Here is a 60,948-nt window from a genome sequence, read left to right as displayed (position 1 = left end):
GAGGCCAGACCAGACTGCATACAACTCTATCTTCGTATTTAGTGCCAAAAGGTTTCTAAGTGTATGATTGCTCCATCACTAAGACAATTTATTCCTACCGCTACAACATTTTCCATTTTGCTCTTTCCTCAGCCCATCCGCTGCTGAAACTCTTACCCATGCCTTTGTTGAGCCCAGATTAACTATTCCACTACACTCCTAGATGGCCTCCATCTTTCTGGTCTCCATGAACTTGAGGTATTTCAAAACTCTACATAATGTATCCTAACACACACTGTGTACTACTAAACCATCATTACTACACATAGCCATTTCAGATATAGAAGGAGGTCATTCAACTGATTCAATCTATGTCAACTCTCCATGGAGAAATCCAGTCAGTTCCATTCCTTACTTCAATTCTTGTAGTTCTGTAAGGCTAATGACTTAGAATAATGGATGGACACCAATATAGCCAAAATTGAGTGTAAAAATTTGCAAAGCAGAATTTAACATGGAAAAATGGATGCTGATCCATTTGTTGAAAAGAATAGAACAGCAGATGTTATTTAAATGGAGAGAGATGCAGAATGCTGTGGTACAAGAGATCTTGGCAGCTTTGGACATGAATCACAAAAAAAACAGGTCTGCAGGCACAGCAAGTAATTTGGAAAGCAAATGGAATTTTGGCATCGACTGCAACAGAGATGGTGTATAACAGTAGGAGAGCCTTGTTACAACTATATTGGATTTGGGAACAGCACACCTAGAGTACTGTGCACTTTTTTTCTTCTTAACTAAGAAAGCTTGTATTTCCATAGGAAACGTATTGCAGTAGGTTCGCTCGGCTGATTTATGGAATGAAAAGATTATATAATGAGGAAAGACTGAGTGTGTTGGGCAGTTGCAATGAGTTTAGAAGAATGTGGCATGATTTTACTAAGATAACACAATTATGAGGCAGCTTGATAAGGGTTAGATGCTGAGAAGACATTTCAGCTCATGAGCAAAATCCAGCTTTGGGGACACATTCACAAAATGGGGAGAATCCCATTTAAGTAGAGATGAGAAGAAATTCTTTTCTCAAAGAATATTTAGTCTTTATGATTCTCTTCTTCAAAGAGCAGTGGAGTTTGCGCCATTGAATGACTATGACTAGCTGAAGAGGGGAGTTGGCTCCCTTCTTTATAACTCCCTCTCACCAGCTGCAACAAATTATACTACTTCTTTTTTACAGCATCTCAATGTAATTAACTGAACCAAAATGGAGGAATTAAATTTCAAACTTTTCTTGAGGAATAAAAAGGAATTTTATTACCCACTAACCCCATAAAATAATAAAAATGCAACAGTGAACACTTAAATAAGTTTAAAAAGAGGGGTGAGGATGTCTAGTACAGGCAGGAAATAAAGGCAATTTCAGTTCAAAGTGCTCAGAGTCCTTGCTTTGAAAGAATGATCTGAATGCTAACTTGTCGTTGTCTTGTTTCTTCAGTAGTGACGAAGTTTGCAGATCCTTTGACTTCCTGGCTGACTGATTGTTTTCCCAAGTTGTTTTTTTGCTGGGCACTGACTTCAAATTTGGGAAAGACAGGGACTTCCTGTCTCTTGTTGAACTAATCATATTTCTTTCTCACTTCTGCTTTGCTGCTCAAAAGTTGTTTTGATAAAGTTTTATTTATATATTCCTGAGTTGGTTGTATTGCTTTGTCAAACCGAATATTCCACAGGTAAACTTTTATCTCCCTTGTCATGCAATTGTTCCTCAGTTTGCTGGCTTCAGTCTTTAGATGACATGATAGTCACAATAATACTGTTTTTTGTTTATTCCATATCATGGATTTTTTCTGAATCTTGGTCAGGAGATCACAGCAGCCATTTTTCATCAGAATGTGTATTTTTTTCAAAGCATTTTCTGCCATTCAACTGTTAGGCCAATCAGATGATGGGAGTTGAATATCGATGGTCCATTTTTAATACAATTGTAGGAATATATTTATAAAACCCCAGCAGTGTGGAAGTAGGCCATTTGGCCCAACGAGTCCACACCAACGCTCTGAAAAGCATTCCACACAGACTCACCCATCCCCATAATCCTGCATTTTCCAAGCTAATCCACCTAACCTGCACATATGGACAATTCAGCATTACTAATCCACCTAATCTTCACATCTTTGTACTGTGGGAGGAAACTGGTAGAAGCCCACACAGACATGGGGAGAATATGCAAACTCCACACAGACAGTCACCTGAGTCTGGATTTGAACCCAGGTCCCTGGCACTGTGAGGCAGCAGAGCTAACAACTGAGCTACCCATGCCAAATTCAAGGCTGAATTATTTTATTCATGTACAGGTATAGTCCCATACTCTCTTTCAAAAGAGACACAACAGGTGGCAAGTTTAATGTAAGGGTCAACACAGCAGGATGAGAGGTGAGGTTGAGAAGCCAGGTTAAGAAGGCAATCTTAAGCCCTTGCAGGAAATAAATTCATGATCTTGGCATCTCTAATCAGCTGTCCAGTCACCTGATTTAACCTACCCCTCTGTATTGATCTACAAGTGGTTGCAGGTAGGAAAGTGGAGTTAAGGTCACAATTAGATAAGACAGGATCTTATTGAATGGTTCTTATTGAAGGGCTTTTGTCTGAAACGTCGATTTTCCTGCTCCTCGGATGCTGCCTGAACTGCTGTGCTTTTCCAGCACCACTCTAATCCGGAATCTGGTTTCCAGCATCTGCAGTCATTGTTTTTACCTAGGATCTATTGAATGGCCTACCTTTGCTCTGACCAATAATTTTAAAAGCCTTCTCATATATAACAATATTTTCAAGTCAGTTCCCTTCAGTGCTGTCATCAATATTTGTTATTCATCAAGTTTATGAAGTCAAATTATCTGGTATTTATCATATTGCTGCTCTGTGACAACCGTCCTTAGAATTTCGAATGATATTTTGGATTGGAGATTGAGGTTTATATTTGGCTTGAAGATTGGGGTTTATTCTTCAGTTTGGAGGTTATGAGTTATATTTGCTCGTTGATTTGAAATGAAAATTTAATTATATTTACGTTGGTAGCTTGGGTCGTGCTTGAATCTGAAGGAGTTGTGTTTCTACTTGGTGGAGAAAGAAAGAAGACTTGGATGGAGCTGTGGCTTGCAGTTAGTCAGTTATCCTCGTGGAGGATCGGAGCGCTGTCGAAGGAGTTGTTCCCCAAGTGGTGAACTCTCGGTTTTCCTTGGCCGTCCCCCCTGGGAGTTTGATCTGACGTGTAGCTAGCTGCTGGTGTGGAAGGAGCGGCTGGGCACCGGCTCAGAGTCCGACTGCAAAGCCGAGATGCCGAAGAACAGCGGCAAGCAGCTGAAGCCGAGCTCCAGCCTCCGGGAACGGCTGGATGGACACGAACTGGACCTGAGCCTGAGCGGCCTGAGTGAGGTCCCGGTCCGGGAGCTGGTGAGTGGAGGCCGGGCGAGGACAGGGCTGCAGTGTGATGCCTCCCACAGTCGGTCAGCCTGCCACCATCACTGTCCAGCCCCTGGTTTAATAATTGGGTGCCCACAGGGACCGCGGCTCAGCTCGAGGAGGGAGGAAATGACAGGAATGAAAAGCTTAACATCTGAGGAACATTTGAGGACTCTGGGTCTACACTCGATGGCGTTTTGAAGGATAAGGAGGGGGATCTAACTAAAACATACAGAAACAAACAGGCTCCTCAATCTGTAGTTAGCTCAAGTTGTGGAGAAATTTCCTCACCTAGACAGCGGTGAGTTTGTGGAATTCTCTGCCACAGAAAAAAAGCAGTCGAGGTCTAAATATTGAATGTTTTCCATAAGGAGTTAAATACAGTTTTCAGGGCTAAAGTGATCTAAGGGTATGGGGAGAAAGCAGGAACAGGGTGCTGAGTTGGCTGACCAGCCATTATCATATTGAATGATGGAGCTGGCTGGAAGGCGCAAATAGCCTACTCTTCCAATGTTTAATGTTTCTATTTCCAACTCCATGTGGAGTTTCAACCTACGTATGGAGTAAACTACACTGTAACAATCTTAGGGGAACGTTAGCCAGAGGTTCTTAGTGACAAGCAATAGGTTTACATAACTTTTAACAAACTAACAATTTGATAAATGCAGAATGTGTTTGCCTGTAGTGAACTTACCTGTATTGAATGTCTCAAAATTTCTGTGCCCTTCAACAGGAATGCTTATTTCTTGTGCATTTGCACATGCTCAATTCACATCAATCTACACGATCATGTCAGTATAAAAGAGGTGGTGATTTGGGGTGTTTTGTAAAGTATTAAGGTAGACCAATCCCCAGGGCCTGATGGTATCTATCCAAGAATGCTGAAGGAGGCAGGTGAGGAAATTGCTGGGGTCTTTTTCTAAATCTTTGTATTCTTTTTTAATCACAGGAGAGGTTCTGGACGACTGGAGAATTGCCAGTGTTGTTCCTTTATGAAGGGATAATCTGGGAAATTACAGGCTCGTGAGCTTTATGTTAATGATAGGGAAATTATTGAAGATCCTTAGAATTTACTCACATTTTGTAAAATATAGACTTATTAGCAATAGGCAGTGTGGCTTGTGCAGGGAACTTTATGTTCATAAAGTTGATTAAATCTTTGAGGAAGTGACAAAGATGATTGAGGCAGGGCAGTAGATATTGTCTATATGGACTTTAGCAAAGTTTTTGACAAGATTCCTCATGACAGGCTGTTACAAAAGGTGAAGTCACTGGGATCCACAGTGATCTGGTAAGATAAATGCAGAAGTGGCTGAATCAGATAAGACAGAATTGAGATGGATGTTTTTCTAACCAGAGATCTGGGATCAACAATGGGATTCCTGTTGTAAATAAAACCTGTTGTAAATAAGACAAAGGGACAGAAATTAGGTCATTCAGCCCAATGAGTCTGCTCTGCCATTCAATCATGGTTGATAGGTTTCTCAAACCTACTATTTTTCTCTCCGTAACCCTTGGTCCCCTTGATACTCAACCTGTCTATCTCTGTCTTAAATGTTCTTAATGACCTGGTCTCCGCAGCCTTCTGTGGCAATGAATTCCATAAATACACCGTTCTCTGGCTGAAGAAGGTTCTCCTTATCTCTCTGTTCTAAAGGTCTTCTCTTTACTCTAAGGCAGTGCCCTCAGGTTCTAGTCTCTTCTTCCAATGGAAGCATCTTCCCAAAATGTACTCTGTCCAGGCCATTCAGTATTCTGTATGCTTCAGTTAGATCCCCCTCCTTATTCTTCAAAACTCCATCAAGTATAGACCCAGAGACCTCAAATGTTCCTCAAATGTTAAGCTTTTCATTCCTGGGACCATTCTCATGAACCTCCTCTGAACACACTGCAGGGGCAGTACATCTTCCTGAGATATGGGGCCAAAAACTGCACACAATACCCCAAAGGTGGTGTGATAAGAGCCTTATAGAAACACATCCCTGCTTTTATGTTCACGTCCTTTCAAAATAAATGCCGTCGTTATGTTTGCCATCCTAACTTTTAACTCAACCGGCAAGTTTACCATGAGAGAATCCTGGACTAGAACTCCCATGTTTCTGCACTTCAGGCTTTTGAATTTTCTCCCCATTTAGAAAATAGTCCATGCCTCTATTTTCCCTACCAAACTGTATGACCTCACACTTCCCTATGTTGTACTCCATCTGCCACTTCTTTGCCTATTCTCCTAACCTGTCCAAATCCTTCTGCAGCCTCCCCACCTCCTCAGTGCAATCTGTCAGTCTACCTACCAGTCTGTATACCTTGCCAAATGCCCTCTGTTCCTTTATCTAGATGGTTAGTGTATGATATGGTCCCCGCACCGCCCGTTTCTACCTCCTGCCCAAAATCCACAAACCTGACTGCCCCGGACGACCCATCGTCTCAGCCTGCTCCTGCCCAACCGAACTCATCTCGGCATACCTCGACACGGTCCTGTCCCCATTAGTCCAAGAACTCCCCACCTACGTTCGTGACACCACCCACGCCCTCCACCTCCTCCAGGATTTCCGCTTCCCCGGTCCCCAACGCCTCATCTTCACCATGGACATCCAGTCCCTGTAAAACACCTCCATCCCCCATCACGAAGGACTCAAAGCACTCCGCTTCTTCCTTTCCCGCCGTACCACCCAGTACCCTTCCACCGACACCCTCCTTCGACTGACCGAACTGGTCCTCACCCTGAACAACTTTTCTTTCCAATCCTCCCACTTTCTCCAAACAAAAGGAGTAGCCATGGGCACCCGCATGGGCCCCAGCTATGCCTGCCTCTTCGTAGGGTATGTGGAACAATCCATCTTCCGCAACTACACTGGCCCCACCCCCCATCTTTTTCTTCGCTACATTGATGACTGTATCGGCGCTACCTCGTGCTCCCACGAGGAGGTTGAACAGTTCATCCACTACACTAACACCTTCCACCCCGACCTCAAATTCACCTGGACAGTCTCGGACTCCTCCCTCCCCTTCCTAGACCTTTCTGTTTCTATCTCAGGCGACCGAATCAACACGGACATCTACTACAAACCTACCGACTCCCACAGCTACCTGGACTACACCTCCTCCCATCCTGCCCCCTGTAAAAACGCCATCCCATTCTCCCAATTCCTTCGTCTCCGCCGCATCTGCTCCCAGGAGGACCAGTTCAAAATACGTACAACACAGATGGCCTCCTTCTTTAAGGACCGCAATTTCCCCCCCGACGTAGTCGACGGTGCCCTCCACCGCATCTCCTCCACTTCCCGCTCCTCCGCCCTTGAGCCCCGCCCCTCCAACCGCCACCAGGACAGAACCCCACTGGTCCTCACCTACCACCCCACCAATCTCCATGTACAGCGCATCATCCGCCGTCACTTCCGCCACCTCCAAACAGACCCCAGCACCAAGGATATATTTCCCTCCCCTCCCCTATCAGCTTTCCGTAGAGACCACTCCCTCCGCGACTCCCTTGTCAGATCCACACCCCCCACCGACCCAACCACCACTCCCGTCACCTTCCCTTGCAACCGCAGGAGGTGCAACACTTGCGCCCACACCTCCCCCCTCACTTCTCTCCAAGGCCCCAAGGGAAACTTCCATATCCGCCACAGATTCACCTGCACCTCCACCCACATCATCTACTGCATCCGCTGCAGCCGGTGTGGCCTCCTCTATATTGGGGAGACAGGCCGCCTACTTGCGGAGCGATTCAGAGAGCACCTCTGGGCCACCCGGACGAACCAACCCAACCAACCTGTGGCACAGCATTTCAACTCCCCCTCCCACTCCACCGAGGATATGCAGGTCATTGGACTCATCCACCGCCAAACCACAACAACCCGACGGTCGGAGGAGGAGCGTCTTATCTTCCGACTGGGAACCCTCCAACCGCAGGGGATGAACTTGGACTTCACCAGTTTCTTCATCCCCCCTCCCCCCACCTTGTCTCAGCCGGATCCCTCCAGCCCGGCACCGCCTTCCTGACCTGCAGTCTTCTTCTTGACCTCTCCGCCTCCATCCTACTCCGACCTATCACCCTCACCTTGACCTCTTTCCACCTATCACATTTCCAACTCCCCTCCTCCAAGTCCCTCCTCCCTACCTTTTATCTTCTCCTGCTGATCACTCTCTGCTCATTCCTGAAGAAGGGCCTGTGCCCGAAACGTCGAATCTCCTGTTCCCTGGATGCTGCCTGACCTGCTGTGCTGTTCCAGCAATAAAGTTTCAACTTTGATCTCCAGCATCTGCAGACCTCACTTTCTCCTCCTATGATATGGTCCCAACACTGAGCCTTGCGGAACACCACTTGTCACCGGCTGTCATCCTGAGAAGAACACTTTTATCCCTACTCTCTGCTTTCTGTCAGAAAGCCAAGCTTTTCTCCATGCTAACACCTTGCCTCTAACACCATGCTTCCTGTGCAGCACCTTGTCAGTGAATTGGAGGAGAATGTAAGCGGTTAGATTATAAGCTTGTGGATGACACAAAGCTGCAGTTAGTGAGGAGAATTTCCAAAGGATACAGCAAGGTAGATAGGCTGGAACCTTTGCAGCTGTATTGAACTTTGTTAAGCTACATTTGGAATATTGTGCATAATTCTGATTGTCACACTACCTTAAGGATGTGGAGGCTTTGGACAGGGTACAGAAACAGTTTATCAGAATGTTGCCTAGATGGGAAGGTATGAGCTATGAAGAGAGATTGGACATACTTCATATGTTTTAACTTGAATGTCGAAGGCTGAGGAGCAACCTAATAGAAGTTTACAAAATTGAAATGCCTGAATAGAATGGATAGTTGGAGTCTTTTTCCGAGGGTAGAATTTTTTTTTACTAGGGGACAAAGGTTTAAGGTAAAAGGGGAATGTTAAAGAAGATGAGAGGCAAGGTTTTTTTTATATATACAGAGGGTAAGTACTAGGAATTCACTGCCAGAGAATGTGGTGAAGGTAGATACAACAGCATTCTTTAAGAGGCACCTTGACAGATATGAAAAGGCAGGAAATAGAGGGATACAGCCTGCAGTTTTCAGTTTAGAAATGCATCATGTGCCGGCACAGGCTTGGTGGACTGAAGGGCTTGTTCCTGTACTGTACGGCTCCTTGTACACTGTCCTCATCACACTCCCAGTTTAGGTTTATTTAAAACATATTTGCCTCATATTGCAACAGGAGACCCTTGAGTATGAATTAAGGGAGATAAAGCTGAGGTAATGGTGTGCATTAATGAAAATGTTATTTGCGCCTTGCATTCAATTCCTTCTAGGCATGAAAAGCTCAAGTTTGCTGCTGCCTTGTATAGCAGTTGTGTTTTAATCCTGTCAAACCTTAAAATAATGTATTGTGTTTTCAGGCAACATTGCCCAAGGCCACTGTCCTGGATCTATCCTGTAATTCTCTTGTCACACTGCCGGTAAGTTGTCGTATCAGTTATATCTGTCTGTGTTCTGGGTTGGATGTCAGTGCAGTGTTGTGTACGCATATCTTCCATGTGTTGTGAGGTGAGGTGAAAATAGCAATTAGTTAAATGAGACATTGTGCGATTTAACAAGACACCATTGTCTGGGGAGGGGAGATTTCATAACTCAATAATCATCATGTGCCATCTCTGGGATATTGTGATGTTTTCAAGAACATTCTTGAACCTTGAGGGAATCAATACCATCTGGGGAAGGAGAAGGGAGAGCTAGTACAAACTACACATTCCTTACTCATAAAAACATCTTCAGGAGATGGAGAGAGATCATTGACTTAGAAAAAATGTTGTAGAATGGGTAATACCCTTGTGTGATTATAATGGGATGCAGCATCCTGACTACAGCCTGTTTATGAAAATTCAGCTTTTACAAAAACAAGAAAGCAGTCTGAGTATAATGTGTATATGGTGCATTCAGGACATACCCTCTCTAGAGCAAAATAAGTAAGAATAAACAGGAATGAAAAGTCATTTTGGTTCATTCAGTCCATGCTGATGTTCATGGATCCATTTGACTTTCTTCACACCCTTTGACAAACTATCAGTATCCAATTCTCCCTCATGTTCATGTAATATTTAAATGCTTCGATACAATTGAAGTCATAATAGCACAAGAGGAGCCTTAAGCCATCAAGTCTATCGAACCTTTCTGCAATTAATGCCACTGACCTATCCATCACAATACTTCTTTTGCTTCAAGTGCCTATCAAAGTTCCTTAAAACGTTGATCATCACCATTTCCACCACCCCAATTAATACTGAGTTCCAAATTATCTTTCTCACTCAACAAAGATGTTCTTCCTCACATGTGCCCTATATCTGCTGCTGAAAATTTAAATCTGTGTACCCCAGTTCTTGCAGCATTCATGAAAAAGAACAACCTTTGTTTTACGTTCACAATTTCTTGAAGTGTATAACCTCACATTTCTGATATCATTTTTATAATTTTTTAAAAACAGGACTCCCATGCCCATTTAGCCTTAAGGTTTGCTCCAGCATTCGATATGAATAATAATGTGATCGCAACTATATGCAGCCCTCCAAGTGGGCTCCAAGTGTCTAAAATTTTCTTCCTTTTTTTGACTGTACAACATTGAAGGAGCCTGGACTTGCAGGCTTCAAATTTCAAGATGGTTGTCACCCCCAGTACCAAAAGAATCATTACGTCCCTCCCAGGGCAGTACGAAACAGGTTAGATATAAAATTTCCACTGCTGAGTCATCAAACTCTCCTAAGACAAGTACAGCATAGTGTTAGATAGAGAGTAAAGCTCACTCTGTGCTGTTGCATCATATCCTTTATGGATGTGTACTTGTTTTGTGTGTGTTTTCTCCCCTCTGTTGATTGCATTGACATATGGTGGTTATGTAATTCTGCTTTGCGTCATTGGATTAACTCTCTATTCATGCCCAGTCCAAGCAATAAGAAACTTGTAGTTATTAGATGTGCTTTAGTGTAAACCACTTTCTCGCCTCTAAGTCTGAAGGTTATGAGCTCAAGTTCCCCTTAAAAGAATTGCACAGGATTTAGGCTGACATTGCTAGTACTAAAGGAGTGCTGCATTGTTGAATTGTTACTATGGATGAAAAGTTAAACCAAAGCCTTCTCTGCTTTCTTAAACAGAAAAGATTTTATTGCCACTAATTCAGATAACGGCAAACAAAAATGTCTTGGTGTCCTGATTAATTTTTACCTCATTGCTGTTTGAGATCTTAGTGTGCCTAAATTGACTGCTGCATTTTCTACAGTACTCAGTGGCTACAATTTAAATAGTGCTCCTAAAGTTATAAATTGTGCAATGCAAATATAGGCCCTTTTGTTCCTTGTCCATTGAAAAGAAATACAGCTAATCCCAAACCCATTCTCTCTAAAGATTCACATACACATTGCACCAGGATTTAATAGTAATCAGAAACAGGAATCCTGGCTGATCTTGCAGTGACTAGCTCAGGGACACTGACATGAAATGTGGCATCCTGGTTGCAGATGACTAATTAATACTGTGCTATACAGGCAATGCTTTGTCTCTCTTGAGCATTGTGGTGGACAGGTTCTGTATAGAATTTTATTGTCTGCAGAATGTGAGAGTTTTGCTACCTGGCTGGTGGTATAAGCTTAAGTGAGTACATTTTTAATTGGTGTTCATGTTTCAAGCAGTTTTTCAAGAGTAGCTGTTAAGTCTGATTTTTCTTTTCATTTTTGTTTATTTCTCTGTCTCAAAACACCTCTCCATCAAATGCAGTCAGAATTCTGCAGTCTGACACATCTCATCAAACTTGATCTGAGCAAGAACCAGCTGCAGGAGCTTCCTTCAGATTTTGGACGACTCATTAACCTGCAGCATTTGGACCTCTACAACAACAAATTGACTAATCTGCCAGTCAGCTTTGCTCAGCTCAAGGTAAGCAACCTATTCCCATAATCTCATTCTGGGAAACCCTTGGAGAAAAGCTTGTTTTCTGTTTGTCAATTTTCTTTCCCCATCAGCCTTCAAGCTCGCAATTCATATTTTATCAAGATCGTCTTGTGGAGTTGGGAAAGCAAATCAGTGTCATGGTTGCTTTCATTATACTGGTGGATACTGCAAACTTGCCTTTCTTGTTTCAGCTGCCCTTCAAGTGTCTTGTTGTGCAAGTTTGTGTATTTCCTTTCAGTTTCACTAATATCAAGGTCCAGACTACATTCAAAATCTTCTGCTCTAACTTATTCTTTCACTTTATCTGCCACCACAACCAAAAATAAACATATCATTGAAAGGTAAAATTGCTTTTATGGGAGCCCAGATCGACTCATAAGCTGAATTGCCTACTCTGCTCCTGTCTAGTCTGACCTGTCATTCTATGATCATGATTGATCAAACACCTCAATGCATTTTATCCCTTTTGTACACTACTGACAATCAGAAAATGATCAATCCCTGCTTAAACATATTCAAAAGACTGAGCTTTCACAGCCCTCTGTGATGGAGAATTCCAAAGATTCACAACCCTCTGAGTAAAATAAAACTCATCTTGCATCTTATATTTAAATTGTGTCCCTTGGTTCCAGACTTCCCAAACAAGGGAAATATCTTACCTGATACTACCCTGTCTATCCCTTTAAATATTTTATCCTCTAGAGAATGCTGGCCTAATTTGTCCCATCTCCATTCATAGGACAGTTCCATTCAAGGATCAAGTCTGGTAAATTTCATTGTCCTCCCTCTATGGCAAGAAAAGAGACTGAAACTACACACATTATTTCAGGTGCAGTCTAACAGTTTTTACAATAGAAGCAAGACTTCACTACTCCTGTACTCAGATCCTCCTGCATCAAAGGCTAACTTTCCAATTGCATTTCCAATAGCTTGTGCACCTGCCGCCTTCAGTGATTTCTTGTAAGAACATCTAGTTCTCGTTGAACATCTGTCTAATCTCTCACCAGTTTGGAAATGATCTGCACATCTGTTCCTTCAACCAAAGTGGGTTACCTGCCATTTTACCAAGTTATATTCAATCTACCATGTTCATGCCCAATCACTAAGCCTTAACCACACCCTCCTGAAGCTGCTTTACATCTTCACCACAAAAGTTCCCACTTAGCTTTGTATTATCTGCAAATTTGGGAATATTACATTTTGTCCCCATCTCCAAATCATTTGATATTATGAACGACTAGGAGCCAAATAATCTATATGATACCCCAGTAATCACAACCTGCTAATGTGAGAACGGTCCATTCATTTCTACTGTTTTCTAGCTATTAGCTAATTGGTATATGTCAGTACATTACCACCTGTTTCAAGGCCTTTAATTTTTCTAACCAGTATCCTGCGGTGAGCTTTATCAAACGCTTTTCAAAAATTTAAGTATAGTTCATCAGCTCTGTTTTTATCAATTTTATTAGTAACATCTTCAAATAAAAACTCAAGTTCACAAAACATGATTTCCCATTCAAAAATCTATACTGACTATGCCCATGCAAATCATTATTATCCATGTGTCTACTTTACCACATTCTTTATAATATATTCCAGCATTTTTCCTACGACTGATGTGAGGCTAACAGTTCTGTATGTTTGCAAAAACTAACACCCATCAGACACCAAGTCCCTTAAATCTTGCATTCTCCCTTGACTTGTCATATATTCTCTGTCCGCAGCCAACCTGGGATGTCCAGTCCACAGCTTCTATAAAAGCAAATCTCTAAACTCTGCAGCTTTCTGAAATTCCACCTATATTTTTAATACCTCTAAACATAACTATTTCAGAAAGGCAAGCGTCTCCCATTCTACATCTGCAAGCTTGATGTCAACTAAACCTATGCTGCCTACATTCTAGTTCATACCAAGTTCCATTTGCCAATCACTCCTGCTGGTGCTGATCTTCATTTTTATTCATTCAGAGCATGAGAGCATTGCTGGCTGGAGCAACATTTATTGCCTATCCGTAATTGCCCAGAGGGCAGCTAAGAGTCAATCACATTGCTGTGATTCTGGTGTCGCTTGTAGGCCAGATCAGAAAAGGATGGCAGTTTCTTTCCTTCAAGGACATTAGTGAGTCAAATGGGTTTTTCCACCAATCAACAATACTGGTGACCATGAAACCAGATGTTTGTTGGCGAATGGTGTGGGCAACTACATAAAATGCTTAAGGCAAGTTGAGTAAATGTTCATCTTTTGTCATATTCTCACAGTTGTCATTCTATGATTTTTGCTAAGAGTTGTTTTGACACCATGGCAGGGGTGGAAAGATTAGAGAGATTCAGATATAGAGTTTTGGAAAGTACAGATACAAATTTGGGAGGTGCCAACACATTTGGTGAAGAAAGTGGGTTTGGATTTGTAATGATAGTTAGCACGGCCTGTTGGTGATTATTTAAGGAAGAGTTTTGATATGGCAGACTTGAAAGAGTGGGAAACATTAAAAATACCAACTGACATGAGAACCAATAAAGTATGTTGCATAGTCAGCAATTTAGTGGAAATATAATTGAAGGTGCAGAGGTAGGACTGGTGGCCAACTTGAGCTCTGAGAGGGAAAGAGGTGAGACAAAAACTGGAGAAAGACACCACTTCAGGTCTAGGACTGGGGAGAGACTAAGAGATTTAGCCCAATGGGCTAGAGAAAGGAGGAAAGTGACATCGAGAACTGATCGGATAGCTTCTAACTTCTGGCAAAGGTATCCTTGAGCTCCACACACTTGTTGGGAGTGAGGGTGGATGTGGCAGACTTGAAGGCAGACAGAGGTGTTTAAATTGACCTAATGCAATAGAAGAAACAACTGGGGGTTGTCTTTGTAGTTTGGAATGATCCTGTAATAGTTAGGCCTGTAAACTGCCATATCCCTTTAAATCTGCAGCGATTGAACTTGAAGTAATGCTATGAGAAGGGTAAATGGTTTAATTTGGGACTAAATTATAGAAGATTGAGATGAATGCTTCAGTTCACAAATTAGAAAGTAAAAGGCTAAACAGTTGGGATTTTGGAACTCTAGTTGTAAGTGAATTGGAGAATAGATTTTCTTTTCTTGGGAAGGACACAAGGATGTAGAGTTGAGGGAATGCAGGTTCTGAATGATCAGCAATTAGCTTATCTGAGATTGAGTAGTGAAGCCTTATGAGATGACAAGATCAAGGTGGTGTAAATGGATTGGGGAGGTTAATAATTATTATCTGTTCTTTAGCATTTATCCCTTTGTCATTGCATTAAAACTAAATATCCATTTGTGTCTCTGGGTTAGAGTCATGGGTTGTGTGAGAAGCTATGTCATGATTGCATCTCCTCCAGCAATGTACTTCATGCTCAACCTCAGTAAACTAATCCATACAATACCTGTGTGACAGTTTTACACATTGTGTACCAGTGAACATGATGTTTCTGAATGGGAATTAGCAGTACTGTTGTAAATGCTGAAAGGAAGCATATTGGTTTGTGCAGTCTCCTTGGATCTTAGCATTTTTGTTTAGAAGATTAAAATCTAATGCTTTACTGACAGTTTCTGTCTTTGAAATTCGCTGCCTTAAGTTTGATACAAGCGCATGGATCTAATTTTGTCTCATGAAAGCGGAGGAATACACTGTGGTGAAAGGGCAAAAGGCAGTATTTGTCAGGAAAGACAGTGTATTGTTGAGCACCATCCCCCATCTTTTGGCTTTGCAAAGCAGTTGCAAACAACTATAGCATTTTTGATATAATCACTTGTAATTTCTGAAATCTGTCATTTAATTTGTACACAGCAAGTTCCTAAAGAAAGCAATGAGGATAACTGATGCCCCTTTCTCTCAACAGAACTTGAAGTGGTTGGATTTAAAAGGAAATCCACTTGATCCATTGCTTGAGAAGGTGGCAGGTGACTGCCTGGATGAGAAGCAGTGCAAGCAGAGTGCAGCCAATGTAAGTTTCAGGATTTGTCCTCACCATAAAGATAACTTGATATCAGTTTCCACTTTTAGCATCATACAATTAGACCTTTTTTCTTAAACTTGCAAATAGGCTCAGAGAATCCACTGTCCAATTTTGGAAGAGACTTTCAGGTGTTTTGGGGCAGCATGGTGGCTCAGTGGTTAACACTACTGCCTCAGCACCAGGGTCCCAGGTTCAATTCCAGCCTTGGGCGATTGTGTGGAGTTTGCGCATTCTCCCCGTGTCTGCGTAGGTTTCCTCCATACTCTGGTTTCCTCCCACAATCCAAAAATGTGCAGGTCAGGTGAATTGGCCATGCTAAATTGCCCATAGTGTTAGGTGAATTAGCTAGGGGTAAATATAGGGGAATGAGTATGGGGAGGTTACTCTTCGGAGGTTCGGTGTGGACTTGTTGGCCCAAAGGGCCTGTTTCCATACTGTAGATAATCTAATCAAAAATCTAATCTAAAAAAGCCTGTACATGTTCGCAACAGGACTGTTGAAAACACTATCTGTGGTGCTGATATTTCTAATAGTGGCATCCAATATAAGGGATACCAGTCTGTCACTATTTGATAGTGGTGTACACCAGTGCTGCTGGGGACACTAATACAATATAGATTTTTTAACTGTATAAAACTGGGGTAAAGTACTGATGGATATAGATACCTCACTGTATAATAATGAAAGATACGGATTTGTCACTGTTCAGCACTGGGATAACGTACTGGTGTGTACAAGTCTTGTCCATATCACATGGGTGCAATACTGGTGGATGTAGTAACACAGGGTACAGTATTGGTGAGTACAGATATAAAGCTTGTTGCAATCCTTGTAGAGGCTGAGCACATTTTCCAAAGGATTTTCAGCAACCAACAGAAATAGCTAAAATGTTTTGAAACTGTAACTATAGCAAATTAAAATCAGCATGTCAAACTTTACTCAACAGACAACTAATACAGCAATCTTTTTAAAAACATGACTTTGACAAGAATGGACTAATGCAATCAAGGCACACATCTTGCATCTCCTTTTGTGCATCACACTTCTGATAGAATGTAGCAACACAAGATTGTGTTCTAATTTACTCTTAGCTTTCGAATAGGCTCATTTCTCCTTGCCACACCAGATTAAATCTTCAAATGTCCTTCAGAAATCATTGGGTTCAATCTAAGTTTACCACAACTGGCTTTCATTCGCAAAGATCATCTTCATGACTCCTTGTTCCTTAAATTTCCAAAGGTCCTGCTAATCTTTCCTTGTTCTTTTCTATAGAAAACCAATTTTTGCAAGCATCCTGATTTGACATTGATACAACTGATCACCCTGCTATTCACAACAATAATTTCTTGTGTTTCTGTCTGTCACTTTATCTATCTATATGCGCCACTCTGTCTTTCTCCAAAAAGTAACTCTTCCTTTTTTTAATCAAGATGTGAAAACTTTTATTTGGATTTCAAATAGATCTCTCTTTCCATGACAGTCCTAACAGATGAGCTTCTCTGTGAGGAGAGATTTAGAATGATCACCAACCCCCATCCAAAAAGTCTCAGTTTCACCTTAGATTGCACTTTAAAAATCTCCTCCTTTAATCTTCTTGTAAAGTCCAGTGGTCACAATACACTGGGATACAGCATTAGTGATTTGTAACTGTGGAGCACTGTATTAATCGTCCACTAACGTTGTATATCAGTAAGTTTAGTGAAAGAAGTTAGTTAAACATTTTAAGTCTTGAAGTAATATGCACTGATAAAGATAAATCAGTGTTTATTGCGCATGAGGTGGTGTGTAGTTCTACATGTGGTGAGATCCAGTTCCAAGAAATTCAGTTGTTAACTTTGTTTTCACTGTTGGATATTGCAGGTGCTGCGGTACATGAAAACCATTCAGTCCGAACAAGATCGTGAAAAACAGAGACGGCTGCTGGTTGAAAGAGGTAAGAGTTTAGATGGCTAAAACAAATGTTCATCCAGGTATAGGACTACTGAGAGTGGATTACAATTGACAGTCTGACTTAAAGGTATTAATCTAAAGCTAGCCTTGTTTTCAGTGGATTTTCAAACAAGTATCCGAGGGTAACCTTTCATTGTGTTCATTCCATCCATACCTTGGAGTGCAGACATCAGATTGAACTTGGCATCTTCCTATTCACTCTTGTGACTGGCTGAGCAATCTTGAAGTGGAAGAAACAAATTTCAAGAGTCTGTCATTAATCGCCATATTCTGTGTTCCAGCATTGTAGTGGTGCAGCATTAGTTTTGCTTTGTAACTGGGAGTCAAACGGAATTAGCTAGTTAGCCAAATTGATCTGGTTCTATGCTGTAAATTCTGACAAAGCTGAAACTAGTCTTAATGCAGAATAATTTTTTTGCATTCCACTGAATGTGTTGGAATTATTTTTCTGCACTCTTTGGTCTTCAGATGCAAGTTTTCAGCTATTTACTGTTCGGCAAAATGGGTGTAAAAAACTAAATGGCATAGAGGATATGTTTGGAATGCAGGTTTATCTGTTACGACTTTAAATTCAAAGTGCAATCGCTTGACCTTGGAGTCTTTTACTAGCTCTCCCAGGTTTTTACTCAATGGTTAATCAGGTACACAATGTGATAACAGGAAATCTGTTACTTGGTGTGTATCTCAAGGAAAGCAACTGGCAGTTGGTCTGAATAATATTTAGAGCATTGAGAGTGGATCAGTAATTTTCACTTCACTGATTGAAGAGATGGATCATCACTTAGGCTCACACTTTAAAAGTATCGAGAACTTGCATTTATTTAGCACCTTTCCTAGCTTTTTGATTATCTATAGCAATTCATCACCAATAAACTCTCTCTGAAGTGTACTCATTGGCTGCAAGGTTTGCATGTTATAACAATGTGAGCACTATACTAGCAGCAAATTTGACATGAGCTGAGGAATAGATTCTAGCAATGACATTCCAGAAACCTCGATCTAATGCTGTGGAGTCCGTTCTGTCAATAGGAATAGGACCTTGGTTTGACATCTCATTTTAAGTACAGCACTTCCATTGGCATGCCATTGTGAGCCCTGCACTTAAATGTTAGCTTATGTTACGTGCTTGGTCTGTAGTTGACTTGAAATACTTGGACACAGTGTACAAAAGTGAGTATAAAATAAAATCAGAAAGCATCAGAAGTTTTAACTGCCAGTTTTATAGCCAAATATGTTGTTACAGAGTTGGAGAAAAGGCGTGAAGCAGAATTACGGGCTAAGGAAGCAAGGGAACGAGATCTGCGTAAACGAGAGAAAATGGAGGAGAAGGAGAGGCGCAGGAAGGAGTATGATGCACAGAAATTACAAAGGTTCAATGAGCCAAAGGAGGAAAAGCCTACAACTACATCAGAAAGTAAGTGAAAGATGGAAGGTGGGTAAGCTATGTGAATTCTTACAGAGTTAGATCTGCTCCATGAGTCATGCAAATGTACGAGAAGTGGCCAGGTCAATGCAAATTCATTATTCTCTCATTATCAACTTGCGTAAATTAAAATCACTTACGAATCCTTGCTCATTCACAAATTTAGCATAATTGTCCTTTGTCCTTTTGCTTGTTGGATGTGATTTCTTGAGTATCAAAACTTCCACTGCAATAGCTGTTTCACTAGTATGAAAGGCTCTCAACTGTAGAAGTACTGAGCTGGCCCTGACTGTGTCCACATATGCAAGAACCAGTGGATAATGTGCAGCAGTAGAAGGCTGGTTCATGTTGTTTCTTCCTCTTGCTAGCCTTAGAATGCCATTGTGTGACTGTTGTATAACTGGCAAACTCAGTCATGGATTTGAACTTAGCTCCTGTTTGTGTGCCTAAACATTGCATTCTAAATATTTATAGGTATAAAATAAAAGAAAAATCTGTAAAATTATTTTTTTAACCAGTATTAAAATGATTGAGATGAATATGCCAAAGTGACTCATGATTGTGGAACCTTAGAATGGTTACAGTGCAAAGGAAGATGTTTGGCCTGTCATGTATGTGTCTGCTGTCTGCAAGATCAGTGAACTAGTTCCATTCTGCTGTCACTTCTCTGTGTAGCAATGCAACCTTTTCCATAATTATTAGAAGTTATTTTGAAAGCCACGACTCAGTCTACCTTAGCCACAGTCTCTCTCTGGCCATGCATTCAGATACTAAACACTATGAGAAAGATTTTCTTAATGTCTCCATTGCTTCTTTTGCCATGCACCTTCAAGTGATGTCCTCTGGTTCTTATTCCTAATGTCACTGAACAGTATTTCCCATGTATCCTCAGCCGAACTTCCTCGATTTTGAATATCTGAGTAGCAATCCTTTCTATATTTAAATAAAAGCAAATACAGTGGATCCTGGAAAGCTGAATTAAAGACATAAAATGCTAGAAATACTTGAAATTCTAAAGAAGGTTCACAACTGATTCTAAACTTTACCCTGCTTCTCCCTCTGTAGATGCTGTCAGAACCTACTGAGTATTTCCAGCACCTTCTATATTTTACTCCATCTTCTCCAAGGAGAATAACTCCAATTTAAGATTATCTTTGTACAAAGCTTCTCATCCTTGGGCCATTCTTATCTTTTCTGTATTAGACATCTTTTCTAAAGCCTTCACATCCTACCTGGTGGTATCCAGCAATAGACAAAATACTCTAGTTGAGACTGAATCACTATTGTTATATATGTTTGTCATAACTTTCTTGGTTTTTTGTACTCTCTGTACTTATTTGTAAAAGCCTAGGATACCATGAGCTTTATCAGCATTTTCTGAACCTTCCTATCACTTTGAATGACTTGTGTACACATTCTTCCGGTCCCTCCCCTGTTCTTGCACCCCCTTTAGAATTGTACCCTTTCTGTTATATTGCCTCTTCCCCATTCTTACAAGCAAAACAAACACACCTCTGCATCAAGTTTCATCTGCTAATTATTCTAGTAATCTATCAATCTATTTTCTCAAGAATTTTATCACTGTCCTTCTCCATTTCTATGTCTTCAAATTTTAAAATTGTGCCCTTTGCAGCCAGGTCTAGATTACTGATCTACCTAGAAAAGCAGGTTCCCAACAATAATTTTCTGGGAAACCCTGCTACATAACTTGCCCTCATTCCTAAAACGACTGTTCACAAGCACTCGCTTTACCTGTCACTCATCTAACTTCATAGTGCTTTTATTCCATGGACTGTAATTTGCTGACCAGATCAGCTAGTTTCCACTGGTTGGGGGAACAAATTTAAGATGATCTCAAAAAAAACTAAAAGGAAATCGAGAAAAACCTCTTTACATGAAAGCTGCGCAGCCTTTTCCTGGAACAGAATGCCTAAATTATTTTAAGAAAAATGGATATTTACTTAACAATGAATCTTAACTGGTGGGGGTGTGAGCAAGAGAGTGGGGTTAAATGAGAGGGCTAATGACAAGAAAACCATCAGCCTAGATACAGCTAGTCAAATGTTTTCACAACAAGAGGAAATTTGATAGGGGGCAAACCTCTAATTAAAAAGGAAACCAAAAGGAATAATGTTAGTGCCAGTGTTGCTTGGTGCTGAAACACTAACACTGGATAACATGGCTACATTTTAATTCTGTTTCATTCTAAGTTAAACTTAATGGAAAAATATCTAATAATGGTGAAGTTATCTGTACTCAGGCAGATAGTATGTGCAAGATTCTTGCGCAAAGATGCTTCTCAACTTCTTGTAACTTGTTTAATCCATTTACAGCTGCCACTGTGTACAAAGGACAAGTCAGGGACAATATTCCTCTAAGCTGGTGGTCGCTCCAAGGTTCCTCTGGGTTTCGTACGTACTAATTGATGTGCTGATGCATTGACTTTCAGTTTCAGAAGTCGATGCTGCACACACCCAGATCTCTGAAATCAGTGCACCAACAAACCAGCCTCAACAGTCCTCTGTAGTAAAGAATTCCACAGATTCACTTCCCCGTTAACAGAAGAAATTCCTCCTCCTCTCTGTCTTAGACGTGTAACCCCTTATTTTGAGATTATGTCCTCTGGTCCTCGACCCTTCCACAAAGGAAAACCCTTTCCCTGTATCTCCTTTCAAGTCACCTAAGAATTTTGTATCTTGAATCTCAGCCTCGTAAACCTTCTGTGGACTGCCTCCAGTGCAAGGGGATCCAAAACTGTTCACAGTATTCAAGCTCTGGTTTGACTAAAGCCCATATAGTTTTAGCAAAACCTTCTAACTTTTATACACCATTTCTGTTTGTATTAAATGTCTACAACCCAATCGCCTTCCCTATAACTTGTTAAATTTGAATGCTAGCTTTTTTTTGATTCAGGTTTCCAGCCACTCTCCCTGCAGTGGAGATAGGGCCTAACTGTGGTGAAGAATTGCCTAATTCCTAACTCTTAATTCGACATTGTCACCCGTGTTTTTAAGTTATATGATAGCTTGTGCTATCCTAATTTTCTATTGCTTTTAGAAATTATTAGTTGGGAGCCATGTTCAAGGATACACATTAAATCATTGTTTTTTCTCTCCTCCATTATAGAACCAGTCTCTTCTGTCAATCCATCAGCACCTAAAAAGGGACACTTATTCCAAGTGCTACTGAAGGTGCTACTGATCCTGCTACTATGCTCCATTGTCACTGTGGTGATGTGCAGGAGAACAAAAATTCCACATGAGCAGCTGTGCAGTACTGTAAACCATCTATACGAAGACACACTTCACGCCCTTCAGGGAAATAAGGTTCTCCAGAAGCTTCTACGTAGCATTCCATTCCCATGATCAGGAGCTAGGTGAAGAATCACTGAAATTCCTATGGAATTGATTAATTCGTGTGTTCTTATATTGCACATAAACCCTTCAAAGGGCCGGTATTCATCTTACTTGCCCTTCCCAAATTCTACACAATAAAATCCTGTTTCGCATTCACCAGGCTTTATTGTCTTCAATGTTTTAAGAGTGGTCTTTCAAATACTGGATTAGAGGTACTGGAAAAGCACAGCAGTTCAGGCAGCATCCGAGGAGCAGTAAAATCGACGTTTCGGGCAAAAGCCCTTCATCAGGAATACAGGCAGAGTGCCTGAAGGGTGGAGAGATAAATGAGAGGAGGGTGGGGGGTGGGGAGAAAGTAGCATAGAGTACAATAGGTGAGTGGGGGAGGGGATGAAGGTGATAGGCCAGGGAGGAGGGTGGAGTGGATAGGTGGAAAAGAAAATAGGCAGGTAGGACAAGTCATGGGGACAGTGCTGAGCTGGAAGTTTGGAACTGGGGTGAGGTGGGGGAAGGGGAAATGAGAAAACTGTTGAAGTCCACATTGATGCCCTGGGGTTGAAGTGTTCCGAGGCGGAAGATGAGGCGTTCTTCCGAGTAGTGAGGGAGCGGCGGTGAAGGAGGCCTAGGACCTCCCTGTCCTCGGCAGAGTGGGAGGGGAAGTTGAAATGTTGGGCCACAGGGTGGTGTGGTTGATTGGTGCAGGTGTCCCAGAGATGTTCCCTAAAGCACTCCGCAAGGAGGCGTCCAGTCTCCCCAACCACATCGGGAGCAACGGATACAATAAATGATATTGGTGGATGTGCAGGTAAAACTTTGATGGATGTGGAAGGCTCCTTTAGGGCCTTGGATGGAGGTGAGGGAGGAGGTGTGGGCGCAGGTTTTGCAATTCCTGCAGTGGCAGGGGAAGGTGCCAGGACAGGAGGGTGCGAGCACTTTAGGGAACATTTCTGGGACACCCGCACCAATCAACCACATCGCCCTGTGGCCCAACATTTCAACTCCCCCTCCCACTCTGCCGAGGATGTGGAGGTCCTGGGCCTCCTTCACCGCCACTCCCCCACTCACCTATTGTACTCTATGCTACTTCCTTCCCCATCCCCACCTTCCTCTCATTTATCTCTCCACTCTTTAGGCACTCTGCCTGTATTCCTGATTAAGGGCTTTTGCCCGAAATGTCAATTTTACTGCACCTCGGATGCTGCCTGAACTGCTGTGCTTTTCCAGCACCTCTAATCCAGAATCTGGTTTCTAGCATCTGCAGTCATTGTTGTTACCTGGTCTTTTAAATACACCTACTTTAAACTCCTGATTGACTTTGCTAACTCTAATCTACTGAAAAAAAGTTTCTTGTTTAGTTCTGAGATATGGGAGAAGAGACTGCTGTTGGCCCTGGGTTTGTGAATAGGAAAATATCACATTGGAGCCTGGTTAGATATAACTTATGACTTGGAAGTGCCGGTGTTGGACTGTGGTGGACAAAGTTAAAAATCACACAACACCAGGTTATAGTCCAACGGGTTTATTTGAAAGCACTAGCTTTCAGGTGGTTGTGGAGCAGAATCATAAGACACAGAATTTGTAGCAACAGGATTGCAGTGTCAGAGAATGTAATATTAAACAAACTTAGCTTAACTCTTTCTCCTTTTAAGATGATCATGTTAGTTTCAGTTCCTTCATATTGTAACTCCCAGAACATTTTTAAAGTTACATTCTCAAGATAGCTATAACAATAAGTGCCAACTCAGCTCAGAGGCTAAAGTCTGTCTGTGTCCCAATGTTAAGTCAGACTGATTCTATTTCTAAAGTGGGATACACAGAATACCTGAGTGAAACAAAACGCCACCCTGCTAGTACAAACCCATGTGGGCGCGAGCATCCACGAGAGATCGTATGCGCGTGAATGCAACTGGGCACAACTCTGAGAGGGTGTGTGTGTGGGCAAGTGTGGGGGGTGCACACATGAGTGCACAAGAGACAGCCCACGCACGAGAAACCTTTGGGTGACCATCCTTCAAGATGGACTCCGGGACAGGCAACAAAGCAAAGTTGCCAAGCAGAGGCTGACAGCCAAGCTGGGCACCCATAGGGATGACCTCAACCATGATCCCGGGCCGACGCCATACCACAGGCAACCCCACCGCATGACACACACTCCCACACACAAGTGTGTGCACACACTAGCACAGACCCTCCCCTACACACAAGGCCCACCACCCATACCCCAACACCCACACATGCACCCCCTCACAGACCCGCATCCCATCACACTCTCACAGACACCCACACCCCTGCACATACGTGCACATAAGCCTGTGGGGTGAATTCACAGCTGCAGAACGACATTTCACCTAAACCAAAAACTGCACAAATCCATGTAAGACTCTGCAAATCCCACCTAGAAATTGAATCAGTCTGACCCAACTTTGGGACACAGACAAACCTCAACCTGACACATTCAATGCCTTATCTGAGCTGAGTTGGCACCCGCTGTTAAAGCTACCTTGAAAATGCAACTCTTTTTAATAAAAGTTCTAGGATCTACACATGACGGAACTGAAACTAACATGATCATTCCAAACGATTACACAACACCAGGTTATTCTCCAACAGGTTTATTTGGAAGCAGTAGCTTTCAGAGCACTGCTCCTTCATCAGGTGGTTGTGGAGAATAAGATCATTTCATTCTAAATGACAAAAGAGTTAAGCTAAATTTGTTTAACATTACATTCCATGCTAATGCAATCCTGTTGCTATAAATTTTGTGTCTTATGATTCTGCTGCACAACCACCTGATGAAGAAGCACTGCTTCAATAGCTAATGCTTCAAATAAACCTGTTGGACTATAACCTGGTGTTGTGATTTTTAACTAGAAATAATTTGGCAGTCCTGTTGATTTAGCTTCATTAATCTCAGGTTGTTGACCCAGTGAAGGAGTAAAATGAACAGATTTTAGTATCTGTTCTCCTAAAACTCTTAATTGGCAGGCCATTTTTTTTTATGATTATGCTTTGTCATCAATGGTTTATTTCAGGTCAGCGTCTGATGTTTTTACTGATCAGACTGTAACCTAAAAGAATCAAAGTTGCCCACAGAATAATAACTTGCAGATTATACCAAGATTTGACAGTTTATTCCCAGTGAACAACATGACAACTGTAGTAGTGGTGTACATTTGAAGTAAGGCAAGAGTTCAGCCAAAAGCAATTGAAGGATCATCACACTGAAGAGTCAATTACTTAATGATTTAGGAACTAAACAAGGTTAGTCCTTATAAGGATCCTTTTGTTTACAAAAATGATCCTTTCCCACCTTTTGTCAGAAAGTGTTCTATTTGTATCTCCATCTTTTTAGCTCTATCTGCTTCATGCTTTTACCTGGTAAGTGATTCCATAACTCGATTACTGTTTGGTGAAAGCACTCAACAAAATTTTGATCTGTGGCTTGTGTGTCTGTTATTTGAATCCTTCATGTATAAACAGTTCTGTCAATTCTCAGTGGCTTATGTTGTTGATCTTTTTATAACTAGAAACTATTTTGTGTTTGGGAACAGTTTCACTTAATGTTCTCACCAGAGAACCTCTGCTGAAGCTAAACATTCTAAATTATACTGGGACAAAAGTCCTAGCGAATTGCATAGCTCAGGCTGTAGACTGGACTTCAGACTAAATGGGGGGTTGGGGGGGAGGGTTCAGTTATGGCGCAAATTAGAAAATCCAAATTAAAGGAGTAAGTAAGAGTGCAGGTTAGCAATGTGGCAGATGGTTACCAGACAATAAAGGTGAGAAACAGAACAGGTGAACATCTTTATGCACCAAGGAATTATTTAAAAAGTAGGGAAATGTACCAGTGGAACAAATTTAAAAGCTTTGTATCTAAAAACGTTAGGCATTCAAAATAAAGTGGATAAACTAAACACACAGATGTAAACGGGTAGCATATATTTGGATTACAGAGACATGGCTACAGGATGACCAGGGATGGGAATTGATGACCCAGGGTATTCAATATTTAGGAGAAAGTGAGGTCTGTAGATGCTGGAGATCAGAGCTGGAAATGTGTTGCTGGAAAAGCGCAGCAGGTCAGGCAGCATCCAGGGAACAGGAGAATCGACGTTTCGGGCATAAGCCCTTCTTCAGGAATGGGGAAAGTTTGTCCAGCAGGCTAAGATAAAAGGTAGGGAGGAGGGTCTAGGGGGAGGGGCGTCAGAAATGTGATAGGTGGAAAGAGGTCAAGGTGAGGGTGATAGGTCAGACTGGGGTGGGGGCGGAGAGGTCGGGAAGAAGATTGCAGGTTAGGAAGGCGGTGCTGAATTCGATAAAGCACCGCCTTCCTAACCTGCAATTCAATAAAGCATCGAATTCAGCACCGCCTTCCTAACCTGCAATCTTCTTCCCGACCTCTCCGCCCCCACCCCAGTCTGACCTATCACCCTCACCTTGACCTCTTTCCACCTATCACATTTCTGACGCCCCTCCCCCTAGACCCTCCTCCCTACCTTTTATCTTAGCCTGCTGGACAAACTTTCCCCATTCCTGATGAAGGGCTTATGCCTGAAACGTCGATTCTCCTGTTCCCTGGATGCTGCCTGACCTGCTGCGCTTTTCCAGCAACACATTTCCAGCTATTCAATATTTAGGAAGGACAGGCAACAAGGCAAAAGTGTGGAGTGGCATTGCTGGTTAAACAGAAAATTAGCACAATAGTGAGAAAGGATATTAGCTCTGACAATGTGGAGTCCATGGGTTGAATACCAAAGGGCAAAAAACGCTAGTGGATGTCATATATCGACTCCAAAATGCAGTGGTGATGTTGGGAATGGCATTGAACAGGAAATTAGAGATCATTGGTGATCGTAGTGGTTTAATCTACATGTAGATTGGGCAAATCAAATTATCCACAATGCTAGAGGAGGAATTCTAGGAGTACATAAGGGATGGTTTTCTTGACCAGTATGTGAAAGAGCCAATTAGAGAGAGAGGCCATCTTAGACTGAGTACTGTGTAACGAGAAGGGAACCATTGCCAAAGTAGCTGTGTGAAATGCCTTAGGTATAAGTGACCATAACATGATAGACTTTTTTTATCAAGATGGAGAGTAAGGTAGTTGACTTGGTGACTAGGGTGCTGAATCTTAATAAAGGAAACTATGACGATATGAGGCGTAAGTTGGCCTTGATAGATTGGGAGAGTTACTTAAAGGGATGACAGTGGATAGGCAACGGCAAACATTCAAGGAAAGCATGGGGGAACAGCAACAACTGTTTATTCCCGTCCAGCACAAAAGCAAAATGGGTAAGTGGGCCAATCCATGGAGTACAAAGGAAATTAGAGATTGGTCAAGAAAAGCAATAGGTCTGAGGATTGGGAGCAGTTTAAAATTCATCAAAGAAGGACAAAGGGATTGATTAAGAAGGGGAAAATACAGTATAAAAGTAAGCTTACAGGGAACATAAAGACTGACACAAATAGTTTCGATAAATACATGAAGAGAAAGAGATTAGTGAAGACAGAAATGGGGGTATGTACAATAGGGGACAAAGAAATGGCTGAGCAACTGAATAAATATTTTGGCTCTGACTTCACAGAAGAGGAGACAAATCAGACTCCAGAAATGTTGGAGATGGCAAGATTTAGTAAGGGAAGAAGTCAGGGAGGTCAATAGTAGTAGAGAAATGCTGCTGGGAAAATTGAGGGGATTGAAGGTGAAGGTGAATCTATATCCCAGAGTATTTAAGGAAGTGACTCTAGAAGTAGTGGATGCATTGGTGGTCATCTTCCAGGTTTCTGTAGACTCTGGAAGAGTCCATGCAGATTGGAGGGTAGCTAACGTTACTCAAATATTCAAAAAAGGAGGTAGAGAGAAACCAGGGAATTGTCGACCAGTAAGTCTAACATCAGTAGTGGGGAAGATTCTTGAATCTATTATCAAGGATTTTATAGCAGAGCATTTGGAAAGCAGTAGCAGCATCAGACGGAGTAGATGAGTGAGGGGGAATCTCGTAGAGACTTACAAAATTCTCACAGAACTATACAGGGTAGATGCAAGGAGGATGTTCCCTATGGTGTATGTATCCAGAACCAGGGGGTCATAGTCTGAAGATTCAGGGTGGACCATTTAGGAAGATGAGGAAACATTTGTTCACCCAAAGAGTTGTTGGCCTGTGGAATGTATTGCCACAGGAAGTAGTTGATGCCAAAACACTGAATGTATTCAAGGAGAGACTAGATATAGTACTTGGGGCAAGTGGGACCAAGGGAGAAAGCAGGATTAGGCTATTGAACTGGATGATCAGTCATGATCATGATTAACGGTGGAGCAGGCTTGAAGGGCCAAATGGCCTCGTCCTGTTCCTATCTTCTATGTTTCTATCCCTGTGGTTAAATCATTACAAAATCATGTTGTAATCTTGGCCTAAGACAACATACTTTGTTATAATAGATTGGTGAGTAACTGAGTTGTACTTTGCCTAGCTATACTAGAGAAAAGTGGTGGAGAGCTCTGGGAGAGTGAGGCTAGAATCATGGAATTGTTACAGCACAGAATCAGGCTATTCAGCTCATGCTGACCCAATCAGGTAGTGATTCACTGAGTGCCATCTCCTACCTTTTTCCCTATATCACTGATTTTTTTTTTATTCCTTTTCAGATAAAGATCCAATTCTCTTTGAAAGCCTTTATCCATCCTGCCTCTATACCACTTTCAGGCAATATAGTCTAGATCCACTCACTGTGCTATAAAGAAATATACATCAATTTCTTAAGTGACTTAAGGATCCAGACTCAAGTTTTTGGCACCATTCTAACTGATAAAAGACAGGAAGGAATACTTGGAAACCATGTGCAGTGAAGGTGCAAAACACGTGATCAGCACCTTATTCATCACCATAAAAATTAATTACTTGCACCAATGATGTCCACTGGTAATAATATGAATCATCTAGAAAAAGCAATACCAAGGGTCCTTTGACAGCACTTTTCAGACTTGTGACCTCTATCACCTCAAACAAGGACAGCAGATGTTTGGGAGCACTGCAAACAGCAAGCTCCATTCTAATGCAAACAATGTCCTGACTTGGAAATAAATCATTGCTCCATCATTTGCTGGATCAAAGTCCTGGAAGTTCAAAGAAGCATGGTGTACACCTACATCACATGGACTGCAGTCACAGAGACATACAGCCTAGAAATAGGCCCTTCACCCCATTCAGTCTGCATGGCCCATAGCCTTGCATGCTTTGGCAGCTCAAGTGCACATCTTTAATACTTCTACAATGTTATGAGGGTTTCTGTCTTTACCACCCTTACAGAGTGAGTTCCAGATTCCTATAACCTTCTGGATGAAAAGGTTTTTCATCTCATCTCCTATAACCACCTACTCCTTACCTTTAGATCTATGTTCCCTGGTTGTTGATACTTCCATTAAGCTTTTTCATATCTACCTATTTATGCCCCTCATAATTTTATACATTTCAATTAAGCTCCCTCTCAATTTACACACATACATAGAACCCCTACAGGGTGGAAACAGGCCATTTAGCCCATTGAGTTCACACTGACTCTCCATAGACCATCCTACCCCCCCACCCTATCCCTGTAACCGTGTATTCCCATAGCTAACCCAATTGTCTGCACATCCCTGGTCACTACACACAATTTAGCATGACCAAATCCTTTGGACTGTGGGAGGAAACTAGACCAACCGAAGGAAACACATGTAGTCACGGACAGAACATGCAAACTCCACACAGACAGTCAGCCAAGATTGGAATCAAACCTGGGTCCCTGATGCTGAGGGCACCATGCCAGCCTGTTTGAAGGAATACAATATTCTAGTTAGGACCTATACAAACTTTAACACTGCTCCAGCGTTACCTCCCTACTTTTAAACCTTATGCTTTGGTTAATAAAGGCAGGTATCCCATGTGCCACCTTGACTACTTTGTCCACCTGACCTGATACATCAAGGGATTGGTATATTGCACACCAAGGTCCTTTTGATCCTCTGTGCTTCCCAGAGTCCTACCATTCATCATGTATTCCCTTGCCTTGTTTGTCGTTTCTAACTGTATCACCTTACATTTATGCAGAAGGAATCCACAAAATGTGACTATATATCTTAGGAGCATTGTTCCAGTAATATTTAAGGCAACCCATCAAAAATATATAAAGGCCTGCTAAACTGATGGAGTTGTTTTAGAAATGATTCAAAGCAAGGACAATTAGATGTAGATATTATGCTTAGACAGGAGATGTGGCATTCAGACTTTTTTTCCTGTAGAGTGAAGTTCTACTGTAAAGGTTCAGGGTTGCAGGGTCAGTAGATAGGATTGAACAAACTACCAGAATGTTATTAGCAAACCAGGCAAGTCATAGAATTTAGATTCCACAGATAAAGCACCTTTGGTCATTATAGAAAGGTAGATAAATCAGAAAGCGGTGTATTGATTGTATTCCACACTGCATTTTCAACTGCCAGCAAGAATTTGACTCCATTTGGTAATCTGATATGAACTGTCACAGAGGAAACATTCCAAAGAAGAGATAGGTTTAAGAGTTCAAATCTGAATGTTACTGGATCAGTATTCTTGTGGACCAGATTAATTCTCCAGAGATTCAAATTCCATGATAGCTGCTGGAGTATTTTTTAATTCAATTAATAAACTATTATTTATCAGAAGGAATTCTCTACTGTTGTATCAGTCAGGCCAACATGTGACTCCAGATCCACAGCAATGTGGTTGCATCTTAAATGGCCTAGCAAATTATTCATTTATATGAAACTGCAACATAAAACTGACAAAAACCAAATGAACCATCCACCATTTACCTCGACACTGTAAACCACAAAGCCAAAACCAATCTAGTCAATCCTATAAAGCCATTCTCAACAACATCAGGAACCTTATGCCAAAGTAAAAGTGTCCTACAGGCGAATCATTCAATAGCCTGATATTATCATAGTTACTGTGTCATACCTTGTAGTTAATACCCTGGACACTTCTGTTGCCCATCAGCAGGACTAGCACACTAGAGCTATATATAAAATGGTATAATTTAAAAATGAACTTATTCATTTTGTGGGATGTGGGCATCACCAGCTAGCCAGCATTAATTGCCCATCCCTAGTTGCCCTTGAGAAAATGGTGGTGAGCTGCCTTCTTGAACCGCTGAGTCCACCTGGTATGGGTTGACCGACAATGCCATTAGGGAAGGAATTCCAGGATTTGGACCCAGCGACAGTGAAGGAACAGAAATATATTTCCAAGTCAGGATGGGAGTGTCTTGGAGGGAACTTGAAGGTGGTGGTGTTCACATATATCTGCTACCTTTGTCCTTCTAGATGGAAGTGGTTGTGAGTTTGGAAGGTGCTGTCTGAGGATCTTTGGTGAATCTGGAGTGGTTCACAGAGTCCTCAAAATCAACTCTGGACCCCGTGAAATCTCACGCCATCCGATCAAACATCAGGCAAGGAAACTTGATTCCCAACCACCACCCTCCCTCAACTGATGATGCTTGTCCATGCTAAACAGCATTTGGAAGAAGCATTGACAATGGCAAGGGCATAGAATGTACCCTGGCTATCCCCTACTGTAACTCAGTAGCAACACCACTGACCAAGCAGGCTGAACACTGAAGGATATATCTCCCTCTGATCATTAATGAGAGAACCAACAAAAGATTAAAAACTTTAAAGAAAAAACTGAAAGCACTATGGATGCTGGAAGTCAAAGACCTTAATCTCATTCTCACTAACCTACCTTTTGTGGGTGTATCAGTTCATGACAGTAAAAATTATAATTGAGGGCTTTTGTGGTGCAGTAGTAATGTGCCCACCTCTTAACCAGGGAGTCTTGGATTCAAGTCCTACCTGCTCCAGATGTGTATACTAACATCTTTGAACAGGTTGATTAGAAAATATCATCCAGGTTCAAGTCTCACCTGCCCTCTGATCTGTGTCAAAACACATAGCCATAGAGATGTACAGCACGGAAACAGACCCATCCGTCCAACCCGTCCATGCCGACCAGATATCCCAACCCAATGTGGTCTCACCTGCCAGCACCCGGCCCATATCCCATCAAACCCTTCCTATTCATATACCCATCCAAATGTCTCTTAAATGTTGCATTTGTACTAGCCTCCACTACTTCCATACATGTATCACCCTCTGCATGAGAAAGCTGCTCCTTAGGTCTCTTTTATATCTTTCCCCTCTCACCCTAAACCCATGCCCTCTAGTTCTGGACTAACCCACCCCAGGGAAAAGACTTTGTCTATTTATCCTATCCATGCCCCTCATAATTTTGTAAATCTCTGTAAGGTCACCCCTCAGCCTCTGATGCTCCAGTGAAAACAGCCCCAGCCTATTCAACCTCCCTTTATAGCTCAAATCCTTCAACCCTGGCAACATCCTTGTAAATCTTTTCTGAACTCTTTCAGGGTTCACAACATCTTTCCGATAGGAAGGAGACCGGAACTGCACGTAATATTCTAAAAGTGGCCTAACCAATGTCCTGTAAAGCTGCAACATGACCTCCCAGCTCCTGTACTCAATATCCTGACCAATTAAGGAAAGCATCCCAAACTCCTTCTTCACTATCCTATATACCTGCGACTCCACTTTCAAGGAGCTATGAACCTGCACTCCAAGGTCTCCTTGTTCAGCAACACTCCCTAGGACCTTACCATTAAGTGTATAAGTCCTGCTAAGATTTGCTTTCCCAAAGTGCACCACCTCGCATTCATCTAAATTAAACTCCATCTGCCACTTCTCAGCCCATTGGCTCATCTGATCAAGATCCCATAGTAATCTGAGGAAACCATCTTTGCTGTCCACTACACCTTCAATTTTGGTGTCATCTGCAAACTTACTAACTATACCTCTTCAGCTCACATTCAAATCATTTATACATCTGAACAGGTTGTTTGAAAATCTCTGGAAGTTCTAATTGGTGGCATTTTGGGTACTGCGTTAGTGTCCCCTCCTCTGAGCCAGGAGACCCCGGTCCCAAGTCCAATGTAACTGACAGTACCTGTCGGCATGGGGGAATAGGGTCTATCTGGCTTAACATATCAGACACCTGTTAGAAATAAATTAAAATTAACTCAAAGAGAGCTAAGCATTGAATTATCAGTAAATGGGAAAATATAAAGTGTCGACACAAGATGGAAATCAGTTCAAATGTCTGACATTTTGGGAGGGTACCATTTAAGAAACTCTACTCCATACCAAGCCTGTGTTGTACAAATCATGGGTGGGAAAATTCTGACGTAACTTTGTTCAGTATATAATCAGTGTAAACTTTGTTCAGACATCATTTGATGGAATGTGACAGAAGGATTTATATGCTATATTTGACCTGGGTAATCTTGGAATTTTCAATAATCTTTTAGAAGTGTTTCACTTTGTGCTTAACTAACTCATGATGTTGTTGTTAATTCTTACAAACACCACAGGAGGACTGAGGTATATAGGTTAACCTCATGTTTATGCAAACAACCTCAGTCTTAGACTGATTAATCAGAATTCTGTCCGATACCTTGGCTTTGTTCCATGTCTGTCGATGCATTCAGAAAATCATCAACCTGCACGAAGACATACTTATACATTGTTTCCATTTCATTCTAGTACAATATACGGAAATATCACATCCTAGATCTTTCTCTATCCTGTTTACACAAATCTGTTTACACTCTCTAGCCTGCTCTCAAAATCCTAGGTTGGACGAGGTTCCTCTCCAGTCATTTCTGCTGACGCAGAGTGTTCAAGGTTCATGCCTGATAAAATGTGAATTACATTACTAGTTGTCTTACTCCTGCTGAAATCTTTGTAAAATAAAACCTTATTTAATTCCCACTTCAAAGATCTTATTTCCAATTCTAGCCCATGATGCTCTTTCCAATTACAGTATTGATGGTCCCACCACTTAATACGCAAATAATCCCTCAACATTCTGCCTCTGATGACTCTTCCTGGAAATAGAATGGTTTCAGGAAACAGAGAAAATTGTAAGAGCAAATTACTGCAGATATTGGAATCTGTACTGATAAAACAAAAAATGCTAGAGATCATAGTGGGCCAGGCAGCATCCATGGAGAAAAAGCAACCTAACATTTTGAGTCTATATGACTCTTCGTCGGAGCTGATGTGAAGTGTGGAGGGGGCAGCATTTATGGGATGGTGGCAGGTGGGGGTTGCAGTGCTGGGAGAGAAAGGATATTGATTGTTCATATTAAGTAGACTTAATATTGAGTTCAGCACCTTTAGATTGTGAACCCATACCTTCTCTTTCTTTTAGTTTTGCTTGTTACATTCTGTCACTATGTCCCAGTGGGACTGTCTTCTTTCCGGTTTGGCTGTTAGACATGCCATTGCTCCGTGATTCTCACATTTTGATCACTTAATCTGAACTATCAACATCGTTTTCCCCCCAGAACTCCATTGTTTTTCACCCACCACCACCATTGCATAAATACTGTTCCCTCGACACTTCAAGTCAGCTCTGATAAAGAGTCATCTAGACTCAGAATGTTAGCTTGCTTTCTCTCCATGGACGCTGCTTGACCTGCTGTGATCTCCAACATTTTATGATTTCAGAGAAAATTGTAATATTGCTACTGTAATCCAACACCCTATTTGGGTTTGACCTAATCTAGCATTTATAGGGTCATAGATTAATACAGCACAGAAACAGATCCTTTGGTCCTTCTAAACCTTTTAATTAAGAGAATTTGTGTTGATAATCCAACATGCATCTTCACTATTCCATGTTATTTGAATATATGAAAAATTCCTCCACATATTTGTCCTCAACTTGCCTTTTATTATCCTGTATTTGTGACAGAATTTTGAACAGTACTCTAAATTTACCATTCCACCTGTCATAGATCCCTCCTTTCATGGTGATTTTTTTCTGGGCGTCACTCACCTTCCCATCCATTTCATTCTTCAGATACAGGGACTAACAGCAACACCCATCCTTGCTGTTAGAAGAATGAGGGAGGTACCTTACGGGAATATATAAAATCCTAATGTGACTGGACAGGCTAGATGTGGGAAGAATGTTCCTGATGTTTGGGAAATCCAGAAATAGGGGTCACAGTCTAAGAATAATGGGTAAACCATTCAAGACTGAGATAAGGAAGAATTTCTTCACTCAGAGTTGTGAATCTGTGGAATCCTCCACCAGAAAGCTGTTGGGGCCAGGTCATTAAATATTTTCAAGAGGGAGCTGGACGTACCCTTTGCAGCTAAAGGGATTAAAGGGTATGGAGAGAAAGTGGGAGTGGAATACTGAAATTACATAATTAGCCATGATCATATTGAATGGTGGTGCAAGCTCAAAGGACTGAATTTTCTACTGTTAGCTGTCACTTGACTTAAGGATGGCATCTGCTCAATCATAGGTTTCTACCATGGGTGTTCATGTCACTAAACAAACTACTTGTTGATCTGTTGGTCTTAGGCATATGGGGCAGGTTGTCCCAATGAGGGAGTAGGATCTGGAAAGCAGGATTTACCTCCTTTTCTTTACAGACCAGCTTTAGCATTAAGGCATTTGGAGTCAAAACAATATGCAGCTTGGACAGGGTGTCACTTTTTTGAACGATTGGTAACAAGTTCCTCTGAGTCATTAATGTCATTGCTGCGACACTTTACAAAAAATATTGAGTGTCTTTGTAGATTTGTTTTGCCTTTCTCTCGAGTGCTGATCATTCGAGAGTTCATAAACTAGAACTTGAAAGGATACCGAATTTAGACAACCTAATGGAAGCATTGTTTGTTGAAATCCTCAAGTATGTTACTGATACATAGTCTGAGTTCCACTACACTACAAACGTTTAATGACTAATGTTGCTTTGTACACTGAGACTTTTGATAACTTGCAGAGGTCTTTTATTTGTGGATGGGATGTAGGTTTCGCTGGCTTGGCCACCACTTATTTCAGATTCATAAGTGTTCTTAAGAAACTTTCTTTCTCATCTTCTTTAAACCACTGCAGTCCCTGTGGTGTAGGTCCACCTGGATGATATGTCTCCAAGAGAGGATGAGGTGTGGCTTGATGGGAAATTTGGAAGATGCTGACCAAGGAATCTTAATGAATTGCTGCAGTGCTTCATGTACATAGTTTACACCACTTCCGCTTTGAGTCAGTGGTGGAGAGTGTGAATGTTGACAATATTAGATAGAAGTCGAGAGAGTGGTGCTGGAAAAGCATAGCCAGTCAGGCAGCATCTGAGGAGCAGGAGAATCGACGTTTCGAGCATAAGTCCTCCTTCAGGAATGAAGTCAAGGCGGCTGAGAAATAAATGGGGGGAGGGTGGGGTTGGGGGGGGGGGGCGAAGGTCAATGAGTGTGATAAGTATATGAAAGTAAGGTGAAGATGATACGTCGGAAAGGAGGGTGGAGCAGATAGGTGGGAAGGAAGATGGACAGGTAGGACAGGTCAAGAGGGTGGCGCCAAGTTGGAAGGTTGGATCTGGGATAAGGTAGGTGATGGGGAAATGAGGAAACTGATGAAATCCACATTGATCCCATGTGGTTGGAGGGTCCCAAGGCTGAAGATGAGGCGTTCTTCCTCCAGGTGGTGGGTGGTACAAGTTTGGCGATGGGGGAGGCTCAGGACATGCATGCCCTTGGGGAAATGGGTGGAGGAGGTGTTTGGCCATGGGACAGTGGGGTTGCTTCGTGCATGTGTCCTGAAGATGTTCTCTGAAGCTTTCCTCAAGTGGGCATCCTGACTCCCCAGTGTACAGGAGAACACATCGGAAGCAATGACTACAGTAAATGACGTGTGGAAGTGCAAGTAAATCTCTGACTAATGTGGAAGGCTCCTTTGGGGCCTTTGTCAGAGGTAAAGGGGGTGGTATGGGTGCAGATTTTGCAATTCTTGCAATGGCTGGGGAAGGTTCCGGGAGGGGCGGGTGGGTTGGTGGGGAACTTGGATTTGACAAGAGAGTAGCGGAGGGAATGGTCTTTACAGAACACAGATAATGAGGTCTGTTTGTAATTGGTGGAAATTGCGGAGGATGATGCGATGTATCCGGAGATTGGTGGGGTGAAAGGTGAGGACTGGGAGGTTCTGTCTTTGTTGCAGTTGGAAGGTGGAGTCCGAGGGCGGAGATGCAGGAAGTGGATGAGATGCGCTGGAGGGCATCATTGACCATGTGGGAAGGGAAATTGCAGTCTTTGAAGATGGTGCGTACTGTGGTGAATTGGTCCTCCTCGGAGCAGATGTGGCGGAGGAATTGGAAATAAGGGATAGCGTTTTTACAGGAGGCAGGGTGGAAGTGTAGTCCAGGTAGGTATGGAAGTTGGTGAATTTGTAGAAGATGGCCGTCTTAGAGTGGGTCACTGTTGATAGAGATGAAGAAGTCCAGAAAGGAGAAGGAGATGTCCAAGATGGTCCAGGTGAACTTAAGGTCGGGATGGGAATTATTAGTGAAGTTTTTTAGATTAGATTAGATTACTTAGTGTGGAAACAGGCCCTTCGACCCAACAAGTCCACACAGACCCTCCGAAGCGCATTCCCCTACATTTACCCCTTCACCTAACACTACGGGTAATTGAGAATGGCCAATTCACCTAACCTGCACATTTTTGGACTTGATTAACTGTTCAACCTCCTCATGGGAGGTGGCGCCAATATAGTCATCAATGTAGCAGAGGAAAAGGTGAGAAATGGTGCTGATGTTGCTGTGAAAGAGGGACTGTTCCACGTAGCTGACAAAGAGACAGGCATAGCTGGGATCCATGCAGATGCCCATAGCTACCCCTTTGGTCTGGAGGAAGTGGGAGGATTCAAAGGAGAAATTATTGAGGGTGAGGACCAGTTCAGCTAAACAAATGAGTGCAGTAGAAGGGTACTGGTGGGGACGATGGAAAAGAAAAAAACTGAAGGCTTGGAGGTCTTCATCATGGCAGACAGATTTGTATAGAAACTGGATGTCCATGGTGAAAATGAGGCTTTGGGTGCCAAAAAAACGAAAGTGATGGCGGAGGTGGAGAGTGTGGAGATGAGTTGTTTTAGATGCACTGCTAATCAAGTGGAGTGTTTTGTCCTGGATGTTGTGGAGCTTCTTGAATGTTAGCAGAGTTGCAAACAACGTAGGCAATTGGAGTGTTCGACCACAACCCCAGCATGCCTATAGATGTTGAACAGGCTATGAGGAATCAACAGGTAAGTCACTGAGCAGGATGGTATGACTCCAATACAAAGTCTTTGCCGATTTCCATTGACAACAGTTTTGCTTGGATACCTTGATGTCACACTTGGTCAAATGCTGCTTTGACGTCAAGGATAGTCACCCACACTTCCCCTGGGGTTCGGCTCTTTTGTCTATGTTTGGGCCAAGGTTGTGATGAAGTCAGCAATTAAGTAGGCCTGGCAGAATCCAAACTGAGTATTAGTGAGCAGCTTATTGTTGAGTAAGTTCTGCTTGACAGCCCTATCAATGACACAAATACAAACAAAATGATGGAAGGAAAGTAGACCGATGAAGCAATAATTGGTCAGGTTGGATTTATCCTGCTTTTTGTAGACAATTTCCACATTTGTTGTCAAACATTTCCTACTATAATTTCTAGAAGGCTGAGCTGGCACAGCTGATCTGGTGTTTGATCTTCTTGTCAATGGTGATCTTTTAAGAGACATTGTTGACAATGTATGGGAACTGCTCAGTATGTTCCAAAGTCCCTCCATCATATATAGATAGTGTAAGATTTGACAGACCAGGTTGAGTTATGGGTTTTGACAATATCCAAATACAAACTGAGTCTGTTGTATCCAGCAATAAAGCGATCAAGAGTGACTTCCCAATCTGGTGTAGCATGCAACAACACTGCAATCACCCAAATACTGTAGACCCTGTATGCGTCTGATGATCAGTTTAGTTTTAGAACAGAGGTGACTATGGATAAAGAATTTTCTGTCTAGACAGTATTTAATACAGCAGAGGAAAGTTGACCTTTGATCACCTAATTACTATGAAATAGATTGTGAATAGTATGAGTGCTACCACAAAGCCTTACTTCGGATCTCCCTATAAATACATTGTAATTATATCATAGTCATAGTCATAGAGCATAGAAACACAACCTTCGGTCCAAATCAACTGTGCCTACCAAACATCAGAATCTGATCTAGTCTCAATTGCAAGTAGTTGGCCTATAACGCTTTAAACCCTTTGTATTATATACCCATCCAGATGCCTTCTAAATGTTGTAATTATACCTGCCTCCACCACTTCCTCTGGCAGTTCATGCCCTTTATGATTCCATAAATCTCTGTAAAGCTTCTGATGCTTTACAGCACCAGCCTATTCAGCATCTCTCTATTGCTCAAATCTTCCAGTCCAAGCAACATCCTTGTTAATATTTTCTGCACCCTTTCAAGCTTAACAACATCCTTCCTATAGAAGGGCAATCAGAATAATATAAAGTATTTCAAAAGTCATCTCAGCAATGTCCTGCACAACCACAACTTGACATCTCAACTCCTATATTCAATGTTATGACCAATGAAGGCAAGTGTACCGAATGCCTTCTTCGCTGTGTGCCTGTGACTCCACATTCAAGGAATTATGCACTTGCACCCATAGGTGTCTTCATTCGCAATACTACCTAGTGCCCTACCATTTACTACACAAGTCCTGCCCTGCTTTGCCTTGCCAAAATGCAACACCTCATATTTATCTAAATTAGACTCCCATTTGCCACTCCTTGACCCACTGAAGCAGCTGATCAAGGTCCCATTGTACTCTGAGGTAAACTTCTTGGCTGTCCACTACACCACCTATTTTGTTGTCATCTGCAAACACTTTATTGAAGTCCATATAGACATCTAACATTCTGTCTTTATCAATACTCTTTGTCACCTCTTCAAAAAACTCAAATCAAGTTAGCGAGACATGATTTCCCATCCACAATGCCATGTGACTATCCCTAATCAGTCCTTGCCTTTCCAAATACATGCAAATCCTCCCCCTCAGAATCCCCTGCATCAATTTATTCTCCACTAATGTAAAACTCACTGGTCATCATGAATGCTTCGGAAATAGACCCTTCTGCCCAAGACATTCATGCCAACCAGGTTTCCCAAACTAGTCCCATTTGCCTGTGTTTAGTCCATATCCATCTAAACCTTTCCTATTCAGGTGCACATCCAAATGTCTTTTAAGTAAAGTCAACAACGTACAGCATGGAAACAGACCCTTCGGTCCTACTTGTCCATGCCGACCAGATAACCTAAATTAATCTAGTCCCACTTGCCAATACCTGGCCATATCCCTCTAAATCTTTCCTAATCATATACCAATCCAGATGCTTTTTAAATATTGTAATTGTACCGGCCTCCACCGCTTCCTCTGCCAGTTCATTCCATGCACACACCACCCTCTGTGTGAAAAAGTTGCCCCTTAGGTTCCTTTTAAATCTTTCCCCTCTCACCCTAAACCTATGCCTTCTAGTTCTGGACTCTTCACCTCTGTTCATTTACTGTGTCCAGGTCCCTCATGATTTTATAAATCTCTATAAGGTCATCTTGCTGTGTATCATTTTCACTCCTTTTGCAGAGCCTATACGACAATTCAAACATTAACCTTGACTTAAAGCTATATCACAAGAAAGACAAACCAACAAATATTCACTCTGAAGTCCACGGGGAAGTAGAGCTCGCCAGACGCAAGCTATTAAGAAACAGATAGCCAGGTTTGTGAAGGAATGTATTTCTCAATTGAATATAACTTAATTGGTAGAGGTAGGTATTACCAGCAAGTTGTGTTTTAATGAGATGCAAATACATACAGATAGGCTTCTCGATATATGCAGTCCTGTAGGTTGATATGCTTTCTAAAGGTTAGAGAATGTCATTGCAAAGGTTTACCCTGCATTGAGCTTCTGAATTAAGTTCTTCTACCCATTCCTCACTTCTTCTTCAGGACCAGAGAATTCTGCCTAATCACGTGGATTTGATGTTTATACACTAGTGTACATACATATTGACCTGTTTAATTTTTCAATCAAATGAATTTGCCCTAAATCGCCTCTCTCTTTGAATTTGCCTTATTGCAGCCTAGAACTTTATTATGGACTCTAATTTCGCTGTATTGCAGTCGTGATATTGCTCCATTATTTATTTGTTTGTTTCAGTTTCTTGTCTAATTTTCCATTAGATTCCAGTGTGGCAACAAACACTTTACTGACACACCCACACAATCTAAAGAATTTGAGTTATTATAATTGAGAATATTTGAAGTTAAGGACGGGTAAGGCAGAGATTGAAACATCATTTCAATAGAGCTTGCACCACCATTCATTATGATCATGGCTGATCATCCTTAATCAGTATCCTGTTCCTGCCTTATCTCCATAACCCTTGATTCCACCAGCCTTGAGAGCTCTATCCAACTCTTTCTTAAACGAATCCAGAGACTGGGCCTCCACTGCCTTCTGGGGCAGAGCATTCCACACAACCACCACTCTCTGGGTGAAGAAGTTTCTCCTCATCTCTGTCCTAAATGGCCTACCCCTTATTTTTAAGCTGTGTCCTCTGGTTCGAAACTCACCCATCAGCGGAACCATGTTTCCTGCCTCCAGAGTGTCCAATCCTTTAATAATCTTATATGTCTCAATCAGATCCCCTCTCAGTCTTCTAAACTTAAGGGTATACAACCCAGTCACTCCAATCTTTCAACATAAGATAGCCCCGCCATTCCAGGAATTGACCTCGTGAACCTATGCTGCACTCCCTCAATAGCCAGAATGTCTTTCCTCAAATTTGGAGACCAGAACTGCAAACAATATTCCAGGTGCAGTCTCACCCACACATCAAAGAGAGAAAAGGAAAAGCTAAAGTGAAGTTCCAGGTAATAGCTTAAATGGCCTCACAGTTTACGACAAAATTCACTCACCGACAGTCCTGCTGTCTTTTCTCAATAAATTTCATAACCTGATTAAAACATGTAACTGTACAAATGTAAATGTTGCAAATATCACTTCAAGCTTCTTGGACATCCAAATCTCTGAAGCGTGATCCACATGGCTTCATGATTTACTGAGTGAATGATGTGGTAAGTTCAATGATTGTAAGAATTCCTGGTGTTATTCATATTTGTCTTACATTTGGTAACAAAACCCATGGCTTGAGTCTTTCAACATGGGCCAGAATCCACATTTCAGATTCAATTAATAAAATACATAGCCCAATTTTCCAGTTCAGGAGGCTTCCCAGTCAAAGTAGCACAGTTCAGCATTCTATGCAGGCAGCAGCAGGGTAGATTGGCACTGAAACCACAATCCCTTCTTGTAGCAAACACTGCCATATTCCATAGTTTAAATGCCTAACGCCACTTTGACAGCTTCTGTGAGGTGTGTAAGGCAAGTAAGAAGTAGAGTGCCAGATAGTTGAAGAAGGAGAATGGCAGTCAAGGAGAAAAGGGCATAAGGAAGTTGTGAAGGCTTTTTAACAGGAAAAAATGGGAAAGGAAGGTCAGATCTGGTCTGATTGTGGAAGGAAGCATGTTGGCTCTGTGGGAATTTGAAAAGAGGTTTCGGATCCAGGACTCAAGGGAGGAAGGGTACATTGGGTTGGGGATAATCCGTTGGGGGTCAGGGGTCAGTTTTATGGCTAATCAGGAATTACAGCACGTTTTGATCTCTCCTCTCCAGACTTAACTGGTAAGGTAAGTCATAACTCTGTGACATCTCCAACTCTAACGCAAAATTGAGATCATTTTCAGAGAGCTTCAGAAACTGAAATGTAATCCAATTATTCCTGGGCAATTCCCATGGAGTCAGCTGTGGCAGGACTTGTACATGGTTCCAGCACGTAATTGCAGTCTGTGCTTCAGCAATGATCACTATTCCCATCAGAAGATTTGAAACCAAGTCAGTTGGAGTCATTGAATCATAGAGATGTACATCACGGAAACAGACCCTTTGGTCCCACTTGTCCATTCAGACTAGATATCCTAAATAACTCTAGTCCCATTTGCCAGCATTTGGCCCATAAGCCTCTAATCCCTCCCTAATCGATACCCATCCAGATGCCTTTTAAATGCTGTAATTGTACCAGCCATCACCACTTCTCTGGCAGCTCATTGCATGAAAAAAATTGCCCTTCAGATCCCTTTTAATTTTTTCCCCCCTCACCTTAAACCTGTGCCCTCTAGTTTTGGATTCCCTGACCCTGGGAAAAAGACCTTGTCTATTCACCCTATCCATGCCCCTCATGATTTTATAAACTTCAATGCTCAAGGGAAACAACCCCAGCCTAAACAGCCTCTCCCTGTAGCCCAAACACTCCAACTTTGGCAACAACCTTGTAAATCTTTTCTGAAACCTTTCAAAGTTTCACAACAACCTTCAGATAGAAGGGAGACCGGAATTGCACGCAGTATTCCAAAAGTGGCCGAAACATAATCCTGTACAGCCACAACATGATCTCCTAACTCCTATACTCAATGCACTGACCAATAAAGGCAAGCATACCAAACATCATCTTCACTATCCTGCCTACCTGTGACTTCACTTTCAAGGAACTATGAACCTGCACTCCAAAGTATCTTTGTTCAGCAACATTCCCCAGGTCCTTGCAATGTATAAGTCCTGCTCTGATTTGCCTTTCCAAAATGCAGCACCTCACATTTATCTAAATAAACTCAATCTGCCACTCAGCCCATTGGCCCATCTGATCAAGATCTTCCCTCAGGTCTAAAGCCACACATTTCTGAATATGCCATGCAGTTGCTATCACAGCAATAACGTCACTAAGTTTTTCTTAACACTCTTCTGAACTGGTCTTCCAATTTTACAGTGAACAGAAGTTTTTTGACAATGGGCATAAGCTGTATTGTTTGCATTGGAAAAATTCTTGAATATTCTTTAATCTCCGTTGTAAAATTAAACACAGTAGCTCAAATGTTAGCTTTGTGTGTTTAGTAACTAGATTGCTTCCTTTTGTCTTTCATGTGGGAACAAACCTTGTTAATGTGCCATACACTTCCAGTCCAATCTCTATTGGCAAAAATGCTTTGATATACTGAAAAACTGCCTTATTGTGACACTAGAACTCCCAGTTTCACCTCTCTATAATTGGCTCTGTAACAAATCTATTCTCAACTATGGATCATGTGGTCACAACCATTTTGTCCTACTTGAATATGTGGCCCAGTAAGCACTTTATGGTGGCTGTTTGTAACAATGTTACACAAGCTAGTTCAGTGTGGATGAAAAGATGTCAATGGCCATTCATTATCTCATTTACTGGGGATTGAAGCAATGCCTCACATAATTCAATCAAAATCTTTGCTTGGGCAGGTAGCTTATTTTGTTCATTACAATTTCTGTTCCTGTTTGTTGCAAAAACATTTCCAATTTAACCATGGTTTGTTGCCAAAAAGTTTCATATTGCATTAAAAATCTTTCTATTTCAAAAATAAACTTTATTCATAACATTTGCAGAAGTATGTTGTATAACAGTTCAAATTTGACATTTGTCACAAGTGCTGAACTGAACAAGATCATGTTTTATAACATCCCCTTTATCTTATGGTATAGCAGAATATTTCAGAAAGGTAGATGGTGAAATACTGATAAAAAAAACTTCAGTTTGGAGAAACCTCCTTGTGATGCAGTTGCTTTGGGAGAGAAATTAAAACAGAAACTCACTAAGTTATCAAGTGACAGTTTTAACACCTTTCACAATGTATCAGAAAAAGGATAGCTGCAGCTGGAACACAGTATCAAAGAAACAACTTTAAGAGTTTGATTTCTGTTCAAAAGAGAAGAAAAAGTCAGACCAGTGCTCTTGAAGATTTAAGGAAGAGAATCATCAAGGTGTGCCTGCCTTGCTGATGTAATTGATTCCAGGAAAACTCGAATGGAGTGGAACAATTGCTGAAGGACACTTGATCTTTTCTGTTGTGGTAAGGAGAAGTGAACTTTCACAAGTGAGCTGAATTGACTTGGAGACTGATTCTATAATTACAAGCATGATGCAAATTTTGATTGCTTTAGTTCATGCAAAGCTAAACCACTGATGTATTCACAAAAGCAGAATTATCCAACCTTTTTGCAAGGAGAGCCACATCTCAATTTTTCCCACCCACTTGGGGGTCTGGTGAGCGAATATCGGAAAGATGATAACAGTAAGCATGAATTTCAAAGAAAAACAATTATAACAAAATAAATTGATAATTTAAATGAGAAATCAATTGTAAAAATGTGATTTTTAAAAATTCATTCTTGGGATGTGGGTGTCACAGGCTGGGCCAGCATTTATTACCCATCCCTAATTCCCCAGAGGATAGTTAAGAGTCAACCACATCGCTGTGGGTATGGAGTCACATGTACACCAGACCAGGTAAGGATAGCAGTTTCCTTCCCTAAAGGATATTAGTGACCTAGGTGGGGTTTTTCCTGACAATCAATAAATGGATTCATGGTCAGCATTTGACTCTTAATTCCAGATTTTTTTCATTATTGAACTCAAATTCCATCATTTGCAAATTCAAACCCAGGTCCCCCAGCCTTTCGTTTTCTGGATTAATAGTCCAACAATAACACAACTAGGCTATCATCTCCACCTTGTTGAATTGAATTTTAAAAAGTGTCAATAAGTACAGCAAGTTAATAAAAGCTTATTGTTGTCTTTTTAGTAATAAATTTGTCCCCAAATCCTGACCATCAGGGAAGGGAAGGTGATCAAGACTGAGCCAAGGAAGTAGGTCTAAATGACATCATGCTTGCACTTTGTTTTATTACAATTTTCCTATCAACCTTTATCCATTTTACCCCTAGCGGGATGCTTCTGTATCCCTCAATTTAAAAGTTCTAAATTAATGCCCCACGCTTTTGTTTCCCCAGACAAATCTAAATTTCATGACACAAATATCACTCTTAATCATGTGCTCCCCAACAGACTCTTGGTTCACTTGGCCTACCACATTAGCCACCACTAGATCTAGCCATCCTTTCTTTCTAGTCAGCCTGAGAAAAAAACTGATCAAGGAGGTTCTCCTCAACAAATTTTAGAAACTTCTCCATCTCCATTACTCTAACAGCATCCCAATTAATATTTGGGTAATTAATGTCCTAGAGTAGCAGTACTCTATAATTCTTGCACAATTCTGAGATGTCCTTGCAGATTTTACCTCACTTGAGTACCAATGGAATAACTTCAGTCATGTGATCATAGTTTTTTTGGTTCTCAACTCAAAACAAACTGATTTTATTTTTGCCCCTGAAGGACACCCTCCCTTACTAACACTACAATGTCCCTTCAATGAATGCTGCCACCCCTATCCTCCCTTTTCACCTCCCCTATCTATTCTGGACACACATTTGGAATTTCTCACCAGACCCACTTCAGTAGAAAGTCCCCCAAAATAGAGCTCATCTTGGCTGGAAGGCTGGGGTGAGAGAGAGAGAGAAAAGAAGGACATTTGTGTGCCAAGAATTTTTTTTTCTAAAAACACACCAATAGAAAGTATTATTTTGAATAACTGCCCATCAAGGGACAAAGGTTTCTTATATACTTCATGCCAACCTACTCACCTCATTAGATATTTTATCCTCCATGTTGACTCACCCAGTGTCCATGACAGACAGATCTTGGAAATCATGTTAAAAAAAATCTAAAGGATCTGATGCAGACTGCAAATATTGAAAAATCTCCAATCCTTGACAATCCATTTGAAGTACTTAAAATCTTAAATGGTTAATTGGTAATGAATAATCACACATTATTCTGTTCATACCACAAAGGTAGCTAAACCCTTAATAACCTCTAGCATGCTAAACAAACTGTGAACTCAAAACCAAAGATGCTTTAAGTCACAGCGGGTCAGGCAGCATCCGTGGAGACAGAACCAGCTGACATTTTGAGTCTAAATGACTCTTCATCAGAGCTGTGAACTCAATACTTGCTGAAATACTTGTACATTTTTGAAAGTCAACAAGCATTAATAACATTACCTTATGGAAATATGAACTCGTTTATTTTTAAAATCAGTCAAACAGCTGTTGCATCTGGTGTCTAACTAACATTTTTCTAACACTTACAGCAGCAGCCAGGTACTTTTTAGTGCTTAAGAAGTGGGAGGTTTGAAAACCTTCAGATCATGATAGTTATACAAACCTTATCAACCTGTCAAAAGTCTCTATGTGTTAAATATGTGATTTTAATGCAGCAGTTTCACATTTGCTTGCAAAATAGAGTCCATTTGAACTTAATAGGGGCATTTGAATCCAGTGCTAAGTTCATGTTTGCTTGTGAGAGTGACACATCACTCTTTTACCCCATGAGCAAAAATTGGACCGGTCAGAAATGGAGGCAGAACTTCCACAAATGAGTCCTGGCCACAATTTTACAAGTTCAATAATCTCCACAACTTGGCAAAAATCCAGGTATATTCTTGAATATTAAGGGCCAATTCTCATCATTTTGAAACAGAGCTTCCATCACTGCAACAAGGCTACTGCTGTTTTTAGTTCACCAACTGTTTTCACTTCATTTTGTTGCTTTGACATATATGCATTGTAATCCTGGCTGTTCATTACTCTTAGTTCTTCATGGGGAAAGGAGAGGATCGAATACATTTACGGCAGGGTTAGAATGAGGATGTGAGGTTGAAGAAGGGCTGAGGAACTGGAGTAACCGAGGGGCTGCTGACGAAACTCTGCAATGGCATTGGGTTATTCAGAAATCTACACTGTTCCTGTCAGGCAGAATTCAAAAGAGCATAAACCCAAGCTCTCTCCCCTGTCACATGTCCTCAACCATCTCCCCAGTTTAGACACTATCCTAATCTGATGTTAAAAGATAAGAAAATTGACTATCCAACAATATGTATCTTAAACCTATTTTCATGTATAGATTTCACACCTCATCTATAATGTTAACTTTGGGAAATATTTCCTTATAAAAAGCTGCCAGATGTAACGATTGTCCTACTTATTCCATGTTTTGGTTTCTAAACGATCTTACCCATTCCTAAATGCAGGTCAGATCTGTGGAAGACCGAAATCAAGATGGAAATATGTGTCATCAGCACACCTGGGCAAGCAGTAGAACTTCCCCTGCCTGCACTGTATTATCGGAAGTCAAATCAGAGGCTGCCAGTGAGGGAACCATCTAGTTAACACTGGCTGGTGGGTCTAAGTGCCAGCACATCTCACAGAGATGGATTTTTAAAATATAACTGTGCAGCAGTCTGTCCAGAATGCCGCTTGATACCAACAGGAGAACAGGCTATGCAAATCAGATGGATCACTGCATGGCAGCCTGTTGCAGTTGATAATAGCATTGTGGATGGTATGGAATGGGAATAAAGATGTAGTTATGTTCAACAGTCCCTAAACATTGGTATGAAGTACTTGTGTATGCGTTTAACACTGCTTGCTAAGGGGAGAAAGCAAGAGACCTTGGTTGGAGGATTTGGTGTTTTACTTTAATATTTTATCTCCATCAGATCCAAATACAAAGGAGACAAGCCACACTTGGTAGCTCATGATTGCAACTCCATCAGGCAGACACTACAGCATTCTATTCAGCTTGCACTTCCTCCACTAGTACTGATACACTCTGTTCTATCGATTCTACTCATACAACAATCTGGTCAGTGTTTTAGATATGTAAAAAGGGGATAGCAAAGGCAGTGGCAGGTGCCATCACTTCCTTGCAAAGGAATGAGGAAAGTACCAATAGCTTACAGCTCCACGTAGATGGTGAATCTGAGCAGCATAAGATTGAGCTGATGACAAGTGGTTTCATATCCCTAGTAAATACTTGCAGTGTCCTCCGGAGTGTGGCACTGGGGAAAAAAAGCACTCACTAGATGCAGGTGTGGTGAGAATGGACTAACCATTAAGATAAATGTGTGTTTAAGATGGACCAGCCAGATTTTCAGAAGCTCAACCAACTCAGGTGAACACAGAATTTAATGTGAGACCTCCAAAATGAGGAGGAACAGGCTCCATGCAATGGAAGCACCTCTCAAGGAACTTCCACAGCTGAAGGCACACTCTTAGTCCCTTTGATGGTAATATGCACCCCAATTCCTAAGGTGACTACTGCCCAGATGCAAGTTGTCTCAAATGTGCTGGGCTTGAATAAGGATTGGATAAACCCAGAAGCAAGCTATAGCCATTTAATGCAATGGAGTAAGAAAGGTAGCAGCCTGTCTCCACATCAACCCAAGGTGCAGGTCTAGTACCCCAGAGATGTTACTTAAAGCGAGTGTCCAAATAATTAGGGGTTTGCTGGGTAATATTAATTTTATAAAAAGGCACATTTCTACCATGCTTAATGAAATAAAGAATCTATAATGAGTCATCTTCATATTACAATGACAATGCGAATCACTGTCTCACACGGATCTCTACAATATCATTATGGGCAGGGCACTCTCCCATTGCCTGGTTTTGTGGCAGCCTTGGTGAGGAATCCAGGAAATAATGCTTCACCTGCCTTATCATCAAGGAAAAAGTAGCAGGAAGAACAAAAAAAGAGCAAGTCTAATTAACCAATGTTGTCCATGCACTGATTAAGAGAGGTGGAGATAAATGTTTGCATAACTCTAAACACACTATGCATTGTGTAGAAGAACTATAATTCTCCAATAAAACTGAACCACAGAAGAATTGTACTGAGACCACTACTGCAATGGTACTAACTTAAAATGTAGTAATTGATTTCGGCACAACTCTCCTACTGTGAAACTACAAACCTCTTCTTAAGACTTATGGCCTGCCATTTGATGATGACGACTTTCTAAGGAAAGGAATCAAAAATCTAAATGGTGTCAGATCCTTCTGCCTTCTGCCACAAGCTCTGGGATTTGTCACTGTTACTCAAGAAAAGTTTCAGATTCCATTGAAGTCATCAACAAATAGATCCGTTTTGACAGCTCAGGCCCAATTCTTCGTGTTGATGACGTTGTTCCTTCTCCACGTCGAACAGGAATATCAGCAAGCAGATTCTCCTTCTCTCGTTCTGAACTGCACATTTGATATGCCTAACAGAAAAAAACAACTGATCTTTAAACCACTAAGTGTAATGCATCAATATTTCACCCAGACACAACATAAACAAGAATCAAATACAGAAATACTGTTCCCCTAATGCATTCCATGGTAAAATATACAAATATTAGCATATGACAGATGAAACTAATATACTATTGTATCTTTAATCATCACTTCTAGAAATATCTTAAAAGCATTTCATAGCAAATGAACAATGATATGAAATTCTCACAGTGGCCTCCTGAACTGCAAAATTTGTGAATGCACAATTTAATCAAAAACAAATAATTAAAATTAAAGTTAATTAAATTTAGAATTCTTCTAACCAGTTTGCAGCTGGATTGAACATAAGTATTGGGGTTTAGTTACAGTTTTGTCACTGAAGAACAGTGCTACGAGTAGTGGTGGATACAGGCCTGTTGCTGTTCATCTCAGGACTCACCAGCCTTCATTTGTTTGAGCATTTACATTCATGTATTGCAAAGCTGATTTAGACTTCATTATATCTCCTTTTATACTGACACCACAGAATACCTATTTTTTACTTTAATGCTATTTTTCTCTCCTAATCTTTGAGTGCTTCCTTTCTGAGTGCTCCAATTTAGTTATTATCATCTGTCAGGTTAGTTTAAACTCTAACGGCATGAGCAAACCATCACAGATTGTCAGTGATCTTGGTTTGGAGGTGCAGTCTGGCTGATCTGTATAGATCCCATCACATTCAAAATCAATCCCAGTGCCCAGAAATTTAACAGCTTCCCTGCTGCACTTTCTCCAGTCACACATTCACCTACCTCATCCTATTATTTCTAAACTCAATGGTGTGCATTTCTGGAAGGAATCTGAAATAAGGCTGTGCTTTCTGGTCTCTTTTCCTTGCTTATACAATCTACCTGCAGTATTTCATTCCTTTATGTCATAGGTATTGATATGAATCACAGTCTCTGGCTGTCACCTTCCCTCTTTAGGGTGCTTTAGAGTCAGAGAGATCTAAAGCACAGAAAAAGGCTATTCGGTCCATCACATCTATACCAGTCAAAAACTATCACCTAACTATTTCAGCACTTGGCCCATTGCCTTGTAAGCCTTAGTATTGCAAGTGTACATCTAAATACTTCTGAAATATTATAAGGATTTCTGCCTCAACCGTCCTTACAAGCAGTGTCTTCCAGATTCCCACTAGTGTATGGAAAACATTTTGCCTCACATTCCCTCTAAAGCTTCTACCCAAATCCAAGTCAAATCTACACTACCCCTCAGAGTTAGCATGGTTTAATGAAGGCAAATCATTTTTGACTCATTTGCTAGAGTTATTCGAAGAAGTAACAAGCAATGTGGATGGTGGGGCTCCTGTAGATGTAATATCTGGACTTCTGAAGACGTTTGATAAGGTGCCACTCAAAAGGTTAATTCACAAAGTTGGATCACATGGGATTTGGAGTAATTTATTAGCTTGGATAGGTGACTGGCTGACAGACAGAAGACAGACAGTTAGGATAAATGGGTTTGCTTCTGGACGGCAAGAACTAACTAGTGGGGTGCCACAGGGTTCAGTCCTTGGGCACCAGCTATTTACAATCTACATTAGCAACTTGCATACAGGGATAGAACGCTCTATAGCCAAATTTGCAGATGACACAAAAATAGGCAGGACGGTAAATTGCAATGAGGAAATAAGAACCTTACAAATAGAAATAGATAGGTTAGGAGAGTGGGCCAAAATGTGGCAGATGGAGTTTAACATGGAGTGTGAGATCATGTGTTTTGTTCAGAAAAATGGGAAGACAACCAATTACTTTAATAGGGACAGATTTAGTGGTGCTCTGGTAGAGGGATCTGGGTGTCCTCATTCAGGAGTCACAGAAAACAAAATATAGGTACAGCAGATAATAAAGAAAGTGAATGAAATGTTGGCTTTTATAGCTAAAGGAATAGAATATAAAGCTAAGAAAGTACTGTTGCAACTCTACATGGCATTGGTGAGACGGCACTGGAGTACAGTTTTGATCCCCTATTTTGAGGGAAGATGTAGTGACACAAGAGGCAGTTGAGAGGAGGTTAACTAGATTGATGCCAGAGACGGGGTGTGTCGTATGAAGACAGATTGAACAATTTAGAATTGAACAATTAGAAGAATGAGGAGAGATCAAATTGAGGTATTCAAGATGATAAAAGGTACGGTTAAAGTAGACGGGGAGCTTCCTCTTGTGGTTATTCTCGGATGAGCTGTCATCATCTTAGGATAAAGGGTAGAAAATTTAAAACAGAGTTGAGGAAAAACTACTTTTCTCAAAGAGATTCTGTGCAATTCGCTACCGAAGTGCTGGGACAGTGAGTAAATTTATGGAGGAGTTAGACAGATTTTTAAATGGTAATGGGTTGAAGGGTTATGGGGAGAAGGCAGGCAGATGGGGATGAGGAGCATATCAGCCAGGATCGAATGGTGGAGCAGGCCTAATTTTGCTCCTATATCTTATGAACCCAGTCATTGATTCCTCCATCAAGGGTAAAGATTTCTTCCAGTCTACTTTATCTGTGCTGCTCAATTTCATACATTTCAATAACATTCTTTCTCAATCCCTTCTGCTCTCAAGAAAACAACCCCAGTCTGTCCAATCTTTCTTTATAACACTGCAGCAACTTAATGGTGTTCTTAACCCTGGCATCAGGGAGGCAACTCACCATAAGATTATAGGAGAAGAATTAGGTCATGCAGGTCAGGCAGCATCTAAGGAGTAGGAAAAATGATGTTTCGGGCCAGAGCCCTTCATCAGGATCAGAAACATCGATTTTCCTGCTCCTTGGATGCTGCCTGACCTGCTGTGCTTTTCTAGCAAATCACTCTCAACTCTGATCTCCAGCATCTGCAGACCTCAGTCTCCAATTAGGTCATGCAGCCCATTGACTCTGCTCTTCCATTCAATAACAGCAGATATGTTTCTGAACCTGATTCCCCTGCCTTCTCTGCACAACACTTGATCCCCTTACTGATCATGAAGCTATCTAGTTCTGTCTTAAATGCATTCAATAACTTGGTCTCCACAGTCCTCTGTGGCTAGGAGATCCACAGATTCACCACCTTCTGGCTGAAGAAATTCTGTCATCTCAGTTCTAAAGGGTCATGACTTCATTCTGAGACTGTGTCCTCAGGTCCTAGTCTTTTTTACTAATGAATGCATCTTCTCCACATCCACTCTATCTAGGTGTCTTTGTATTCTGTAAGTTTCAATCACATTCCCCTCAAACTTCCAAACTCCATCGAGATTAGCCTCAGAGTCCTTAATTACTCCTCAGATGACAAGTCCTTCATCCCCAGGATCATTCTTATAAACTTCATCTGCACCGCCTCCAAATCCAGCACATCCTTCCTTAGATATGGAGCCCAAAACTGCTTGCAATATTCCACATGCAGTCTGACCAGAGTCTCATACAGCCTCAGCAGTACATCTCTGCTCTTGCATTCTAGCCCTCTTGAAATGAATGCAAACATTGCATTAGCCTTCCGAGGTGCCAAGTGAACCTGCACGTCAACCTTAAGAGAATCCTGAACCAGGGCTCCCAAGTCCCTTAATGCATCAGATTTCAGAAGTTTTTCCCCAATTAGACAATTACCTAAGCCTCCATTCTTCCAACCAAAGTGTATAATCTCACACTTACCCATTGTATTCCAAATGCCACTTCTTTGGCCACTCCCCTAGCCTGTTCAAATACCGCCTCCCAACACTTTCTCAACACCAGCTGTCCCTCCACCTATCTTTGTGTCGTCTGCAAATTTAGCAACAATGCCCTCAGTTCCTTCATCCAGATCGTTAATGTACAACGTGAATAGCTGTGGCCCAGTTCTAAGCCCAGCAGAACTCTACTTAGTCACTGGCTGCCATCCTAAAAAGACCCCTTTATTCCTGCTGTCTTCCTTCTGCCAGTCAGCCAATCCTCCATCCATGCCAGTAACTTGTTCCTAACACTATGGGCTCTTAAATTTATTCAGCAATTTCTTGTGTGACACCTTGCCAAAGTGTTTCGGTAAATCTAAATATATCACGTCAACTGGCTCTCTTTTGTCCAACTTACCCATTGCTGTCTCAAGGAATTCTAACAGATTTAATCATGGCTGATATTCCCTTTGATGAAGCTGTCTTGACTCAACCCCATTTTACCATGCACTTTCAACTACTCGAAAACCTCATCCTCAGTAATGGCGTCTAAAATCTGTCAATGGTTCAGGTCACACTAACAAGTCTATAGTTTCCTGTCTTCTGCCTCCGTCCCTTCTTAAACTGGAGTGTTATTTTAGCCATTTTTTAGTCCTCTGCGACCCTCCCTGACTCCAGTAATTCCTGAATGATCACCACCAATGCCTCAACAATCTTCTCGGTTAAACTCCTTTCATTAAGGAGTCTGGGTATAGTGCATCAGGTCTGAGTAAGTTATCTCCTTCAGACCTCTCAGTTTCTCCAGCACCTTTGCATTAGTGATGGCCACTACTCTCACCTCTGCCCCTGACTCTTGAAGTTCTGGTATGCTGCTGTTTCCACTGTGAAAACCGATGCAAAGTACCTATGCAGTCACTCCACTATTTCTTTGTTCCCCATTACTACTTCTCCAGCCACATTTTTCACTGGTCCAATGTCCATACTTGCCTCTTCCTTACCTTTAAGATATCTAAACAAATTCTTGTAATCTTCTACCTTACTCTCATATTTCATCTTCTCCGTTCCTTATTATATCTTTTTCAGTTATCCTCTGCGATTTTTTTTCAGAAAAAGGTTTTTCCATTCCTCTGGCTTCCTACTAATCTCCATCACATTGCAAGCTTTTTCTTTTTCTTTTATGCAGTTCCGGACTTCTGTTGTCAGCCACAGTTGCCTCATTCTCCCTTTAGTACGTTTCTTTCTCCTACTTGGGATGAATTTCTGCTGTGCCTCCCGAATTACCCTCCAAAACTCCTGCCATTGCTGCTCCATCAACTGGGCTCCCCTTCCAATCAACTCTGGCCAGCTACTCCCTCATGTCTTTGTAGTTACCTTTATTCAATTGTAATATCATTACATCTGATTGTAGTTTGAGGAAAAACAAGCTGGAGGGTGAATTTTATCATTGTAGACATTCTCTCCTCAGGATTCCTGCACCTTAAGTTCCCTAATCAAGTCTGCCTCATTACACATCACCAAATGCAGAATTCCCTATTCCCCAGGGGGCTCTACCATGAGCTGTTCCAAAAAAATTCTCAAACATTCCATAAATTCCTTTTCTTAAGATCCACTACCAAACTGATTTTCCTAGTTTACTTGAAATTGAAGACCCCATGAGTATTTTAAGTGCCTTTCTTTTATAGTTTTTCTATCTCCTGACTAATTTTCTTCACCACATCCTGACTACCACAAGGAGGCCTGTATACAAACCCCATCAGGACTTTTTCTCCCTTGTAATTCCTCACCTCTATCCACACAAAATCCATGCTTTCCAACTCTATAATTGCTTCTTGTTATTAATTTAATTTTGTTTGTTTCTTACTAACAAGGCAATCCCACCTGCTCTGCCTGTCCTTTTGATAGGACATGCACCCTTGAATATTTCTTTGCAGCCACATCGTTATGAAAACCACAACATAATACCTGCCAATTTCAATCTCCGCTACAAGCGGATTTACCTTGTCATGTATACTGTGTGTAACACGGAAAATAAATTATTTTTACTTTATGCTATTTAAACTATATCCTGATTCTCCCTCTATTTGTTTTCAAAAGTCAAAATTGCACTTGTACAGCCCAATGATATGCATCACTTCATTTTCAAGTTGCAAAACGTTTTGGTGTCTTTTTTGTGATATCAGTTCTAGTTATAATTCCAAAGAAAACTGAAAAATATGGCCTCTTACAAAGCAGAGTATTCCTCCTTACTCAAGCCTTGTTTGTGGTGGACAGATTTTAGGAGTCAAAATGGGACTTATTCAAAGACAGCCAAAAGCCAAACACTCTATGACTCTATATCATCTGTTCTTGTAGCAAAGGTATCTACATGGCTGGAGCAGTCTAGTTTCTGTCAATGCTAACTCCCAGAATGTTGATAGTGGGGTATGTCAACGATGGTAATGCCATCGGAAGTCATTGAGAAACAGATTATCTCTTGTTTCAGATGGTCATTGCTGGCATTTGTCTGGCTGAACGTTACTCAGCAGTTGTCAATCCTATCTTATCTAAGTCTTGCTGCATATGAATACAGACAGCTTCAGTATTTAATGGAGTGCAAATGATATTGAAGGTTCTGCATAGTGAATATCCCCATTTTGTATCGTATGATGGAAGTAAGATGATGCAATTGAAGGTGGTTCAGCCTAATGAGTAACTCCTGCAATAATATCTCAGGGACTGGAATGACTTATTTCCAAAACCACAACAATCTTCCTTTATGTTTGGTATACTCCAACCAACAAAAACTCTCCTCATGGATTCTCATTTACTTGAATTTATTACAGCTTTTGGACATGACACTTGATCAAATGCTGACTTGATATTAAAAGCTGTCACTCTGAGCAGGTTATTGTTATGCAAGTGCTGTTTGATAGTACAGTGCTGAAAATGTGTTGCTGGAAAAGCAAAGCAGGTCAGGCAGCATCCAAGGAGCAGGAGAATCGACGTTTCGGGCATGAGCCCTTCACAACACTTTTCATCACTTTGCTGATGATCGAGAGGACACTGATGCTGTGGTAATAGCCAAGTTGCATTTGTCTGAATTGGACAAAGCAGGGCAATTTTTCACATTGCTTAGTAGATGCCAATGGAATAGCTGCAGTGTAAGTTTGGTTAGGAGCACTGCTAATTCTAGAGCACGACCCTTCAGTACTGTTACCATAATATGCTTTCTTTATGAATCTTGCTAACATTTGTGTATTAAAGCAGGACAAACCAATATGGAATGCACCAAAAACATACTCAAGCTATATGCATCAAGGTCATGCCAATAAAGCAGTTATGCTGCTCAGGCTATGTCATTTACTGGATTAATTCAAGGAATGACAAGCAAATCAGGAAAAACAGAGAGAGAGATATGAAAACACATCAAATAAGATAATATCAATTACTAGCAATTGGAAGATCTCACAGTTGATTATAGGAGCTGGTGAACAGTGATATCACACATTCTGAAAACCTTGCTACTAATATTGAGTGTTAAAATACCGAATAGTAAATAGGAAATTATCCAAGGTGCAGAAGAGTTTGGCTGTTATAAAAAGCTTAAGAGTCATAACAGTCATTCAGAAAAAAATCTGCCAAAGTTGTGGTGGTGGTAGTTCGTTACCTCTGAACCAAGATGGCCCGAGTTCGAGGTCCCGCCTGAGGTATGTAATCTTTGAATGAGTTGTTGAGAAAATATCTACACAGTAAAGTTCCAGCAGGTCCCATGCTCCAGATGAAAGACCTTCCTTCACAACCACTTGAAAGACATAAATGAAAAACCTGGGCCCCACATTGTGGAAAGAGCTAGGTGTAACACTGAGTAGTGGCTCTGTCAAGAACTGCTCTAGCTCTCAATATTAGTGGAGATTTTTCAGATTGATTCTCCCCTGGGTTTGGCCACATTGATGCCAATGGTAACCATGGTGAGGTTATCAGAAAAACAAAGCAAAATTCCTTGATCTCAAAGTCAGAAATCCATCAAAAGATGACATTTCTCATCTGTATTGCCAACTGCTTGACTGTCTGGTGGTCACTTATTTTCCCCTGTCTATTCACGCTTAAGTTGCTGGGAGACCACAAGTCTCTCAAACGTACAGCATTGACCTCAGCTCCAACTCAGCTCTGGTGAAAAGCTGAGTGAGGCTTCAGTAGAAATCACTGAGAAACTCCACCTGTCACAATACACATATCTTATTCTTACATCTCATTTTCTACCTCCCAACCAAATGCCATAAAATTTTACTTGCATTACTGTTTCTCTGAAAAAGCAATCATGTCAATTTGTACCTGAGTAAGTGACCATGGTGACTGATAGACTGATACAATAGCATTTGCCATCTCAGAGCTAACTCTGTTTAATTGCTGAATCTGTTTCTTCCAAACGACCAGGAGACCTTTCTTTGAACGATCCGCCTTTACCCCTCTGGAACCATCATTCTCCAAGTGCACAGATAATCCGTTGTCCTCTCGAGCTTTCCTGGCAGAAAGAGCAAACATTTCATAATGTCCTGTTCTGTAAATTCTATATAAATACTGTCACAAATAACATTATAACAAACAATATAATCTTTATAATAATAATCATATTTTGCATTCCTGACAAAGAGCCACTGTGAATCACCCATTGAGATCACTGGTAATGATTCCATACAAAGTAGAAGGGAGTCAGCTGTACGTGTACTAAACATCACTGAAATTAAATTTAAACAATCATTGAGTTACACTCACATCAGAAGGGCATTCTCTTTAGGGGGCTGCACAGTGCAAGCAGCAGGTTATGGGGTTGATGACTTTTGGCAAGTCCCTGTGAATCTTGTCCAAGTCCAAAGTTCAGGTCCAAAGACTTTGGCAGATCAGTAGTTAGTCTATTGGAGGTTTAAACGCCCTGGGCAATTTCCATGTATCTCTAGCATAAGAAGAACTGCAGATTGCAGATGTGTGTCTCCCAAAGTATGTGCCATCTCTGATCATCGAGAAACTGAAAGATTTTGGCCAATATCCCAAGTACCACATTCATGAACATAGAACATCATACCGCAGTACAGGCCCTTCGGCTCTCGATGTTGTGCCGACCTGTGAAACCAATCTGAAGCCCATCTAACCTACACGATTGCATTCTCATTCATATGCCTATCCAATGACCATTTAAATGCCCTTAAAGGTGGTGAGTCTACCACTGTTGTAGGCAGTGCGTTCCAAGTCCCACTATTCTCTGAGTAAAGAAACTACCTCTGATATCTGTCCTGTATCTATCACATCTCAATTTAAAGCCATGCTCCCTTGTGTTAGTCAATGCCATCCAAGTAAAAAGGCTCTTACTGTCCACCCTATCTAACCCTCTTGTATATCTCAATTAAGTCACCTCTCAACCTTCTGTCCAACAAAAACAGCCTCAAGTCCCTCAGTCTTCCTTCTCTCTAACGAAAGAGAATCAAGTCCCTCAGACTTTCCCTCCATATCAAGGCAACATCCTAGCAAATCTCTTCTGAATCCTTACCAAGGCTTCCATATCCTTCCTATAACGAGGTGACCACAACTGTACACAATACTCCAAGTGCAGCCGCACCAGAGTTTTGTACAGCTGCAGCACGACTTCATATTTCCGAAACTGAATCCCTCTAATAATAAAACCTAGCACACCATATGCCTTCTTAACAACCCTATCAACCTGGATGGCAACTTTCAGAAATCTGTGTACCTGGACACTTGAGATCTCTCAGCTCACCTACACCACCAAGAATCTTACCATTAGCTCAGTACTCTACATTCCTGTTACTCCTTCCAAAGTGAATCAATTCACACTTTTCCACATTAAACTCCATTTGCCACCTCTCAGCCCAGCTCTGCAGCTTATCTATGTCCCTCTACAACCTACAGCATCCTTTGTCACTATCCACAATTCTACAGACCTTAGTGTCAACTGCAAATTTATTAACCCATCTTTCTATGCCCTCATCTAGGTAATTTATAAAAATTACAAACAGTGGACCCAAAACAGATCCTTGCGGTGTACCATTAGTAAATGATCTCCAGGGTGAATATTTCCCATCAACCTGTCTTCTTTCAGCTAGCCAATTTCTGATCCAAACTACTAAATCACCCTCAATCCAATGAGGCCTCCGTATTTTGTGCAATAGCCTACCATGGAGAACCTTATCAAACGCCTTACTGAAATGTTAATTAACTGATCACAACCATTGCTTTTGATTTTTGAGGAAGTTTCAATATGTTTTTTGTGGCACTCAGCAAATTAGAAAAACTCATCAGATAGTCAATGTTACAAAGCAAATATCATAACTCCTGCTGTGGACTTTTTCATTTTGCCATCACGGCTATGACTAAATGGTACTGTCCAATCTTGTAGGAAACATTTCACTATCACATTCTATGCTAACATTAGGAAACTATACTATGATAGGAATTGAAATGGCACTGCTCAGCTAATTTTAAGGAATACAAAGATTTTTGTTGCTGATTGAAGTTCTGGTTAAGCTCAAACCTACTTGAAAGGGGCCTCAGCTACAGCTTTGGTGAACATGCTGATATAATCTGCAAATTCCTTCCAATTCTCCAGTAACTGGAACTGAGTGCCAACAGACAGCTGCAAGTGCACTAGGGCCTGAGGGAAGAAAGAAAGTGAGTAAGACTCTGCACAGAAATTGTTTTAAATCAGGCAAAATAATAAAGAACAGAAAGGTTTTCAAATATATCTTTTCTACTTTCCTGCAAAATCTTTATTTCAGGTGAAAAGGCTCCATTTAAATAATACTCTGCCATTCTGTTTTTTCCTACTGAAATTGACAACTTCACACTTATCCATGTTATATTGCAGCTGCACACATTTGCTCACTCATTCAACTTATCTGAACTGCCCTGAAGCCTCTTTTCATCCTCTTCACCACCCACCATCCCACCAAATTTTCTGTTGCCAACAAGCTTGGAAATATTGCACTTGATTCGCTCATCTAATTCTTTGGATAACTTGTCTTAGTCAATCATTAGTAGCTATTTGACTCCAGAAAAAACTAATGACTGAAAACAGTATCCTCTCCTGACCCAGTTGAAAATTAATTTACAAATGTTTAAAGTTATCACTGGATAGCAATTAGGCCTGCTTCAGTTTTTTAAAAAAGGAACAGATAGTCATTGGTCTCTAGTGAGTTAGCTAATCTCAGCAAGTACAGACACTACAACCGTTA

The 60,948-nt window shown here is 41.3% G+C and overlaps 2 protein-coding genes across 4 annotated transcripts in view; one reads left to right on the top strand and one right to left on the bottom strand.

Moving 5' to 3' along the window:
- Window positions 1–3,230: 3,230 nt before the first annotated feature.
- On the top strand, window positions 3,231–22,206 carry lrrc59 (leucine rich repeat containing 59). Its single transcript, XM_043714575.2, has 7 exons — window positions 3,231–3,429; window positions 8,808–8,867; window positions 11,173–11,331; window positions 15,200–15,304; window positions 17,177–17,249; window positions 18,510–18,680; window positions 21,816–22,206. The coding sequence occupies exons 1-7, from the start codon at window positions 3,313–3,315 to the stop codon at window positions 22,052–22,054; spliced, it is 924 nt and encodes a 307-aa protein (XP_043570510.1). The 5' UTR covers window positions 3,231–3,312; the 3' UTR covers window positions 22,055–22,206.
- A 26,276-nt stretch (window positions 22,207–48,482) lies between these two features.
- The window catches only part of eme1 (essential meiotic structure-specific endonuclease 1), a 57,172-nt gene continuing 44,706 nt past the window's right edge, over window positions 48,483–60,948 (bottom strand). For all 3 annotated transcript variants that reach the window (XM_043714571.2, XM_088000521.1, XM_043714570.2), the window contains 3 exons: window positions 60,253–60,368; window positions 58,037–58,226; window positions 48,483–50,062 (listed from right to left, as the gene is read on the bottom strand). In XM_043714571.2, the coding sequence (XP_043570506.2) occupies window positions 49,895–50,062; window positions 58,037–58,226; window positions 60,253–60,368 (474 nt within the window). In that variant the 3' untranslated portion in view covers window positions 48,483–49,894. The remainder of the gene's footprint in view (window positions 50,063–58,036; window positions 58,227–60,252; window positions 60,369–60,948) is intronic.

Source organism: Chiloscyllium plagiosum, unplaced genomic scaffold (assembly GCF_037043375.1).
Source record: "Chiloscyllium plagiosum isolate Xiang-an unplaced genomic scaffold, Cpla_swu_hap1 HiC_scaffold_25, whole genome shotgun sequence".
In the NCBI taxonomy this organism is placed as follows: domain Eukaryota; kingdom Metazoa; phylum Chordata; class Chondrichthyes; order Orectolobiformes; family Hemiscylliidae; genus Chiloscyllium; species Chiloscyllium plagiosum.
This window is presented reverse-complemented; position numbering and strand designations above follow the sequence as displayed.

What these genes read in the sequence shown, in the direction of transcription:
- lrrc59 (XM_043714575.2), top strand. Translation starts at nt 3,313, where the DNA reads ATGCCGAAGAACAGCGGCAAGCAGCTGAAGCCGAGCTCCAGCCTCCGG. An exon ending in ATTCTCTTGTCACACTGCCG is followed by an intron (nt 8,868 to 11,172) that starts GTAAGTTGTCGT and finishes CATCAAATGCAG; the next exon opens with TCAGAATTCTGCAGTCTGAC. An exon ending in GCCTACAACTACATCAGAAA is followed by an intron (nt 18,681 to 21,815) that starts GTAAGTGAAAGA and finishes CCTCCATTATAG; the next exon opens with AACCAGTCTCTTCTGTCAAT.